The sequence below is a fragment of the Leopardus geoffroyi genome, chromosome D4 (assembly GCF_018350155.1).
Source record: "Leopardus geoffroyi isolate Oge1 chromosome D4, O.geoffroyi_Oge1_pat1.0, whole genome shotgun sequence".
Taxonomy (NCBI): Eukaryota; Metazoa; Chordata; class Mammalia; order Carnivora; family Felidae; genus Leopardus; species Leopardus geoffroyi.
The window spans coordinates 31,328,924-31,401,012 of record NC_059342.1 but is presented as its reverse complement, the minus strand read 5'-3'; the positions used below and the strand labels follow the sequence as shown (position 1 = coordinate 31,401,012).

Genomic DNA, 72,089 nt, shown 5'->3' with positions numbered 1-72,089 from the left:
AAATTAAAAATAGAACTACCCTATGCAATTTCACTACTAGAAATTTATCCAAAGGGTACAAAAATGTTGGTTTGAATGAGCACATGCATCCCAATGTTTATAGCAGAGCTAGCAACAATAGGCAAATTATGGAAAGACCTCAAATGTTAATCAACTGATGAATGGATAAAGAAGATGTGGTATAAAATGTCATACTACTTGGTGATGAAAAAAATGAAACTTTTTTTGGTGTTGCCATTTGCAACAAGGTGGATGGAACTAGAGTGTATTATGCTAAGCGAAATAAGTCAGTCAGAGAAAAACAAATATCATATGATTTTACTCATATGTGGAATTAAAAAACAAAACAGATGAACATTGGGGAAAGGAAGGAAAAATAAGATAAAAACAGAGGGAGTCAAACCATAAGAGACTCTTAAATACAGAGAACAGACTGAGGGTTGCTAGAGGGGTGCTGTGTGAGGGGATGTCTAAATGGGTGATGGGCATTAAGGATGACACTTGTTGGGATGAACAGTGGGTATAATATGTAAGTGATTATATGCATAAATATATATATATATACATATATATTTGTTTAGCCAAGTCCTTCCCATAAATTTGATTATTGTTGTGAACTGGCAAACAGCTTATGTCATATTCTTACAATGTATCCTGTATATGAAGAGTATATATCTATGAAAGTAAAATATGCATTTCCAATATTAAAAAATAATAAACAAATTGTCTTTCCAAATATCACAACAAATCCCATTGTTTCTCATTAAACTGAAGTAAATATTAATCCTTAAAAGAAACTATCTCTTCATGAACTCCTTTTTATATGAATTGGGTCTTATTCTTCTAAAATGTGTCCATGCCAAGCTTATGTTTACCTAGCATTTGTTGCATATATGTCACTAGCCCGCTCTGCCAGGACAACTTATTTAATTTTGATTACTGTGAGATTAGTGCCAAGAAGACTGATGAGAACTGTCAGCAACTTCTCTAGTGATGCTGAGGGCCTCATCCATCTGTCCTTCAGGAAATGGCCTTTTATTGGCTTCAACACTTTAATGTGTAAGAGTTCTTGTGAGGTGTCTAAGAGAAAAAAATTACAATTTCAAAGTTTAAAGCAAACATCTTCTATTTTAATCCCTTTTAAACTAAGAACTTGATAATTGTAGTCTGTTTTTTCCCCAATACCTAAAGGAATTTATCAAGTCATACTTCAGTGAATAAAATTCAGAATCCAGTGTGGTTTCCTTCCTTCTTACACTGTTCCCTCCTGCAGTATACTATTCTGTTGAACACATTATTGTCAGAGGAGATGGCAGCAAAATGGCAGACTAGAAGGCTCTAAGCTCCTGTTCTTTCACAGAAACACTAAAAAAATTTTTAAAAATTAAAAAAAAAAGCTGAAACAACTTTGCCAAGAGCTCTAGAAAACAGTAAAATATTTACAACAACCAAGAAAATGCCCAATCAAGAAAAAGTCATCTTCAAAATATAAGGAAAATTTTGTTACATATTTATTCATCCTTGTGCCACTACCTCCCCAGCACAATGGCAGTCCTGGTCTTGATTGGTAGCAGCAAGTTTGCCAGTTCCTTACCATGGTCCAGAGGATGCAGACTTTATTTCCAAATTACTATGTGCATCTATTCTAACCTATCCAGGGAATACTTAGATGATTGATACAAGATGCTCATCTCTGTTTTACGTAACTTAGAACTCAGGTAGAGAAGCAGTGGACGTTGCTTATAAAAGCCACAAGGTGCCTACATCAAGAGATTCCAGGTGAAGATATACAATAGACCATCTGAGGCATGGAGGAAAAGCTAAGGTGAGACTATTTAGAAAATTAGGACATTCAAAGCAGCAGCAGTGTACATTGGAGAATTCAGAAAGCTATTCATATGCCCAGGCAAGAGGCATGCTAAGAAAAGATCTGAGAAGACTTTGAGCTTTCACCTTGGGTTGATCTCTAGGGTCAGAGCAAGCCTAGATAACTGTTGAAGGTGTGTTCTAGCACAGAGCTAATCTGTAAATATTGGGAGAGCTCCTGGCATTCAGGAAATCTGTCAAAACATTAGCTGAACCTGACCTAAAGGAACAGAGACTTCAGTGGTAAGACACAACAACTAATGGTCTTTGAAAAAAATAGCTTTGAAATTTTTCAAAACAAAACAGACTAGTAGAACCTTCAACAATTAAAAAAGAATCAAACCTTGGGGAAGGCAGTAAATCTGATTTTCAGAGTTACCACATTATAATAGTCAAATGCCCAATTTTCAACAACAACAAAAAAATCACAGGCATGCAAAGAAACAGGAAAACATGGCTCTTCATAGGAACAAAATAATTGAGAGAAATCATCCCTGAGGAAAAGCAAACATTAGATTTACAAGACAAAGATGTTAAAACAACTGTCTTAAATAAGCTTAAAAGGCTAAAGGACAGCATATAAAGAGAACAAAAGGAAATCAGGAAAATGATGTATGAAAAGAGAATATCAACAAAAAAATATAAATCATTTTTTAAAAAAAGAACCAAACAGAAATTCTAGAGCTAAAAAGTACAATAACTGAATTGAAAAATTCACAAGAGGGATATAACAGCAGATTGCAGCAGACAGAAGAAAGAATCAGCTAACTAAAGAGAGGACAATTGGAATTATTGTGTCTGAAAAATAGATTTGGGTAGATGATGTCCAGGCACTGTGAATATCCTATTTGCTCCTATTTTTCCCCACATACCTTGTATGTATCTGAAATATAAATTAAAATTGTACATGTTCTCATTATCATCTCTCTAAAAATTTTTTTAAGTTATACTTAATACAGACTAGTGTGGTGATGTTTTTCATTTATTTATTCCTACGTCAAAGCAATGGACATACTTTATCCCTTCATTGTTTTTGCAATTACAAAAGCAACATATGCCTATTGAAAGAAAAAAAATACACTTTTGTATAAGGAAAAGAATAAAAGTCTCCTGTTTGACCATATTGCTGAGACAACTACCATTAACAAACTTGGTGTATATCTTCTCATTTTTTCAACACGTATCTGTCATATATGCTTATATGAAATTTAAAACACATATGTAGCCTGTATTGATATGTAAATGAACATATTCATTTTACAAAGGCTAATTTATATAGCTCTTTTTCCCACTTACAATATATTATGAAACAAACACATAGATACTACTCAACCACTTTTTAATGGCCACCTAGGAAAATCTGTTACAAGAATTCCCAGACCAACCTTCTCATCCAGTGGATTTAGGGTCTCTTAGCACTTTCCAAAGCTGCCCTTGCACCAAATGTCACTGCCTTAAAACTCCAAGTAAGGGTAGTAGAAATAAGTCCAATGACTCTTACAGAAAGGGCTTGATCCCGTGGTTCTCAATCCCTAGAGATGGGCCAAACCACTGACCTGAATTTGCCTCTCAACAAGAAGGGTCTGGGTACCAAACAGAACACCAAACTGATATCATTATATCTGTCCTCTATCATCACCTTCCTACCTCTCATCTGTTAGAGAATGCTGGGAGCCTGCAATAAAGAGACACAGAGGCAGCTGGACGCTGTAAAGACACAGCATTAGGTTCTGAAGTTTATGGGCTTTAAACATACCCCATAAGCCTGCTTGACATATATAATCTTTCTATGCCAGCATATTATAAATTTACATCATAATTCTTTTAACCAGTGTCCTGTGTTAGGCTTGAATTGGTTTTCAATTCCTTGCTGATTACAATGTTATTCTGACCACATATCATACACATATATCCATGTCCAATTAACGATCATTTCTGTTGGATTAAATTCAAAAAATGAGAAAGATTCCTAAGTTAACTTGCTAGGTAAAATGTTGATACATATTGATAAAAAACCCTCTGAAAAAGACTTTTTTTTTTCATTAGGTTAAGTTTCAGTAGCTTTTTTGAAAGGCAATCTAATGTCATTGCCCAAAATATAAAAGGCTGTTTTCATCAGTGTGGCTGCCATAACAAAAATACGATAGACTGGGTTGCTTATAAACAACAGAAATTTATTTCTCACTGTTCTAGAAGCTAGAGGTCCAAGTTTAGGGTGGCAGCAAGGTCAGATTCTGCTGTATGATCAGAGCCCCCTTCATGGTTCATAGATGACCTTCTCCTTTACATGTTTCTTCACATGGCAGAGGGAGTCAGGAAGTTTTCTGGGGTCTCTTTTACAAGGGCATTAATTCAGTCAGAAGATTAGTGAATGACCCTCATGACCTAATCACCCTCGTGACCTAATTACATCCCAAAGGCCCCCACATTCAAATATCATCACATTGGATGGAGATTAGATTTCAACATATGAATTTTGGGGGGGGGGACAAACATTTGATAATGATAGGGGCCATGTTCATTGACCTAGCAGTTCCACCTCTAGGAATCGCTCTTATAGAAATAATTAAACCAGAAACTATTTACAGGGAAGCTTAAGGGCCACTCACTTGCATAAACCACAGCAGCTTTATATTTTTAATTGCATAATCATATTCCTAAAGACCAATATTGTATAAGCTAAAGTACTCACAAAGTCTGGATCTACCACTGACGTGCAAGACATGCATAAAGATGTAAGTATATATATAGGATTGATTAACAAAATCTAAATAACTGGAAATAAGGAAAATTTTATGTTATAGAATTTTCTGACCTCAGCACTATTTACTTTTTTTTTTTTAATAAAGGGACTTTTATTATTTTTTAAGAGAATTTATATAGCCATTGATTATACAGAGCCATTTGTCAGTACTTTTTTCTTTCCACTTACGAAACTGGAATACACCATGATGAGGCTGATAACACCAAAACAAGATTGCTGGCTGATCACCTAGAGTACAAATACACACTTACTTGTTTGACATTTTATTGAACATAAAGCAAGATTAAGCATCTTCATTTTACACAGCTGAAGCAGGAGCCCAGGTAGGGGAAGACTGCATGGCTTTCCTTGTCTGGGAAGATGTGAGTCCCTGAAGTCCCATCTTGTTGTGGTAAGACTAACCCATGTTCTGTCGGTTGCCATAGCCTCTGGGATGGGTGTCCTTCCAGTCATCCCACTCCCGAACTCTGTGGAGTGTTTCTTCCCCCTCCTCCTCCTCCTCTTCCTCCTCCTCTGCCTCCTTTTGTTCCTGATCTTCCTGTTGCTGAGCTGCTCTTTTGAGCTCTGGTGTTATCTTGGCTATGCCCTGATCTGGTAATGCTCCATATTTCTGATGCTGATCATACCAGTCATTTACCGTCATAGATGCCAGACTTGGATAACCAGCTCCAAATACTTTGGCTTGGGCCACATTCCGAGTGAGAACGAAGGGTTTCATTGGAGGCCTGTCCTGAGGAGATGAGTAAGAAGTTGATGCGTCTTTTGAGGAGTCGTCTTCTCTCAGGATCTTCATCTCCTGGTCAATGCTCTCAATCTCTTCTAAGCTAATACCGATCCACCTTCGAAGGTGAAGAAGGTAATATTCACGAACACACTCATCATCTGCTTGACCACTTTCCACATCAGATTTCAGTGCAAACAACCTATGCTCCACCTCCTTCTTCTGCTTGTATCTCTCTATTTTAGCCTGTCTTTCAGATGCCACAGCAACGAGGCTAGGACACGCCATGGAGGAACTAGCAGTATTATTATCAGCTGAGTTGGTTTGGGGCAGCTCAAACTCTGCCACATGATAATACTGGCACTGAGTTAAGTAGTTTAAAAAGTGTTCTCGAGCCCACTGCAAATGATCTAGACGCTTGCTGGGGTTGACTTGTTTCATGGCGAGCGCTCCTTGAAAAGCTGAGACCATCAGGTACTTCAGGTCTGTGGAAGCAATCTCTTCCAAGTCTTCATTTCGGCTGAAGAAGTCGAGCTGCGATAACATTTCAGCAGCCTTCTTAAGGAGGTCTAGTCCCCTGAATACCTTATCTTGAATTATCTGGGAACCGGTGGGTTCAGTCGCTGCTTCCACTTCGTCCAGAAGCTGCTTGCTGGTTTCGAACAGCGCGGGGAGCCGCAGTAGCAGTAACGCGTCTCCTGCTGTTGCCATCTTGGGGGAAAGAGGAAGGCGGAAGTAGCGCTATTAACTTTTGACCTCAATATTCTTTGCAGCAGGCTCCTGTCCTGTGAATTGAAAGGTGTTTACCAGAGTCTCTGACTTCTCCCACTAGACGGCAGTAGCACCCCTTCCCTCCAGCAAAATGTCTGTAAACATTATCATAGGTACTCTGGGAGGCAAGATGTCCCCCTCCCACTGATTATCGCTATAACCATACCAAGGCAAACTATGCAACTATTAAAAGGAGTGCCATCATTGTACAAGTGGATGTGGAGAAAAGATAAATACATCTGTTTAAGTGACGAAAGCAAGTTGATGATCTGTACAAGTAGTACGAGTCCGCTCAGTAAGAAGCGTATCATATATGGGTATATGCACATACATTTGCATGCATATGATAGAAAAACACTAGAAAAAAATGCACAGCAAATTGGTAGCTGTGGTTACATCTAGCGAGAAGAATGAGATGGGAGCATCGTGGGAAGAAACGGTGGTGAAGAGAAACATTCATGTTTAAACACATCATTAAACACATTCTCACTATTTCAATCTTTTACACCAGTGAATCTTTACACCGATGTTTTACTCATTAGAAAATTAAAGCAAATTATTTCCTAAAAATGAATGAAAGTTACGGTACATGCTTTCTAAGTCAGGCTCCCACCAGAAGAGTATAAGAGTTTCTGCTTCCCCACATCCTAGCACTGGGTGTCATCAATGTCTTTATCATCAAATACCTGAAAATATTTTAGTATTAGTTTACTTTGTATTTCTTTAATATTGAGGTTGGTTGGATATTTAAATATTTATGTAATCTCTGAATTTCTTCTAAGATCTGCCTATTCTTTTGCCCATTTGTTGTTGCCCACTGTTCTTAGATTATTTATCTTTTGCTGATTGACATTAACCTTTTATCTGTCATTACGTGGCCATATAGAAAGAGGTTTCAACAGTGAAAGAGACCTCATGAAAAAAAATGTAATCACCCTTCATTTATAATTATAGTCTTGGAGGGGCGCCTGGGTGGCGCAGTTGGTTAAGCGTCCGACTTCAGCCAGGTCACGATCTTGCGGTCCGTGAGTTCGAGCCCCGCGACGGGCTCTGGGCTGATGGCTCAGAGCCTGGAGCCTGTTTCCGATTCTGTGTCTCCCTCTCTCTCTGCCCCTTCCCCGTTCATTCTCTGTCTCTCTGTGTCCCAAAAATAAATAAACGTTGAAAAAAAAATTTTATAATTATAGTCTTGGAAACCAAACCATCAGGACACAATAAAGATAAAAATAAGATTTTCCTTGACTTGTGATATTTTACTAACATTTGAAATCTCAACTTACATTTATTTTCTTTTTGTTTAATTAACAGATATTTCAAATGACCTCTACATGCCAGGCTTTTTGGCTGTAAAAGTGGCGTTTTAAATTATGGACTTTCAAGTCCTTAGGAGTCTTAGAAGACATTTTCCCATCCACTCAATTTATAGATAACTAAGATTCTGAAAGTTCAAATGCCTGCTTGACCTCAGTCAGGAACCCGGTTGGGAGCAGACATTTGGGAGGTCCCTGGCTCCCACCACCATGTCCATTCTCTTTTCATTTATTCAGCAGACACTCCACACCTTATCCATGCTGTACACAGTCAGCTAATTTTAGAGTATTTACACAAATATTGTCAGAAGAATTGTTTTATTGCACAAAAGCAGATAAAAAAGAAAGCATAATGATACTAAAATATGTCTGGTGACAAGGATTCTGGCTCACTTTTGGGACTATCTGTTCATAATGATTTTCCCATAAGACAATTCTTACTGCCATTAACAAAGCACTTACTTGAACAGCATGCTTTGAGGCTTTATCTGCTTCCTACAAAACAATCTGTTAATGTAAATGTAATCAGAAGTATTCTTGATTTCACTGTATTATTTGCTTTCTTAGCAAATCTTACACTACAAATCAGCATGCAATTAAAAACCAGGTTCATCCATGTTTCATATTAGATAAATAAAAGGAACTCTCCACACTTTTAACTATGTCTATCTTGGCTGCTCAAGCACTGTCAAAGTTTTGGGGAGCATACAAATGTGAATCACATGCAGTACATGCATGTGAATCACATGCAGTACAAAGGGCAAGATGAGCATCCTCTATTTTTAAGCCGTAAGTGATTCCACTAGTCAGTTAAAATAAGACTCCATGTTAACAACAGGTTTACTCATATATATAAACACTTATAAGTTCTTAGTTGAGACTGCATTTGCCTAGTTTGCTTTGTACCATGTCCAGCACAATGTCATGTCCTTGTGCAATGTTTACTTAATATTATTAGATAATGACATGTATAGATTTAATAATTTGCTTGAGGGAAAAATGAAATTAGTTCTTTGTTTAGCACCTTTTATCTGAGAACTTCAATGTAATTTTCTAGCATCCATCTTTAAGATGCATGGGAGATGAGGGTGGCAAATAGTAGCTTTACTTTGCAGATAATAAAGAAAGTGATATCGAGAAGTGAATCTGCCTGCCGAAAGCCAGATTTTGAACTGATAATAATACCAAGATGCCTTTTAATCATTGCTGCTATTGTATTAGTATCTAAAAATGAATTGACACCAGCCATAATTCTGTATATACTTTCATACACCCTGTAGAACCCATATTTTTTTATGTTTGCTATTCGTTGGATTTTCCTGTCTAAAGTCAACCTATGAAACAACAATTTAATAATATGAGACGGTTCATAATTAAGGGATAAGACTTGAATCTTTGGCATAATAACCATATAAGAAAAATACTTCCCAGAACAATTACAGACAGATAGAGATACACAAATTGAAAAATGGATAAGAGATACACAAATTGTATTGGATTGCACATCTAGGACTCTTATCTCAATCATGCTAAATAATATCTAACAGGATTTTGGAGACATTCCAATCTTGCTTCCCAGCTAACTGTTGATCATTTATGCATGGTGGCTTTGCCTCAACCTCAGCTTCAACATAGCTAAAGTCTAATTTGTCATCCACCCATCTAAGTCACCAGCTCATCCTGATGTTCCTGATTCTGTCGGAGGCACTGCCAGGAATCCTGTGGCATCCGAGATCCCACTCTCTTGCCATCCCCTCCCTTCCGTCAGCCAGCAATCCTGTTGATTTGTGCAAAATGCTATGTCTTACATCTCAGAATATGTTTTATTAGTTATTTAATGTGAGTATGCAAATAGGTCCATTAGGAAATCCTTTGCATTGTATTAATTCAGCGTTTTAAATGATTATATTTCACCTTAAATGCTAATGAAGTTTATTTATTAATGTGTATCTTCCACTTTAAAGCCTGTGAAAGTTCTTTTTAGCATATCAATTTCTTTAAAAGTTAAGCTGACTTTTTTTTTTTCCACTGGACTTTTGTTCTGATCTGTTAACAAATCTAAACTTTATTATCCAGGAAAAGGAATGAGATAAAGAGGTCTATTTTCCATCCTGCTCTTTCATAATTCGCATTAATGTTAATGGGAGTTGTGCACACCTATTAAAAGAAGAAGAGAACCCTAATTAAACAAATAAACCTTTTGGTTGACACTCTATGTGATCATTTATTATGAAAAGTATAAGAAAATAATCTTTCTTTGGACAGTCATAAACAGAACTACAAAGGAATCGAGATTACATATGGTAGGAGGGGAAGATGATGAACAGCAATCAGCTTTTAAAATGATTTTAAAAACAAGCTGCCCATACATTTTCATACTAATTAACTCCATTTATGCCCCTTGCTGCTCTATGAACATATACTGAAAGAAAACGATAGGATGATTAACAAACATTTGCAGACATGTGTGACAGCAAAACAAAAAAATATTATTAAAGTCAGACACCAAAAAACTCTGTATGCTGGGTAAAAAAATAAAAATAAAATAAAATAAAATAAAATAAGACTCCAATCTTGCTGTTAGAGCCACTGGCATATTCTCCATTTGAAGTCACTGAAGTTGCTGGATGTCTTTTTAGCAGGAAATGATGATGATAATTGATGATGATGACGATGATGATGATGGGTTCTGAGACCACCAGTACTGAGATAGATCATTCCAGGCTACACCTCCCATTCTGGGGGAACTGTGATGGGTATTAAGGATAAGGAACATTGGTAAAGAAACAGGATTCCTCTTTATTTCTGAACGCCTCTCCCCAAACCTCCCTCCCAAGCTTTGCAGTCTTTTAGAGCAGCCCTCCTCATCTGAGGCACAGGCTTAGAGCAAAGCTGTGCACTGCACTTAGAGCAAGGGAAGGTGGAGGGGGGTTTTAATCTCAGGAAGTACTGTACATCTTAACACATGTTCTTAGCAGCTTAGTGGAGTGGTTCAAACTGGAGTTGGCAAATGTTTTCTGTTAAGGGCAATTCTGTTGTTGCAGCATGAAAGCCACCATAGCAACAGTGTGCAAATGAATGAATATGACTTTGTCCCATAAAACCTTATTTTTGAAAAGAAGTATCATTAGAATTAAAGCCAGGGGTTGCCTGAGTGGTTCAGTCAGTTAAGCCTCTGACTCTAGTTTTTTGCTCAGCATTATCTCACGTTTTGTGAGTTCGAGCCCCACATCAGGCTCCAGCCCTGACAACCTACTTGGGATTCTCTCTCTCCCTCTCTCTGCCCCTCCCCCACTGGCTCTGTCTCTTTACAAATAAATAAACTTAAAAAAAAAAAGAATTAAAAACAGGTGTTTGGGGCATCTGGGTGGCTCAATCAGTAAAGGGTCTGACCTCAGCTCAGGTCATGATCTCACGGCTGGTGAGTTCAAGCCCCACATCAGGCTCTGTGCTGTCAGCTCAGAGCCTGGAGCCTGCTTCGGACTCTATGTCTCCCTCTCTCTCTCTTCCCCACCCCTGTTCACACTCTGTCTCTCTCTCAAAAATAAACATTAAAAATTTTTTAATTAAAAAAAAGCCATGTCTTAAAAAAATTTATACACAAATTTTAATAGCAGTACTATTCATAATAGTCAAAAGGTAGAAACAACTCAAATATCTTATCAACTGATGAAATCATAAATAAAATGTGACATAGCCATACAACAGAATGTTATTCATCCATGAAAAGTAATCAAGTTCTGATACATGCTAGAACATGAATTAAACTTGAAAACATTATGGTAAGTGAAAGAAGCCAAACACAAAAGGTCACATATTGTGATTCCATTTATGTGAACTATCCAAAATACAATATTCCCCTCTTATCCATGGGAGATATGTTCCAAGACCCCATTGTATGCCTGAAACTGAAGGTAGTACAGAGTCCTATATATATTATATTTTTTCCTATACATGCATACCTGTAATAGAGTTTAATTCTCAGGAAGAGATTAACAGCAATAGCTAATAATGTAATAGAACAATTATAACAATATACTATAATAAAATGTAGGTGAATGTGGTTTTTATCTCTCAAAATATCTTATTATACTACACTCCCCCTTCTTGTGATGATGTGAGATGATAAAATGCCTATATGATGAGATAAAGTGAGGTGCATGACATACACATTATAACGTAGTGTTAGGCTGTTCTTGACCCTGGACAATATGTCAAAAGGAGAATCATCTTCTGGAGAACAGTTGACCACGGGTAACAGGAACCATGGAAAGCAAAACCACAGATAAGGAGGGACTACTGTAGATAAATCCATAGACAGAAAGGGGATTAGTGGTTGCCAGGGACTGGGGAAGGGAGGATAGAACTGACTGCTTAATAAATATGGGATTTCCTTTAGAGGTGATGAAAATGTTCTGGAACTATATAGTGGTGATGATTGCACAACATTGTGAATATACCAACTGTCACTGAATGGAACATTTTACAATGGTGAATTTTACACTATGTGTATTTAACCACAATAAAAATAAATAAATTAAAAAGAGGCAGTGGGCCAAATTTGGCCTAGGGGCTATAGTTGCTGATCCCTGGTGATCTGTGTGACTGCAAGCAATTTATCTAGCCTCTGTTTCTCAGAAGATCGAATGAGGATTAAAAGAGTTAATACTTAGAAAGTTTAAAATAACACTTGGAATATAGGAAATATTCAATAGATGTTAGATGTTATTATTGTTGTTGTCAGCAAACTTTTTAGAGTCATGAACCCTTTGAGGATTTGAGGAAAGTTATGACCTTCTCTTTAGAAAATAACAATGTATAGATGTACACATATAAAAGTTCCCCAAGGTCACAAGCCCAGAAAAAAGGCAAGGGCTTAACAAAAGCCTCTAGACTTCTCTGCCACCCCAACTTCCTCTTGCTGACACCCTTAACAGGGTTTAGTGGCTAAGAATGGGAGAGGCCTCGGGGGGTCTCAGCCTAAAAAGATACAGCCATCAAGAGAAAGCTGGAAGAATGGGAAATAAAGGGGTGAGACCTTTATGAGAAGACAGGAGGGTTCCAGAGTTAGACTCTGCCCAAGTAACCACTTATCTAGAAGCTCCAGTGGCCAGGTTTCTGGGACCATTCACAGTGACCAGGTATGCCCAGACCATAGTCAGTGGGGGTGCAGGGCCAACACCCCATGCTTTGAGCTTAGCTGGCACGGCATTAGAAGCAAGAGGGAATATATAGAAGTTATACAGGAGGGTCTACTAGCTGTTATCTTAACTGTATTAACTATATTTTCTTCTTTTTTTTTTTTTTTTTTTTTTTTTTTTAATATATATTCCTGATGCTCTAGCCTTTGGGGCTTTGGTCCTGAAGAGATTGTGCCTCCTAGCTAATTCCTAGAGACAGCAAATTAATCCCTTCTAGCACACCCTTTATATACAAATCAGCCAATACAAAGCCCACATCCCCACTGCCTCCTCTAAAAAACTATCGCATCCCAAGCCAATATTTACCCTGCCCTAAATCACCCCAGAGCCAGGTACCCAACAACTAGGTACCACCCTTATAGTCTTCAGCTGGCCAAAATTATTCAAACTAGCCAATCCTAAACTTATTCAGAATACCTTCGTTACCTCACCCGTTTCTTCACTAAAAAAAAAAACAAAAAACAAAAAAACAACAACAACAACACTAAAGGCTCTAGGCCTCGCTCTCCCCTCTCATGCCTCTCTGCCCCTGACTGATCCTGGTCCTTTCCAATGTGGCTCTGGGTCCATGAAGTGCCATACCTCCTAATTCTAGAGATCTATGAGTATCTTTTCTTTTAAAGTTTATTTATATATTTTTGAGAGGGAGGGAGAAAAAGAGAGCACAAGTGGGGAAGGGGAAGAAAGAGAGGGAAACAGAGAATCTGAAGTAGGCTCCAGGCTCTGAGCTGTCAGTACAGAGTCTGACATGAGCCTTGAACTCACAAACTGTGAGATCATGACCTGAGCCAAAGTCAGACGCTTTAACTGACTGAGCTACCCAGGCACCCCATCAACTTCTTCTTTCATAACTCATTTCCATGTTTGTCTGCCTTACCATACCTGGTGAAAACAAGTCCTAGGTACAAATTTTAACCCACATATCTGACAGCTAAACTGGAACTGGTTATCATAAAACAAAGGAAATAGAACTCAGACTAGATACCTGGTAGTGGGGGAAAAGTGCTGGGGTAGGTCAAGTACTGGCTGATTAAAACACAGGCCCAGGCCATGGTCAGATTAAGCCAGTGCCTTGCAATGCAAGATTTTAAACCAGGCAATTTGAAATAAAACATCAGGTGAGAGACTTCCAATTTTACACTTGTTAATGAACAGGTTTCTCCTTACCTTTCATTGGCATGTGATTCCTTCATGATCACCTTCACCTCCAATCCCAGCTAGTCCCAGAGGGACTCATTCCAAGAGCTCATCTGTGAATCTTCTAGGTTGGAACTAAGAACTCCCAGACATGTATGGTCAAGAGAAGAGAGTCAGGGCTCTAGTTTACATCAGTCCTCTCTCACTGGCAAGGCTGCTGTGGCCCAGTTGGTGGCAGATTGTTTTAAAGTAAATATGGGTGTAATTTTCTTCTACAGATTATTTCTCCTTCTGTGCTTTTTCTTTTTTGCTTCCTTTGCATCTAATCTGTCAGGCCCCAGAACCCAGTCTGTGTGCATGCCTCTGCTAAATGCAGGTGACACTCAGTAAACCTTGGAGCATCCCTTCTGTTCTCTGACACAACCCCAGAGAGGCAAAAACATTAAAGTTCAAAAAGTGAAATGGCATGAATTCCCTGTTTCAAAACAAGGAGAAAGAAGGAAGGCTGTGGCTAATAATAATATTAATAATAGTAATAATGGCAACAATCTATTGAGTGAATGTCTGTGCCAAGAGCTGTGCTGGGACATCCCACACTAATTCTTTTTTTTTTTTTTTTAAGTTTTATTTATTTTGGGAGAGAAAGAGAGCATGAGCAAGGGAGAGGCAGAGAGGGAGAGAAAGAATCCCAATGCGGGGCTTGAACTCACAAACCATGAGATCATAACCTCAGGCAAAATCAAGAGTAGGATGCTTAACCAACCAAGCCACCCAGGCACCCCATCCCACATTAATTCTTAAAACAGACTCCCTGGTGAGTATTTGAAGAGGCTCCCCCTACTTTGTTTCTGCTCCCATGTAGATGCTGCCTTGGCCAAAGAGTTTTTCCGGGCCCTGATGTACCTTCCAGGAAGAGGGATCCTGTAGGAGTCTGACCTGAGCACATGTTGTATTATGTTTTCTTCTTTATTCCCCTTTTTTCACTATAGGGGAATGAATGGTGGGAACACATGGGGCTTGGGACAGAGACATGCTTCCTTGTAAGTGAACATTTCATTTGAGTAAAAGCTTGAAAGTTGGACAGCCCGAATTCAGATTCCAATTCTGCCACTTTCTAGCTGTGAGACCTAACCTCTCCATGCCCCTCTCCTCCCAATCAAATAAAATATAAAAGTAAGATCAAAATTTGGACATGCAGATACTTATAAATTAAAACCACAGTTGAACTAGGAAGAACACAAATCTCATTCTTTAAAGTATAACAAATTATTAATTGTGCAAAATTCCATGTTAGTAGAATAGGAATTTACAGAATTGTCATAAATGAGGTGAAATAATACTACAAAAGAGTATTTTGATAACCTTTCTCTTGGAATCTTGCTAATGGCTTAAATAAAGACTGAAGAATCTCATGTAACCAAAATGATTGTCAGGGCTTTAGGAATATCAGTGATAAAGAGAAGGACTAGAGAGAAGAGTGAGAGGGGTAGAGAGCAAAGTGAGAGGGAAGGAAGGAAGGAAGGAAGGAAGGAAGGAAGGAAGGAAGGAAGAAAGAAAGAAAGAAAGAAAGAAAGAGGGAGGGAGGGAAGGGAGGAAGAGGGGAGAAGGAAGACATGGGGGAAGGGAGGAAGGAGAAAAAGACTGTCATCTATGTCTTCTGCTAGTTATTCAGTTTTCACTGTACTTTCTTAAATGGTGTATATGTAAACTTCACTTCTGTGATTTCAGTGTGCTCCTTGGAAATATTTTGTATTGAGGTTTTCTCTTTTATACTGTTGGTTTTGTATAGGTGGTACCCTGCAAAATGGTTTCAGAATTAACTCCTCTCACTCTTAATGAAAAAAAATCTCATCTCTAAAATTTGGTTCTGCTATTAAAGTAGGCATCCAGTTGAAAGTAAACCGGCTTGTTAAATGACTTTCATAGACCAACATTAAATATTACCACTTCAGCAAGATAAACTTTGAATATCAACATTGGTCAAGAATGTCACACGTCATGTAAGTTATAAATTTCTAACCCACTGAACCAAGTAATAAGTATTCAATTAGTAGCATGGTAGAAGGAGTTGATGAAAACGAGAGCTATTTTTGTTATCAGATGAGTGACTATTCTAAATGCTTTTCCTAAGGACAAAATGTGCTCCTCCATAATGGGATAAGAGCCACTCTAAAATGAGAAGTCGATCTCACTTGGATGCATTTTATTGGAAAACACTCACCAGAGGTCAATTCCTGCTCCAACTGGTTAGAGAACTAAGCAGACCGTGATATGTCATCACCAGATTCCATTCAAGGATTAATGGCTCCAAAGAACAAGATGCCTCTCTAAGTCTTCCTGTAATATTACACCCAAAAGTGACTTGTCCCACCATTCCAGTCCCTTGTGCACACCGAGGGTCAGAGGATGGCTTTTCACAAGTCTCAGAAGAACAGGGTACATGGATAATCCAGTACATGTTCTAAATCATCACTCTTAGTTCAGGCCAAGTCATAGCACTCATGGGACCAGCCAAAACAGAAGCTTGTCTGCCCTGAGCAGGTCAGGTAGCAAGAGATGGAATTTATTTAGAGCTATCTCTCACCACAAGTGAAGGCTGCAATGTCCCTGAAAAGATATTGTCTGATTCTGCTACTAATTAGGCTCAAGTGACCTTGAAAGTCTCAGGGATTTCTGTAACTCCTCCACTCCTATATAAAGGGCTGTAACAATGAGATTGTAGGACAGTGCCCGTGGCCTTCACAAATCAGAGCTGAGGAGTCAGGAGCAGGTCTGTGAAATTTACTCTCCTTTGTACCCCAGCAGGATATCAGCTCACCTGCAAATTCATCTTTAAGGTACAGTGTGTTGAACTTGTGTTGTCAGGTGTGGGATCAGCTCACATTTGGGGCTGGGAATTGAGACACACTCCTTATACGTTTGTCTTTTTTTGGCCACTTGGGCTCATTTTCTCTCTACTTTGAACACCTACCTTGCACCAGTTTGGGAATAGATTTAGACAGAGGCTTTCCATGTCTGATTTCTATGTGTTAACAATGCACGAATTTCAAGTTAAATAGTATATTTTAAAAAAGAGAGAAATCTGTGCTGATCTCACAGAGTAAATCTCTCTTAAGATTAAACAAAATGTAGAATATATCTCATATTGATTGAGGGATAACTTAGTCCCAAGGAAACATTCACCATAGCTCCCCAAACCATGGAGGCTTCTTGGAAAACTGGCAGTCAGGAGGATTAATCTTTAATTTTGGGTTTTCACTTGACTGAGTAAATTGGGACTTATGAGATTAAACTGCGGAATTTTCTTTTGTTTTAGTTTCTATGATTGGCCATCATGTAATGTCCTGAAAAGATGTAGCTCTTCTTTAGATAGACATAAGTACATGATCCTCACACAAAGTCAAGGTTTAATAAATGATATTTGATTAAAGTGATATTTATTTAAAAGGAGTTTCAGTACTTTTTAAGTGTAAATTAATCTATAAAGCAAATTTAAGAATTGCCATTGGAATTATGACTTTTCAAACTAGTAATGAATTACTGCCAATAAAACTAACCCTCTCGATAGATATAAACTTTAGTTTAAAAAAAAAAAACTTTTGCTGTAAGGAATACAGAGAAATAGAACTGTTCATTTATCAGAGAATAGCTCCTTTTTGCTAAAGGTCTAATTATTGATATTTGCCCTTCACTTATATGCAAGGCAATCAGGTATTCTTTCTCATCTGGGAGTGAAGAAACTGAAATACAAAGCCCTGTACTGTTGAAGGCACAGATTATTCCATTGAACTTGATGCTGATGGATTTCCCTATTAGAGCCAGAGGGAATGTCAAAGAACCTCCATTCACAGATGAGGAGACTGAAGTGAGATATCTTTGCCAAAATCTAAAATAAAAAAGAAATATTTTAAACAGAATATGACACTCATAAAATAATACACATTTAAACATATATAAGAAATAACTATATGGTTAATAATAATATAGTTGAAATAACATAAGCTAAATACCATCCAAAGAAAATAGGAGAAATAGAAATTTTAACTGGCCATTTCAACATATCTACTATTAGAACTTTGAGCATTTCTTTTTCTTATCTCAAACTATTTTAGAACAAAATATCAAAACAATTCTTTTTAGCACAAGAATGCAATAAAACCGGTTAAAATTTATGTTTGTTTGAATGATGAGTACTTTTTACGTTTGAAACATAATTTCATTGAAGCACATACTGACTGTATATCAGCATACCATGATTTGCTTATTCATTAATTTAGCAAATATTTTTTAAGTGCCAACTACTTTCCATGGTCTGTCTTGGGGTGGCACATCTAGGTATGGTCTCCTGAGTACAAGACCAAAAGCTGTGCTTTGCCTTTTCACAAAGAACTGAATGCATTGGTCTTTTCTGCCCTAGTGGAGACTAGAAGTACTTCTTTATTTTTTTTTTAATATTTTTTTATGTTTATTTATTTATTTTTTGAGTGAGAGCAAGCCAGGGAAGCACAGGAGAAGAGAGAGAAATCTCAGCAGGTTCCGTGTGTCAGTGCAGAGCTCCATGTGGGGCTTGAACTCACGAACTGTGAGATCATGACCTGAGCCAAAATCAAGAGTTGGACACTTAACCTACTCAGCCACCTAGCTGCCCCTGGAAGTACTTCTTTTTTTTTTTTTCTTAATGTTTATTCATTTTTGAGATAGAGACAGAGCATGAGCGGGGGAGGGGCAGAGAGTGAGGGATACATAGAATCTGAAGCAGGCTCCAGGCTCTGAGCTGTAAGCACAGAGGCAACACAGGGCTCAAACTCATGGTCCTGGCTGTGAGATCATGACCTGAGCCGAAGTCAGACACTCAACTGACTAAGCCACCCAGGCGCCCCGAAATTACTTCTTTAGAAGAGGGCGTTGGGGCACCTGGGTGGCTCAGTCTGTTAAGTATCTGACTTCGGCTCAGGTCATGATCTCACAATTCATGAGTTTGAGCCCTGCACCAGGCTGCATGCTGACAGCTCCGAGAGCCTGCTTCGAATTCTGTGTCTCCCTCTCTCTCTCTGCCCCTCCCCCACTCACACTCTGTCTCTCTCTCTCTCTCTCAAAATAAATAACCATTAAAAATTTTTTTTAAAAAAATGAAGAAAGAAAGAGGGCCTCTAAGTCCATAAATATTCCAACACTCATGTAACTGCAGAGGGCAATATTATACACTCAACATATGAACAGAAGTTTATGCTCTACATATACTTATATATATGAACAAAATGTATGATTCACTGCAATTTTTATTACTAGATCCAGACAGGAATTAATTTAAATGTCCATCAATACAAGAATGATTAAATAAATCATGGAATATCCCTAAAAAATGGGGACTGTAAAAAGCAAGGTGAGCTAGTAAGGAAATATTTTCTTAAGTGAAAAAGCAAACTTCAGAACAATGCATGCAATATGGTCCTATTTGCAAAAAAGAAAATGTTATATACACATATGCATGTGTGATAAGGTCCCCTCCCTAAAGAAAGAAAGAAAAAAAAAACCTCAAGGCAACCTGGCTATGAGCATACGTGACAACACCCCTCACAACCTTGTAACATGAGACCACTTAATCAGATTGCATGTTTGTGTGTTACCATATATGGGAGACAAAGAAGTAGAAAATGTATAAAAAACTACACCACGTGGCATTCCAGGCTCAGTTCTTCAGGTATGAACCCAACTGAGCCAAGCTGACACAAATAAAGTTGCTTCTTGGAAAGAAAATCCTCAGTATCACGACTCTCTGTGCAAGAATCCTGCTACACATATGCACACAGGCTTTCATGAAAATGGAAATATCATCATTAACAGTGGATATCTTCAGGAAGTATAGCTGGCTGCAATGAGGAAGGAGGAGAAAGGCTTTTCATTTTGTATCCTTCAGTACTTTTTTGAAGTGTTCTGCTATGTACATGTACTATATTTACATTTTTTAAAATGCAGTCTTAAAAGACCATCTTTGTTAATTGTGTAAAACTTTGTAATCCATTGGCCAAATTATTTGGGAGATTTCCTGCTGAGAAATATTGAATAAATTATGTGATGCAGTAATTATCATACATGTCCCCAACTACATGGACCATCAAAACAAAAGGAAACAAAGAAAAAACACTGTCCTACAATATTCAGGGAGAAAAAGGAAAGCGAATGCACCTCTAAGTCTCCATATTTCTCCTCTCAAGTGTCCTATTTTCTTCAGTACTGTCACCAAGTGCGCCAGCAGTGTTTGCTTTCGTTGTCAGCTCTGCTGCTCCCTGTCCCTCCTCCCACTCCAAACTTCCTGCAGACTTTGTGCATTTCGACACAGCCGCCTCTCACACCTCTTGAGTTTCAAATGAATTATGCTTTATTGATCACAATATTTTATTCTCACTCAACAGGACAATAGAAATAAATGATAAAGGTGGATTTGTTCCAGACATTCCATTTGCTAAAAATTAAAAAAAAAAAAAGTTTCTGGAAACAATGATTTGGAGAAGTTGGAATCTAGTTAGAGCCCGCTCTTTCTGTTCAGAAAAAAACAATAAAAATAACTAGTGACAGTCAGCCACTGGGCTGGGATTTTTGGTAAAGGCAGGGAGGAGAGAAACAATATTTTAGCAAAATTTTGTATTTTAACCAACTTACCTTCAAAGTTTTTAATAGGAATAGAATATAAAATTTGCTAAAGAAGCTATCATTTTTAGATCAAAATTCTTTGGGGATTTTTAATTGACCAGATGAGTGGTGTCAGCACAAAAGAATTATAGGTGCTTTGTCTATTGGACAAGCAAGTCTAAAATGCACCCTGTGAAGGGTACCCTATCAAGCAGGCTCCTTGCTTCAGAGTAGTTTAGAGCCCCGTTAATGGGACAAGAGTATGGCGATCTAGCTCCTACTCCCAATTCAGCCAGGTGTGGAAGCTCTCCATTGTTTCAAGGGATTTGGGAAGACACAAACCCAGGGACCTGTGGGATGAGTTTAATGGCTTCTCAGTTCCCTTCCAGCCCCAATTAGGTGATCAAATGGAACCACCTAGAGGTGACCAATAACCTGCAGTGGTTAACAGTGACCTGGGAGGTGGAGGAGGCTACTTTCTGTTTTGGTTTGTTTTGCAAGGTTTTATTTTAACTTTACACATGTCCAGGGTATGTTTGTTTTGGAATCGAAAACATAGCTACATGGCTCATGGGGAACTCAGGTTTTCCCTGTTAGTCCCTATAGGGTTCAAAGACTGGTGACCAAAGGCCAAATCCACCAACAGACATATTCTGATGTTTCATACAATACTTTAAAACATCTTAAATTCATTACTAACTTTTTAAAATAAAGAGATTATATGCATTTTTAAAAAATCAAGATTTCCAGCTTCTCTTGGAAAGCTCAAATATCTGGTAACACTGGGAACATGCTCCACTGTCAAGTCAGTTGGAGCTGAGTAGGTCCTTCAAATGGACCATACATTCTAGAATTGGCCACAGGGAGCGGCCAGTGTTCTAAGCAGAGTGTTCTAAGCACATCTGGACCACACGGGCTTCTGAATCTGTGGCCTTTGGTTTGTAGGTAATCAACATTAATTTATAGATATAAACTAGACAACCCAGGATTTTGTTAAGCATGTACTGTGTCAGTTACTAAATATTTACCACAGCAGCTTTTTCAGTTGAAATTCATTAACTTTGTGAAAATACATATGGTTTTATTTTACAGATGAGAAAACAAAGACTTATTTCTGTTGTTGGTTAAGTAACTTGCCCATATGGGATGCAGGGGTCTCCTAACTCCTAGTGCAAACTGTTTCCATGACACAGGTAGGGCTGTGCTCCATGACATTGTTGGCTCTGATAGGATTCCTTTGTGTGCATTGAAAACACTCCTCAGCAAAGAATGGTCCATAACTGTCCACAACTGTCCATAGTGTCAAATGTATGCTCTTGTATAAAGGCCTTTTTTTTTTTTTTACTTTTTATTTTGAAGTCATTTTGGATTTAGACAGAGTTACAAGCCTGTCACCCAGTTTACTCTAATGTCAACATCTTAAATAACCAGATACCCTTATCAAAACTGTGAAATTAACATTTGTATAATAAAATTAACTGCAGTCTTTATTTGGATTTCTTTAGTTTTTCCACTAATGTCCTTTTTTTTTCTGTTTGAGAATCCAATCTAGGATACTACATTGCATTTATGTGGTAGATGATAGATAGATAGATAGATACATACATACATACATACATACATACATACATACAGATAGATAGATAATGATAGATAGATAGATGATAGATAGATCATATATTTACATTACAATGTCTCCTTAGTCTCCAATATGTGACAACTTTTCAATATTTCCTTGCCTTTTGTAACCTTGACACTTTTAATGAGTCATGGTCAGGTATTTTGTAGAATGTTCTCAAATTTTAATTTATCTGCAGTATTTTCATGAATAGATAATTTTCTGGTGTTAGGAGAGGTATACCACGGAGGCAATGTGCGCCTCTGTCAAACCATATCAGCGGCATATAATATCAACATTGCTCATTACCAGTGATGTGCACCTTGATCACATGGGTAGATTGGTGCTTTTTTTCTCCACTGTAAAGTTATTATTTTCACTTTAGTCACCGAGTCATGCCAGATGCAAGGAGAGGAGAATTCAGCTCTACCTGTGGTCATATGTTAAAACCACCACAATAGTGGGGCACCTGGCTGGCTCAGTCAGTTAAGCGTCAGACTTCGGCTCAGGTCATAATCTCGTGGTTCGTGAGTTCAAGCCCCGCGTCAGGCTCTGTGCTGATGGCTCAGACCCTGGAGCCTGTTTCAGATTCTGTGTCTCCCTCTCTCTCTGACCCTCCCCCATTCATGCTCTGTCTCTCTCTGTCTCAAAAATAAATAAACGTTAAAAAAAAATTTTTAAATAAATAAATAAATAAATAAAATAAAATAAAACCACCACAATAGTTAGTTAATTTGGGGAGGAATATTTTTGAAGCTATGCAAATATCTTGTTTGTCTTCAAAGTTTCATCTGCTAATTTTACTGTTCATTAATAGATCCTGCCTGTAGCAATTATTATTACTGTGGTGTTCTCATGGTGATTTTCTATTCCCCTCTTTCCTTCTACATTTAATTCATCAGAATTCTCCTGAAAAGAATAATTGTCCCTTCTCCCTCATTTATTTTTTTCAATAATGTATACCAGTTTGGATTCACTCTTTGGATTGTAACTAATATGAGGTTATATATATTTGTTGCTTTGTAATTGAGGGTTCTTCCAGGGTATCTGGGTGGCTCAGTCAGTTAATGGTCTGACTTTGGCTCAGGTCATGATCTGGCAGCTTGGGAGTTTGAACCTCACATCAGGCTCTCCACTCTTAGTGCACAGCCTGCTTTGGATCCTCTGTCTTCTTTTCTCTATGCCCTACCCCCGACCCCAAAGATAAATAAACATTTTTAAAAATGTAATTGAGAGCTTTTCAAGTTGCCTCCTCAGTTTCTTGCAATGGCTCCATCTATCTTTTACTTTCTTACTTTTTGGCATTATAAAATACTCAGTACAGGGGCGCCTGGGTGGCTCACTCGTTTAGTGTCTGACTTCAGCTCAGGTCATGATCTCACAGGTCTTGGGTTTGAGCCCCACATCAGGCTCTCTGCTGTCAGCACAGAGCCCACCTTGGATCCTCTGTCTGCCTCTCTCTTTGCCCCTCCTGCCTCATGCTGTCTCTCTCCTTCTCTCAAAAATAAACACTAAAAAAAAAAAAAATTAAAAAAATAGTACAAAAAACTTTAAAAGGTAAAGTGTGTGTAGGGATTATTTACAGAGCTTAGTGATCTGAATAAGAAGTTGGGAATAAATGTGAGAGAAGAAAGCTAAATAGCAATTTTTCTCTTGAAAAGAGAGAAAATTAATTTTTATTTTTTTAACTTTTTATTTGGAAATAATTTCAAGATTGTGGAACCTTACAAAATAGTTCAAAGAATTCCCATATACCTTTAACTCAGGTATTCCTATCACCACCCTGTTTGCTTTACTATTTGTTTTACCTATCTACCTATTTTTTCTGAACTTTTTGAGAATTAGTTGACTCATGAGCCTTCACCTCTAGCTAACTCAGTGGGTACTTCCTAAGAAGTCATTCTCTTCCATAATCACAGCACAGGTGTTAACTGCAAGAAATTTAACACTGATATGATGTTATTGTCCATATTCCAATTTTGTCCATTGATTCAATATTGACCTTTATAGCATTTTGAAATTTGATCAACTAACTATATTGATGTTCCTGATCTTACTGGCCCTCATCTCCAGCTGGATGCCCAGAGCTCTCTCCTCCACAAGCTGCTGTCTGCTCTAGTTACCAAGGCTCCTGACCAAGCCCACAGGGACTCTCAGGACTGACAGTGTAGGTTGGACCTGGGTGGATCCAAGCAATATTCTTGAAGAGCATCTTGGGGTAATTATATCTCATGATGATAGACACTAATTAGTCCTTTTTTGTTGTTGTTGTTGTTGTTGGAAGGTAAACTTTTCCCTAAATGACTGGGGAAAGTGGTTCAAACTGTGGGAGGTGATGACAGGATCTTTGGAGTCAGACAGAGTAGTTTTAGAGTTCAGCTCTGGCATTTACTGGTTCTGAGATTTGGACAAGAACTTAAACCTTCTAAGCCTGGCTTCTTGTTTGTTGTCTGGGGAAATAATACCTACTTCCCAGAGCTATTGATATCATTAAATGAGATAATTTTCAAGATCTCATTAGCAACTGCAAAACATGATTCATTGCTCACTGTTACTAATACATGATGTCAGCACCCGATGAGTAAACAGACCAGGAACTGTGAAATCGACAGGTCTGGGCTAGATCTCTGGCTATCCCCCTTGTTACCTCTGGAACTAGGGGAAAGTCACTTAACCTCTCAGATTCACTTCCTCATCCTCAAATAAGGGAATAATAAAATCTAGCACAATATGTTGAGAATTAAATAACATTTGGTACTGTACTCAATGTGGGTTGCTAATATGAATATAAATGACGATGATAATGAGCATTTTTCCATAGACCAGATATTATGTTCAATGCATTGGTTGGTAATCTCATTTAATTCTTAGAAAAATCCATTTTTTTAACATGAGAAATTTAAGCTTTAGAAAGGTTATGTAAGTTTCCCAAGACCACATGGACTCAAAGCCCCTTCTTTATTTATTTAATTATTAGTTACTTGAATAACAATTGTTGGTCTCCCCTTTTAATGACTTATTATCATCCCAGTTAATTCAGACAAACCCCACAGAACACAACAGGGCTGAGTTATTATGGACACATTCAATACAAGTATTTTTTTTCTTACATATCTTCTTTTAGTTAAAATTTCCAACTACTCAAGAACTCACTCATACTGCCCCAGGTGGCTTTTTATTTCACCTGCGCCTTTTCTTAAGACCCAAATATCACACTGTGGGCAAAATCTGAAGTGGCTTTGAAGGATATTTATTGGAGGAAAAGCTGTAGAGAGAGACTCAAGACTTAAATTCAAATAACCCGACTGGATTTTGGAAGGCAAGTTAAAAAAAAAAAAAGTTTTTTCTGAAAAGATGCTACACTGAGGAGAACCACTTTCACATAATCCTCCAAATTCCATATGCGAAGGAGGAGAGGAGAAGAAAACTCATTCCACTCTCTGTTCAGTGGGGCCTAAAGATGGAATGGGCAGAGAAACTCATCAAAGCATCTTAGGCCTATAATCAGCTGCTGTCATCTTAGCAACTGGACCTAGAAACATCATTCCTAAAGATATTTTCACTGAAGGTGAAAAAAGACCACCTGAGAGGAAATGGGCTGGTGTCTGTGTTCCCCAGTAGCTATAGAGGCAGAATCTCCAGATGACAGAACCAGCATTTGGCAGAATGGTAAGAAGAAGGTTACATTTTACTATGTACTGGTATAGGAGGAATCAGTGCCCTGTGTGTGTGTTTTAGTCCTTATCACGACACATATAAGACTGATAACAGTGGGCACCTCTGACAAAGTATAAGAAAGGAGAAAGGAAGTTTGTCATAGTGCAATAAGCCTGGAATAATCTTGAAAAAAAAGTTAATCTAGTTCTGCCTTGATAAAGAATTGATGACTTGCACATTGCTTAGAACAAACTTAACCAGATGCGTGCTTCTCATGTGACCCAGTTCTTCCCAGGATCTATCGTCTTTCTGGCTGGCTGACTGGCTGGGTAGTGTGACAGTGGCAAGCACAGGCTTTGAAGCTGGGTAGGGTTTCAATCTTAGCTCCATCACCATGGAAGTGACCTTGGGCATCAATGACCTTGGGCAATGGCTTGCCTCTTTGTACCTCCTCTGTCAAATGTGGATAAGAATAAGATTGTGAGAGTTGAATGCAAGATGTAAAGCACTTTGAAGAGTGAAGCGTATTCAGTTAGTATTCAATAAAACCAGAGATCACAGATAAGCAGCCCACCAGCCAGTAGGTGAATGTGTGGCAGCAAGTTTTTTTTTTTTTTTTTTCAACGTTTATTTATTTTTGGGACAGAGAGAGACAGAGCATGAACGGGGGAGGGGCAGAGAGAGAGAGGGAGACACAGAATCGGAAACAGGCTCCAGGCTCTGAGCCATCAGCCCAGAGCCTGACGCGGGGCTCGAACTCACGGACCACGAGATCGTGACCTGGCTGAAGTCGGACGCTTAACCGACTGTGCCACCCAGGCGCCCCTGTGGCAGCAAGTTTAATGGCGCATTGGTGGGGGGAGGCCTACTGCATCCTTGGACTCACTTCCACTCTTTGTTGTCTCGTAAGGGCTGAGTATCCATTGCCAATACCCTATTGTCTATTTTAAAAAGAAATAACTCTCTGTATTCAGGTGTTTTTTAAATCAGAATTAGAGATACAAAAATGATAAATGCAGTGAATCTGATATATATTTTTAAAGGAGGCGAAGCAGATACCATTCCTAAGTGTTAATTATGAAAATACCCAGAATAACTCATTTATGTGAACTTCTGGCCACTAGAGTTATCTAAATTTGCTCCTCCCGAATTTTGAGCCATGGGGGGTGAATAATAACACAGCTCTCTGAGTATTAAGAAAAAGAAATTATCCTATATTCTTAGAGAATATGTTCTCTATATTCTTAGAGAATCTCAGGATTAGAATGGGACCAAAAATAAATCAGAAGCACTCAACGCTCACTTGAGCTCTCCAATCTGCACCTATAGTGAGAAGAAAGCAGCAAACTAAAATTAAGAAAGGATGAATGTAAAGATCCAAACTTCGATTTATAAAAGAAAAAAAATCACTTGCACAAGAATAGAAGGAAGACACTTGAGTTTGAAAAGTCCCTCAGTAAAAAATAGGAACTTAATCTCAAAATCTTTAAAAGTGACTCAGGAGATTTCAGGTAATTGACAGGTTTATGTGTCCTCACATTCCATAGTATTTTTATTTTGTGACTATAAAAGCAGTACCAAACTGTCCCACAGGAGATCACAGAGGCTTTCTCTTCTTCCTGATCCCACTCAGAACAACTTGGGAAAGTAATGTCTTTTCACCCTCATTGGAGCATCTATAGGGCAGCACCACATACATAGGGCATATAGTGGGTGATTTTCTCTGCCTGGACCAGCTACAAGTGCAGAGAGAGTAACCGTCAGTGCTTAGGTTTCTCATCAATACTCCCAGGGAAAAATAGACTTTTTAAATTTTCTGTTCCCTGCCTTATTTATATACATTCTTAAACATATTGGGCATCACTCAGTGAATGTGATTATAGGATCTGGCCACAAAGATCCCCAAATATAACATCTTAAGTGATGTAAGAGTGAAACTCATCACCAAGAGCTTTTGCTAAAGGTTTCTCTGTATGCAGTCCAACACTGGACCTCAGACAAGAAGGGAAGCATCTTATCCCTGAGATCTAAGGAGTTCTAATTCTGACAGCCCAGCAACAGATAAATAAACCTTAAATACATGCTGAGTCAATAAGGAGCAAAGCATTTAATATCATGCATAAACTAAAGACAACAAGAACTTATTTAGGTGGTAGTTCAAATTCAGTTAACACTTTTGATCTCTTACCAGGGATAGGACAACAGATTGTGAGCTCCCCAAAGACAAGCATATACTGGGTTGGTATATGAACATTTAGGGAGTGAATGGCAATATATTTGGCACTTTCATCCATATTACCACATTTCATCTCCACTTCGTGGATGATAGAACTGGGTCTCAGAACACATGAAGGGCTTATCGCCCAAAGTCACAATAGTGACAACAGTCCTGCCCTCTTATTCAGCTCCCTGGCCATCCTGGCTGTCAGGGCATGGCCACCAGGGAAGGTGACTGAGGTAGGACTGCAGTTGTGTTGGCAGGCAGGACAGCTGTCTCCACACACCCCCTAGTAGGCGAAGCAAGGCTTGGTGAAGAGTTCCAATCCTAGTTGCTTCAGGGATGACAGCAAGAGAGACTGGCCAATAAGGACAGTATCCCATGCTCAGGTGCAGAGGCAGGAAAGGGGCTACACAGAGAAACTCAGTAGGAAGGAAACCAGCAGAGAGAAAGTAAAATAGTTCAAGATGCCCTGCAGGGAGAGCACAGGGAGGAGGTTTTAAGAAAGCTAAAGAAAAAAACCATAGTGCCAAAGCTGCAGATAGAGAATTCATCCCTTAAGAAGGGCAGTGAGGGAACCCTCAGACTGCATCAAGGAAGCCATCCTTCTTTCAGCCAGCACAGTGTTCTGTGCTTGAATGAGGTGTCTCTACAGATGACCACAGTGCCCATTGCTTTCTGTTGTGCAGATCCAATAGCTTTACTCCTTTACGACACCTGCCTGTTCACTGAGAGTATCTAAATTTATGATTCTTGAAGTCTTCTCAAAGATCACAGCCCTTTGGAGGGAACAAGAAGTAGAGGCAGCATGCATCAGATCCTTCAGATCCTGCTGCCTGATTTCCTTAGGTCTCACTTTGATTTAATTTATTCCTTGAGTGTATGAACACCACACTGCTTACAACTGCTTCTCTTAACCTAGCTCATAATTATGCAACTACAGTGTCTGCTAGAATAAATCTTCCTTCCATATCCAAACCACACCTTTTTCCCAAATTGGGTAAATGTGAAATGACAGGATGATGTGAGCAGTCTGTGTGCCTGCATAGGCCTCTTTTTTTTTTTTTTTTTTTTTTTTTTTTAATGAAAAAGTCTTTAGAATAAAATGTTAATTGTAAATTTCAAGAAAAGGAAAAAATTCCAGTAAGTACCTGTTTGGCCAAACTATCTTTTCTCTGAATACCAGATATCTAATATGAACTTGAAATGTTTAGGAGCATTTTGTAATAAAGGAGTGTGTGTATAAGTCATGCATTATTACTCTTGGTATACTTAAGTTACATGTTTGCATCAATGCCTTATTCCCTGCTCAAAGCAAGCACTATTTTCTTATCTAGCATTTATACAGGCAGAATCACATGAGGAAAATAAGAAAATTTAAGACACCTCCGCAGCTGGAACTAAATCTATAGGAAACTAACTGCTATAGGTGAGGGCAGGGAAAATATGGCTTCATGTGTGGAAGTTAGAGGTGGTTGGGGCCATAGACTCAGGATTGGTTGACATGCTTAGAGCAGACCTTTTGTTACCTCTAAGAAAAGGCTAGCTCTGGGCCTTTCCATGGCCAGCAAGCTTCTTATGATGTCAAAACATCATAAAATATAGAAAATTCAAGACATGATTAATTTATCTACTCATTCAGTCTTGCCACCACCTACTCTAGTTCTATGAGTTCTGATGTATATTTTTAACAAGTCTTTCAATGTTGAGTGACTAAGAATTTCTTCAAACTCTGTGCACTGAATCCATTAGCCTGGGAGAGAAAATAAGTGGAAAATAAGCTCTTAGTAGATGGAGTCTGTGCTACCTCCAGGCCAGAACTTCAGAACTCAAGCAGGGCTCAGACAGAATCTGAAGAGGCTCTCTCAGGCACAACACAAACCTCCTGAGACTACAGAAGGCAAATATATTTGAGCACATCCCCTACTCAGAAAGTACAAAAATCGCCTTCCAGACCCTCCCTCAGCATCTGAGATAGTTCAAAGGAGCCATTGGCAATTCCAGGCCAGCTTTTTTAAGAAAAAAATTAGCTTGACAAGGGTCATTTAATTTAATGAAGAATAACTGAGCACCTATTTTTTGTTCCAAGATATCAAAAACAACAGCAAAACAGTAAGGTCCAGGTCCTTCCTAATCTCCAGCCAGAGCTAGAGCCAGAGCTCTTGTCTGAGCCAGTGCTCATCAGACGGATCTTTTCTGCAGTCCTTTGCATCTACCTGCCTGTCAAGCAGGCAGAGACGGATCTTTTCTGTAGTCCACTGCATTTAGCTCCCTGCCAGAGCCACTAAGATCTGGAAAATGGGCAATGTTCACATAAAAAGTAAACCCTTTTTAGCATTAAACATGTGCACTTTCACGGGACACACACACACATGCCACACGAGCTTGCTCTGTATATGGCCATCTCCAGATATAGTGGCCATTTCTTGTGATGAGAATCTCAGAGCCAAGAGTACCCACTTTGAAGATGGACAGACCTAGGTTCAAAGTCCCACTCTACCACGTTCAGTTATGAGGATAGAGGCAAATTCTATTTCTCAGTTTCCTCATCTGAACAATGAGTGTAGAATCACCCACCTCCAAGAGTTGTAGGGAGAATCAAATGCAAGTGTGTATAGAAGGCCTATCACACATTATGTGCTCAACAAATGGTAGAGGTTATTGTTATTCTGCGAGGAAAGATGGAAAGAGCTTAACATTTGTTGATTGCATATTTGCCATGTTTAGAGCTTCTGCATGTATCATCTCATTTTATATACATATACACACAACTGTGAAGTAACTGTCAATACTTCTTTCTTTAAGTTAAAATCACAACTATCATAAAAATAAAATTAACAAGAAATAAATTAAATAAATTAATAATAATAAATTAGTCAAATATTTTATTTAATTTATTAATTAATGGGAAAACTAGTAAGGTATCACAACTAATTCAAAAAGAATTTTAAAAAAACATACAGATGTAGGATATCAAGAATACTGAAATGAATTAGAAGTAGATTAAAATTGCTTGGTATCCACACAACTATCAGTTGCATTCCCCTGGACAAAACTTATTTGACTCTTTATGTTCAAGAATCATTTGCATTACTATATTTTTTCTATAATTTCAGAGTTGTAAAATAGCTCAAAGACAATAAAATGGGTAGGCCCCTGGTAGAAGAAGATAATCTTTACAGGTTATTAGACACCTTTTTTGTTTTTGTTCATTTCAAAATTTTTTATTATATTTTCTGACAGAACCATTATTATTCCCATTTGCAGTTGAGAAAACAAATCATAGTGACTATGTAATTTGTCTACAGTCACAAAAAGTGTAAACGGAAGGGTCTAGATTTAAACTCACCTTTCATCACTCCAAAATTAGAGTGGCTCTGGGATTTCTTTTTCTTTTATTTTTCAGGGGATGAACAATCAATATATCCGTCGGGAAGTCTTCTGCTGTGAAACTTGTCACGAACTCAAAAGCTTCTGGGAAAAAGAAATTAGCAAACAGACTTGTTACAGGGAACTGGAGGAAGACCGTCAGGGAAGGAGCGCCCTGAGAAAGTATGTGGATTATTTCTCTACTATTTTTTAAATTAAATTTCTATAGAAATACACCAGATTGTGAATATGAGAGACTGAGTTCTATTCATTATTACTGTTCTAAGAATGCAAATGTTCAGTATGGTATGGTAACGTCAGTGCAGCCATGAGAATAAAGGAAAACAAGACTTGGATGAAGATTATATTCACAGGTCTCAGAGGAAGGGTCACCACATACTATTTAGGGCCACAGGGGAAGCAAAAGACAGAAGCATGGGGAACATCTAAGCCAGAGTTTTTATTGGAGTTCCTGAGCAAAAGGCAAGTCAGAGCAAACAGTTTAGCACTGTCTAGTTTGAATAATTCCAGAGGGCTCTGGCTATAGATGTGCTCTCTAGTTGTATGGAACCTAGCCCTGGAGTGATTTGGGGCGGAGAAAATATGGCTTCACATATGGAAGTTAGAGGTGATTGGGGCCATAGACTTAGGATTGGTTGACATGCTCACAGCAGGCCTTTTGTTACCTCTAAGAAAAGGCTAGCTCTGGGCCTTTCCATGGCCAGCAAGGTTCTTATGATGTCAAAACATCATAGAATATAGAAAATTCAAGACATGATTAATTCATCTACTCATTTAGTCTTGCCACCACATTTACCAGGGTTTCCGAATCTAGCATTATTGCCATTTAGGGCCAGATAATGCTTTGGGGTCAGGGGGCTATCCTGTGCTTTGTAAGATGTTTATCAACATCCCTCAAAACATTACATTTCAGTAGGACTCCCATTCCCATTGTAACAACAAAAAATATCTCCTGCTGTTACCAAGTATCCCCTCAAGGGCAAAGCCACCTCTGATTGAGAACCAGTGACTCATAAATAAGGTTGAGCCTTTTTTGTATATAAACAAAAATGAAGTTCTATTATTTATATCTTGATAAACTGAAAAAATCTTTCCCCCACCTTGCCTCTGTTGTAATCCCCAGCACATGAGGTACACTAAATTTAAGTCAACAGAACAGAACTATGAGAGATCTCATATTTGGGAAGATACATATTAATATTCTTGGGGGAAGGCAAAGATGGTATTCCCCTCTTTGTCAAGTAAACTTGTTGTTCTAGCCAAAGGAATCTGTGGAGAGGAGAACATATCCTTATGTGAGAAGACATGTGTCACATGTGTCAACATCACTTTGAAAAAAAGAGCCAGCACCTGCTCTCACATGTGCAGAGCCTTGGAGCAGACAGATCAACTCAACTTTTCAGAGACTATCTGGGTTCTCTGTCCCTAAAATGGGAACAGCTCAGTCAAGTCGTCTATTTTGCTAAGACACCCACTCACAAGTGGAGTGGCAGCTAAATATTCTGCTGGCCAGAGAGGCACTATGTCTCCATGTTTCTGAACATGCTAAGCTGAAAACATGTGTAGTTCACACGTGTTGGACCAACATCAACTTCTAAAAATCTTGATTAACCCCTGAGGGGAAATAATTTCTCTCCTAGCCAAAGAAGAGCTCTGCCATCATTCCAGCTACATTCCTATTTATCCAGCAAGCAAAATCAGGCTTTTCTAGATGCTAGATGAGTCACACACTAGAGCATCCAGTCCTGGAGATTCCAGGAGAGTGAGGAAAATCAGTTGTGTGGTTCATGCCATCTTCTGCCCCCAAGTCCTGGCCCACAAGCCAGGGAACCAGTTCCCATCATGAACCCTATACCGCGTCTTCCCGTCCAGAACCCTCAAGGTATGGGATTAAAAGCATAATTTGTGATATCATTTTATTTTTGTCAAAATACATACACAGTCTACCTGTATATACAAGAAAAACATTAAAAGAAAATATGCTGATACTGAGTGATTAGTTTTGATCGGCAGAATGGCAGATTTTGTGTGTATGAGCTCTCCTAGCTTCTCCAAAGTTTCTACAACGATACTGTGCCATTTTCTAATTAGGCAAAATGAAGTTATAAAAAAGGCAACTGATTGCAAATGGTCCATAGAACAAATGAATTTACAAATAATTAAACAATTTTGTTTAAAATGTTAAAATACATGTTTAAACAAATCATTCTCCAGATTCCCATGTGCCTCAGAAATGACCCCCTTCCAAGTGGGTGCAGTTTTCTCTCCCCTCTATAACCAAGAGAATAAATCTTCAAAATGTGCTCATCATGAAACATGTCATCATTGTGTCCCACAAATAAATGTTAAAGAAGTGGACAGAGCCTCTGCATTGAAAATCTTAAGGAGTGAGGAAGTAGAGGCAGCTTCCTATGGTTTGTTTGCTCCTCTGTTGTGGAGTCTCATTAACCAGAGCTATTTCCCTTGTCAGCTGTGAAAAAAAGACCCAAAACCTAGTGGTTTTGTTATTATTTTTGTTAAATATCCCAGATTTATTTTCATACCAAGAGCAGAACGTTGGAATATTTGTTTAAATCCTGCTGATCTGAGAAAATAGTTTGAAACAGAGTTTAAGAGTGTACCTTCCAACATACACTTGCAGACCAGTGAATATCATAAACCCTGAAGACCCTATTCTATCCCTGTGGCCTATATCTCCCATACTCCACTATACATAAGTACACTGGACACACATACATAATACGCTCTTTTTTGATTCTACTCTCCACTTATAAAGGCAAATTCAAGCCTCTGAACAATACAGAAATATTCAGAGTGAACACTAAAAGACAAAAACCCTAAAAGTTCCCACCAACACCTTTGCTGATAGAACAAAATCAATATTGCTTTATGTTCTTCTCGGCAGATCTGACTAGCAAGACTTGTGGCAAAGCAGGGTAGAGTGGAAACAGGTGTTTCACCATGGACATGCTTGTTAGCACACTCTCCTGCAGGTTCACTGACAGAGGAATTCAGCCAGAGCTGCAGAGAATCAATTTATCCTGGCAACTGGTGCATCTAACAGAGGCCTTGGAGGCGAGATCATGAGATGAGATGAGGGACCTCAGAACTGGAAAGCCCCTTACTCTCTCTGACAATGGCCAGAAAGAAGCAACACAACAGGAATAGGGGTGGTCCACAGAGAAGTTGAAAACTGTTTGCAAATAACTGATGGAGACAATCTGAGGAAAATCAAATGCAGTGTAGGTACTAGGACTAAACCTCCTGGTTTGTTGGGGCAGTCCAGGTGTACGTCTACCATTTTGTTACAGTTATGGATCATAATTTCCCTTTTTATTTTAAAAGTATCTCCATTTAGGGGCACGTGGGTGGCTCAGTCAGTTAAGCATCTGACTCTTGATTTCTGCTCGTCATGATCTCACAGTTCATGAGTTCGAGTCCCTCATTGGGACTGTACTGAAAGTGTGCAGCCTGCTTGGGATTCTCTCTCTCTCCCTCTCTATCTTCCCTTTCAGCACTCTCTCTCTCTCTCTCTCAAAATAAATAAACTTTAAAAGTGGGGTGCCTGGGTGGCTCAGTTGGTTAAGCATCTGACTTCGGCTCAGGTCATGATCTCAGGGTTCATGGATTTGAGCCCCACATCAGGCTTTGTGCCAACAGCAAGGAGCCTGTTTTGGATTTTCTGTCTCCCTCTCTCTTTCTCTCCCCTTCTCATTCTCTCTCTCTCTCTCTCTCTCTCTCTCTCTCTCTCAAATAAGTAAATAAACAAATAAAATAAATGTTAAAAAAACTTTAAAAAAAAGTACTTCAGTTTAGATGATAAATTATATGGACACCTAAGTCTAAATTATCAGCCTGTAATTATAACAGAGAAGTTAAAGAGAGTCATCAGAAGGTGATATAGGTCCAACCTCCAGGAAAGAGAAAGGGAAGGAAGTGGATGCTCCCCACAGCAGCAACTCTGAGCGGTGCATTTTTACACCCATCATACCCAAGAAAAGTTAAAGCCCCTTTAATTAGTGAATGTATCCACATTATATTAAAAAGTCCATTGAGTTCCATGAAATACACAGACTGCAGTCCTTATTAGTGAGCTTTAAAAGATCTCAGTGACAAGTCATGTACATTTGGAGGAAGATTCAGTTATAGAAACTTTCAGAGATGGTTATAACAAGGCAGCAGTTTGGTTACAAATTAAGATGCATACTTAACAAGTATAATGGAAAATATAGCTTATGAAAATTACTAATAGGTGATATCAACAGGTCATATAAGCTCAATAAATCATCACTTCTTTTTTTTTTTTTTTTTAAGTTTATTTATTCATTTTGAGAGAAAGAGCACAAGCAGGGTAGGGGCAGAGTGAGAGGGAGAAAGAAGATCTCAAGCAGGCTCCTCACTGTCAGCACAGAGCCACGGACCCACGAACTGGTAAATCACGACCTGAGCTGAAATCAAGAGTCATTGACCCTTAACCAACTGAGCCACCCAGGCACCCCAGAAAATCATCATTTCTTAGATAAACCATGCAAGGACCTCTGAGGCAGTTGCCTGCTTATGAGAGAGAAGCCATTCTATGTTTTATCTCATCTTTCAAAGAAGCAAACTGTATTTTTATGTCCATTACCTTAATTTAATCTAAGGTAGAGTGAGGGTAGGTCTTATCATTATTCTCCATAACCCTCACTCTTCTCTCAATATTTCAACTTTCGATCTTTGGTTGCTAATGTAGCTAAGCAACTACACCTAACAACAGGATGACACTCCAGATTCTTTCCATTCTTTCCTGGGCCCATAATTGAGCAGAGTTTTAAGTGAGAACTTTCCAGAAGCCAACTTAGTAATAGGTTCCTGGAGCCTTCAAAATATTTATACCCTCTAAATTACTTGTCTCCAGGAATCTCTCTGAGGAAAATAGACAGGTATATGAAAAGAGTAATAAGTATTATCATTACTCATTTTAGGGTTATTTGTAAGAGTGAAAAAATTAAGATTGAATCCAACTTTTTAAAATTCTTTATTATATAGTCTGATCTTCCTGCGTTAAGCATGCATTGCTTTGCTTTAGCATTGTTATGAAATGAATTGTGTACCTTCACACATTCAGAGTGTGACTGTATTTTGAGATAAGGACTTTAAAGAGGTGACTTGGTTAAAATGAGACCTTTAGTGTGGGCCCTAATCCAATCTGACTGATGTCCTTTAAAAAAGAGGAGATTAGGATGCCCAAAGGGATACCAGGTATGCACACACACCAGAGAAAAGGTCACATGAGAGTGAAGCAAGAAGGCTATCTGCAAGCAAAGGAGAGAGGCTTTGGGAGAAACCAAATCTACTGACACCTTGATTTTGGACTTCCAGCCTCCAAAGTTGGGACCAAATAAATTTCTGTTGTTGAAGACCCCCAGTCTGTAGCATTTTGTTATGGCAACTCTATCAAACTAATGAAAGCATTTACCCAATCTTTTCATTGTGGTTGTTTTTATTCTTATGAAACTAACACAAGCACATTTTTTTTTAATTCAAGCATCACAAAAGAATATATAATTAGAAGGGAGTTCCTTCTTACTTGGGCTCCTAGACTTGCTCTCTAGGGAAAGCTGACATCAACAGTTTCTTGTATATCTTTCCCAAAAACTTCAAAATGAATAAGCAAATAAATATGTGTGCTATATTTTTATGCAAGATGAGACTATACTTCTGCACCTTGCTTTTTTAAATTACTTGGAAGTTTTTCAATATCAGCACATTCAGTTCTTCTTTAATGTTTTCCATTACAATGATGTTAACAATTAATTTAACCAATCACATCAAAGAACACTTAGGTTGTTTTTTGTTTTCTGGCTTCACAAACAATGTTGTAATAAGAATACTTGCACATACATTTTTGCATACATGGACAAGAATTATGGGATATGTTCATAAAAATTAAAAAGTCAAAAGATGAGTTGGTTTTTTTTTGGTTTTTTGGGTTTTTTTTTTTTTTAATTTTTTTTTTCGACGTTTATTTATTTTTGGGACAGAGAGAAACAGAGCATGAACGGGGGAAGGTCAGAGAGAGGGAGACACAGAATCAGAAACAGGCTCCAGGCTCCGAGCCATCAGCCCAGAGCCCGACGCGGGGCTCAAACTCACGGACCGCGAGATCGTGACCTGGCTGAAGTCGGACGCTTAACCGACTGCGCCACCCAGGCGCCCCTTTTTGGGTTTTTTTAATTTTGATAGCTCTTGATTTCTTGTCTTGCAGAGAAGTTGTATTCGTTTAAACTCCCACCCTGAGTATGGGAGTGCCAGGTGGAAAGATTGCTCACGTTGTGTATTGTCAAACTCTTAATCACTATTAATCTGATGGGTGAAAATAGCATCTCACTGTTTTAAACTGAATTTAATTAATTATAAGTTTGGTTGAGATCTTTTTATATGTATAGGAAACAACTGGATTTCTTCTTCTGGTACAGCCAATTTATATCCTCTGCCCATCTTACTGTAGATTTTTTCTTAATTGATTTATAAGCACCATGCACTTCTTTTCATGTATGTACAGTTCTATGAGTTTTGACAGGTGCTTAGAGTCATATAATTACCACAATCAAGATATGACATGGTTCTGTCACTCTGAAAAATCCCCTCATGCTGTTCCTTTATGGTCATTTCCTCTGCCAACTTCCAGCCCCTGGCAACCACTGATGTGTTCTCCATCCCTATGATTTTGCTTTTTCCAGAGTAATAATGTAATAAATGTAATGTAATAATGTAATGTATGTAATAATGTAATGTAATGTAAAATAATGTAATAAATGAAAAATATAGTATGTATTCTTTTCAGTCTGACGTTTTTCACTCAGCAAAATGTATTTGGGATTAATTCTTGTTGTGTGTGTCAGCTGACTATTCCTTATCATTCTGTTATATGGATGTATCACAGTTTGGTGATCCACTCCCACTTGAAGGACATTTAGGTTACTTATGGTTTTTGATGATTTGAATGAAACTGCTGTAAACATTGACATACAGATTTCTGTGGAACACAAGTTTGTATTTCTCTCGAGTCAGTACCCAAGACTGAGATTGCTGGGTCATATGGTAAATGCCAAACTATTTTCCCAAATTACTGTTCTATTTGGCATTTCCACAGCAATGTAAGAGACTTTCAGTTACTCAGCATCCTGACCAACACTTTATCTGCATTTAGTTGTAAGGGTTTTTTTTAATTTTGTTGGAGTTTTTTTGATGGAGTGGGTTGAGGGGGGACATTGTTTATTTGTTTTCCTTTGTGTGTGTGTGGTCATTCTATGAGGTTAGTGATAACTTATTGTGTTTTAATTTGCATTTTCCTAATTATGTTAAGCATTACTTTTATGTGCTTATTTGCCATCCATACAACTTCTTTGGTAAAATATCTGTTCAAATTTTTTACCCACTACATTATTTTCTTATCATTCAGTTTGAACTTTATATATTCTAGAAACAAGTCCCTTAACAGATATGTGATTTGCAAATATTTTCTCCATTTATGGTTTGCCTTTTATTCTCTTTACAGTATCATTCATAGAGCAAATTTTTAATTTTGATACGCCCAAATATTCTTTTTTCTATGAATCATGCTTTTTGTGTTGTATCTAAGAATTTTTTTTTTCCCTAATCCAAGGGAAATAATGAATATGTTATTTTGTGGGGTTATCTTCTAGAAGCCTTAGCTGACAGCAGGATTCTTGCATAGAAACTATTGACACCTTTCTGGCCTTTCTTCCCAGGAAGCAACTTTATTCATGCCAACATGGTCTCAGTTGGGTTCCTACTAGAAAAATTGAGCCTCAAATGCCACCTAGTGTAGCCTTTTATTAATTTTCTACTTCTTTGTCTCCCATATATGGGTAATGTAAAGACATAATCTGATTGGCTGGTCTCATGTTACAGAGTCGTGAGGGATATCACATACACATATAGCCAGGTTGCCTTCCCTTATCTAGAGGTCTTTTCATACAACATTTCTTAGGGAGGGGACTCTACCACATTGTCTTACATTTTATATTTAGGTCTGTGATCCATTTTGAGTTCATTTAGTATAAGATGTGGAGTATAGACTAAAGTCCATTTTTTGAATATAAACGTATGATGCTCCAGCTCGATTTGTTTTAAAAAAAATATCCTCTCTCCATTGAGCTGCTTTTGCCTCTTGTCAAGAATCAATTGGCTGTATTTGCACATACTTATTTCTGGATTCTATTCTGTTCCACTGATTTATTTGTTTGCTCTTTCATCAGTGCCATACTGTCTTGCCATACTTGTCACAGAATCAAGTAATGTGAGTCCTCCAGCTTTCTTCTTCAAAATTGTTTTGGCTAATCTACTTCTTTTGCCTTGCCATATAAAGTTTATCAATATCTACCAAAAGGTCCTTCTGGGATTTTGTTTGACATTATATTGAATCAATTTAGGAAGGAATAAATTATAAAAGCACATATTCATAGACTTTGCTCATTTATCTATTGATTTCTTCATTAATTTGTAAAAGCCATGTGTTTCTCAAAAATATTTGTTAGAAGGAAAAACAAAAGACTTCAACTGGACCATCGGATGTGGAGGTAAAAGCAGTAAGCATTTGTATTTTTCCTCTCCTCAGGCTCAGAGAAGAATGGAAGCAGAGACTGGAGAAAAGGCTACAGATGCTGGACAATCCTGATGAGAAGAAAAAGCAGACAAATACGGTGGGCTGAGAGCCTCCTGCTTCATCCACTTCAAAGATAACAAGCCACCAAGGGCACTCTTCTAGGAGAAAAATCTAACACCCAAGTTATGTTGATTTACTAAGCAGGACACTCTCTATTTGCTTTCCCATTTGTAAGGGATTTACATGTGAAAACTCCCCCCAGTGCTAATGGGAGTCATTATCCAACTCAATCCTCTCTGCCATGGACAGGGTGACCGCCAGTGGGACAGGGAAGCTCAGGTTATTTAATATAAAAAGCTCTTAGAATTAGCACTCCCCAGGTTTCAATGATCCATGTAGTGTAATTTATTTCCACATTTTCTTTTCATTTTGAAATCTGAATGTTTGATCTAGCTTACCAAAGGCGATGATCTGGATGGGAATTTGGCTTCCCTGGGTCTTCTAGAAAAACAGAGTCAATCTTTTCTTCCTGTCACTGCTTTTTGCGAATATAGCTATTATTATGAAAATAATTGGTAAACAATACAGTTTGAAAATGAACTGAACTAATTATTTTTCCCTTCTCTTCATATGAATTCTTTTCTCATAAACATCTTTAACTAGAAACATGCAATGAAAATAAAATAATGCTTAATAAACGTGGTTGCCCTCTCTGGTATGTGCCCTGTGTTAACTCCCTCACGCCTGTCTTGTTTAGCTCTCTGGTGCTAGAGCAGCTCTGCTGGCCCCAGATACATTCTGGAATTTACAGTCACCCTCACTGTAGCCCCTTCTCAGTTACAGAGCATGACCGCAGGGTGGGAGAGGTTCTATCTGTCACAGTAGCTAGGGCTCTTCTGCCCATGGTTCCTCTCTAGGGGACAGAGAGAGGAGTCCTGAGCACCAAGGAATGCACATGGCCAGAGAGACCCTGGGAAGATAATCTGAGACAATGCTGGGGAAGGCATCCATCCCTCATAAATGCCATATAGTAGCATAAACTGCTTTCCTTGGAAAACTAAAAGGGCTTCTCACAGCTAAGAGAGCCATGGAGTGGCAAGAGGGTTGGAGAGGTGATTTCACATCCCCATAGTTATAAGATCCAGGCCCCTGCTACAGGCTCTTCTCCAATTTGGGTATAAAATATAAGCAGTAAACTACAGCTGGGAAAAATCTGAGCAAAGTTTGGAAAAAGAGGTGAATAATAAAATACAATTTTAGTAAGGACAGAGAACTATGGGAACACATAGGGGGTTCAGGTATGGGAATACATATTTCCCTGAACATAGGCGGTTCAGGGAAAGCCCACTGGGAAACTGCTATTTAAGCTGAGACCTATAAAATGAGTAAAAGTCCATCCGCGAAAAGAAAAGGGGTCAAATGTCCTGGACTGAGGAGAATGGCACGTGTGAAGAGCCAAGAGGAGCATTGAACTGCAGAGCAGAGGGGACTAGGAATTCACAGGGAAGTAAAGAACTGGGAAATGTGTGTCTGTGACACAGACTGAAGAGGGAACTGTTTTATAGGAGGGTGGAAAGATGAGCAGTGGCCTCTAGAGCCCAGGCTAAAGATTCCCAATTCTGGGGGCACCTGGGTGGCTCAGTCGGTTGAGCATCCGACCTTGGCTCAGGTCATGATCTTGCAGTTCGTGGGTTCGAGCCCCGCATCGGGTTCTGCACTGACAGCTTAGAGCCTGGAGCCTGCTTCGGGTTCTGTGTCTCCCTCTCTCTCTGCTCCTCCTCTGCTCATATTCTGTCTCTCTTTCAAAAATAAATAAATATTAAAAGAAAAAAAAAGATTCTCAGTTCTGGATTGAACCATTGACACAGGTTTTAAGGTAGAAGAATGAAATAATTAGACTTATATTTTTAAGTTTTTCGAATTTTGTAATTCACATACACACATATATATACTTTCATATAAGTGCATAAATGATTATACCATACATGTTGGTAGGCTTTTATTAACTGTTTCTCCTTTGTTTTCACTGTCTTAACTTGCCCCCCTCCCTTTTTCTGCACTCCCTACCATCTGCCACCCCTGTACCCTGTAACCCATGTTAATAGCCTGGTTTGAGTCCTCCTGTATTTTCTCCATGTTCACGTGGCTGTATACAGAGACACACATTCACAATTACATTTACTTACACATTCACACAGACATACACATACACATACACACACGTACACACACTCTATATCTAAAGGGCATTGTGTGAATGTGTTTGTGTAGTAACGTTTTACAAAATAAGATCACTTTTCTGCATCTTGCTTTCCTCACTCAACCATTCCTCATATAAATGCTTCTAGGTGGGGCATCTGTGTGGCTCAGTCTGTTGAGTGTCTGATTCTTGGTATCGGCTCAGGTCAGGATCTCAAGTTTCCTGGGATATGACCCTGCCTTGAGCTCTGCACTGATAGTGCAAAACCTACTTGGGATTCTCTCTCTCCCTCTCTTTCTGTCCCTCCCCACCCCCTCTCTCTCACTCAAAACAAATAAATAAAACATTAAAAAAAAATTTTTTAAATAAAGATAAGTCAATACATAAAATAAATGCTTCTAGGTCAATTTAGCTCCAATTCATATTTTTCATGGGATCATATTATACCCTGATGTGGATGTTCCATAATAAAGTCAACAATTCTTTTAGAGATGGACAGTCACATAATTTTCAGGTTTTTATCATTCAAACAATGAAGCAGCAAATATTCTTATTCAAAAGTCCTTTATTCTAGTGGCTTTATGCTAGAAAATAGATATATTCCCAGGAATGGGAAATGAGAACAAACAGTATTGCAGTTCCTACTTATAAAATGCTTTCCAGACAGGCTGGCAAAATTCCCATCTGAACAAGCAGTCAATAAGAGTTCACCCTTCTCCCCATATCACTGCCAGGAATAAGTGTCATAGCTGCTCTTTGTATTTTCTGACCTGAAGGATGACGTCACTTGATTTCTTTGGCCACTAGTGTTGGGGTTTTCTTTTCACTTGTTTGTTTATTAATTTCCTCATCTGTGAATTATTTAGTCAGACTGTAATTTTTCTAAGGTTTGCCTTTCTAAGTCAATGTGTATAAACTATACATTATAAAACCTGACCCATGAATTATCATTTGCATTAGCAGTCTAGAAGGCAGGGATGGCTTGCTTAAACATCCATTATCAAGTCTGAAAACCTCGAAGCTATAAGGAAAAAGTAGACATATTTGTCTACGTAAAAATGGAAACCTTATATGTGGTGAAACATACCCTAAGCAGTGGTTTTGGCAGATCTGCAAGTTTAAATGATCATTTGACTGCAATTGGGAAAACAGATTAAAGGAGAAGTGGCAGGAAGTGAATTAAGAGATTGTTTCCAATGTCTACATGGCCAAGAACAGGTTTGAGCAGATAGAGTGGACAGGTCATGCCAGTTAACTGAATGTAGGGGAGCAAGGAATGGAGATTATAAAAATATAAATGTTAACTTATTTTAACTAACATTTAATTAACATGGGTTAAGTGAAAAGAATATGAGCTTAGAGAGAGCACAGCTGGATCTGTCACCACTGGAGACCTACCTCCTCGGAACAAGGGTGAAATCCTTGAGCTATGCTTTCCTTATCTATAGTAATAGGCATACTATCCCCCATTTCTCACAGTGGTTGGGATTAAATGAGCAGATGTAAAAGCCTGTAGAGCAGGACCTGGTGCAAGGCAAGACCTTATGTACCTCACCTCTCTTCCTCGTCCTATCTCTTCCTGGCTCTCACTAGGCTGGGCTCACAGAAAATTGCCGGAGTCCAGCTCCAGCAGGTCCAGGGGTCCCCGAAGGATGAATGGCGTCAGCGAGAATAACAAATGGACACAGACAACAGCAGTGTGTTAGGCTGGCGACTTTATTGTGGCAAGCGTGGCATTATATGTGTTAGCAATTTCCTTGTAGCGTGCGTCATCTATGATTCTCGGCTTTACCTAATTCTAAAAATGTTCCTTTGTGTAATCACCCATTAAAGAACTTCATGCTTATTTCTTTGTAACGTTTCCTCCTGCTTTTTTGTTTATTGATTAATTTCTTCATACTACTTTCATTATGTATCTACGTTTATTTGTAGTTTATAAAGCGTTTGCTTTGCTATTTTCACGAAAGTTCATCTAACTCTCAACACCTCAAGTGGAACGTTTACAGGGACATGACTTCTTAATTGTTGCTTTGAACCATTTGCGGTATAAGGAACAAAAGTATTCGCTTTGGTCTGGGGTGCCGGGAGGGAGCCAAGAGGGCCCTGGGAATCCACGCCCTATGCGCTCCCAGAGAGACAAGGTATACCTAGGAACTAATGAACCATTCTGTACCTTAGCCCACCAGATCCAGTTATCATTAGGAATGCCTCCTGGGGGCCAAGTGGGCCTAGGGGCTGGAGTAACTTGTATCCACGGATACATTCCTTTGTTGCTAGAGTGGGGATTTCGAACCCATTTGTCCCCCTCCTTGGCTGGGAAATATATGGGGCTATCCTTCCTTTAGGTAGAGGACAGGCAGGTAGGCGTGGCACCAGCTGGATGTAAGGTTTCTTTTTTTTGTCCTGGGGTCATCCCCAGAAAATATCCCCGAGTTTGCCCCCATGGGTTTATTTTGACTCATCAGTGCCAATTGGACATTGGGGATGGCCATGATGAGTAACAGAAGGGATACCAGTAGCTTCCCATTCAGAGGGTCGCTGTGCGTTGCCCTTCTGCCAACCACCTGGGCTGTCACATCAGGAAGGCTGGATGGATCGTGGTTCATGTGGGGCAGTAGTAACCAAGCCTGCTTGCTGGTCAGAATCACTTTTTTTGAATTTATAGATCCCTGGGTTCCACTCCCAGAGATTCTTTTTTTTTTTTTTTTTTTTAATGTTTATTTATTTTTGAGAGAGAGACAGAGCACGAGTGGGGGACGGACAGAGACCGAGAGGGAGACACAGAATCCAAAACAGTCTCCGGGCTCTGAGCAGTCAGGCTCCAAGCCCTGAGCTGCCAGCACAGAGCCCGACACAGGGCTTAAACTCCGGAACGGTGAGATCATGACCTGAGCTGAAGTTGGACGCCCAACTGACTGAGCCACCCAGGGACACCTCCACTCCCAGAGATTCTAATTCTGTTGGTCTGGTGTGGGACTCTGGAAATTTTGTATTTTTATCAAGCTTTCCAGGAGATTGCGATAATTAGCCAGACTGGGAAACAGCTTTCCCAAAGGGCATAGGATCCAGTGGAAAAGACAAACGGTTAAAACCAAGCCAGTCACCAGGCTGTACATTAAATCACCAGAACTTAGTCATCCTGCACAACTGAAACTTTGTGCCCTTTGGCCAACATCTCCGTTTCTGACACTGCTCAGCCCCTGGCAACAGCTGTAGTTAATAACACTGGATTGTATACTAGAAATCTGCTAAGAGAAAAGACTTTAAGTGTTCACACACACACACACAAGGTTTATGTGAGGTGATGGAGATGTTAATTAGCTTGATTGTGGTAACCATTTCACAAAGTATGTATGTATCAAAACATCACGTTGTGTACCTTAAATATATACAATTTTTACTTGTCAATTATACTTCAATATAAGCAGTGGTTTTGACAGACCTACAAGTTTAAATGATCATTTGATTGCAATTGGGAAAACAGATTAAAGGAGAAGTAGCAGGAAGTGAATTCAGAGGTTGTTTATTGAATTATACTTCAATAAACAGGGGGGAAACTGAGTCAGGGTGGTATGGCCATAAGAAGGGCATGTGAGGTGCTATGAATGGTACGGCCTCAGTGAGGTGTGGAGGTCTCACAGAGGGGGTGAGATCAGATCCTGAAAGAGAGAATGGACTGTGCTGTCAGCAGGGGAGTTGAGGGAGGGAAAGGAGAGGTAGGTTGAGGTTAAGTGGGAGGCTCTTGAAATGCTGGCTAAGGAGTTTGGACTTTAGCACAAAGGCAATGGAGACTCATCAAACGTTTTTAAGCAGGGCAGTAACTTGCTAAGAACTTGTCTTAGTAACTGAGTAAAACAACCCTGGCAGCCCTGTGGAGAATGCACTCTACAGATGTTAGGGATTGTCTTTGTTAAAACTATGATTATGCAAACAGCCTGATTTGGAAAATATACCCCTATGTGATCCTCCATTCTGTTCAAGGTGAGTGGAAGTACAAATAATAGTGTGGTCAAAGTGATGAAATATTGGGAAAACACAGCAGCAAATTTGCCTCATGCCCTGTTTCAAGGTAAATACCTTTAAAGTTCTAGCTTTTTATTTTGAAATTAATTAGCACTTTTCCTTTAATAACCTTGCAGAGATATAGACTGAAAAATAGCAAAATCTTGAATTGCGCCAATTTAGAGGTGAGCTCAGCTGCTCAAAAAATGCTTTACCAGGGGCGCCTGGGTGGCGCAGTCGGTTAAGCGTCCGACTTCAGCCAGGTCACGATCTCGCGGTCCGTGAGTTCGAGCCCCGCGTCGGGCTCTGGGCGATGGCTCAGAGCCTGGAGCCTGTTTCCAATTCTGTGTCTCCCTCTCTCTCTCTGCCCCTCCCCCGTTCATGCTCTCTCTCTGTCCCAAAAATAAATAAAAAACGTTGAAAAAAAAATTTAAAAAAAAAATGCTTTACTGAATTTAAACCACAGCTTTATATTTGCCAATGAGTAGTAATAAAAGATCATTTTGTCTGTTGGACAAATGATTCAGTATTAGTGAAGGAAGAAATTAGAACACAAAGTGTATTTTTCACAAAGCAATTCAAAGTTAAAACTGTGAAGAGCCCTTGACTTCCAGCCCAGTACCCAAGTCCTTGGGCTGTTTATGATACAGACAAGCTGAAAAGGGTGTGCCCAGCCAGGAGACACAATGGCACTTGGAGGCTCTGCATGGGAGCTATCATAAATGGAGAGGAGAAGGGAGAGGGAGAGAGACACTGGTTAGAAAGATTTACTGTCCTAGTCATCAGATGAGATGGGCAACACCCAAAGACTGCTGGGTAAATTGGAGGGTTACTTTCAGGTGGGCCCCTCCCCCAGCACGATAAGCACTGCTAAAGTGCAAGGGAGGCATGGAGCTAGGCCTCTCCAGACCACCACAGCAAGGATGGAAGAAGAAGGAGGAGCTCCAGTCAATCCACTCAGCCCCTGCTTCGCCAATATGCTCCTTGAGAACATACAGATTCCAAAGGAAAACAATAGGATTCTCTCACACCAGGCATCTTATATTAGTTTAGAAAATAATGAGTTTTCTTTGAATAATAAATAATGGCAGTTTTTTCCAATTACAAAAATATACATGTTTATGGTAAAAATTTAGAAAAGCAAAAGCTTATAAAAATTACCCAAAACCCCCCACCCAACAATAAACACTTTTAATATTTTAAAAACTTGTTGCCAGATTTTTTACCTCAATACCCGGGATTTGTTGTCTCGCTGCTTCAAAGAATGAAGAGGTGGATGCAGAATAAAATGAGCTGCAGGCAAAAGTTTATTAGAGTATAAGCTTAGAAAGTAAGAATAGTATGAAAGCTCTCTTTACAGAGAGGGGGCATTCAAAAGTGAATACCGACGGACTTCAAGCTGTATTACAAAGCTGTAATAATCAAGACAGTATGGTACTGGCACAAGAACAGACACACAGATCAATGGAATAGAATAGAGAATCCAGAAATGGACCCACAAACATATGGCCAACTAATCTTTGACAAAGCAGTAAAGAATATCCAATGGAATGAAGACAGTCTCTTCAGCAAGTGGTGCTGGGAAAACTGGACAGCGACATGCAGAAAAATGAACCTTCTTATACTTTCTTATACCATACACAAAAATAAACTCAAAATGGATGAAAGACCTAAATGTAACACAGGATGACATCAAAATCCTCAAGGAGAAAGCAGGCAAAAACCTCTGACCTTGGCCACCGCAACTTCTTACTCAACATGTCTCCAGAGGCAAGGGAAACAAAAGCAAAAGTGAACTATTGGGACCTCATCAAAATAAAAACTTCTGCACAGCGAAGGAAACCATCAGCAAAACTGAAAGGCAACCGACAGAATGGGAGAAGATATTTGCAAATGACATATCAGATAAAGGGTTAGTATCCACAATCTATAAAGAACTTAGCAAACTCAACACCCAAAAAACAAATAATTCAGTGAAGAAATGGGCAAAAGACATGAATAGACACTCCTCCAAAGAAGACATCCAGATGGCCAACCAACACATCAAAAAAATGCTCAACATCACTCATCATCAGGGAAATACAAATAAAACCACAATGAGATACCACCTTATACCTGTCAGAATGGCTCACATTAACAACTCAGGCAACAACAGATGTTGGTGAGGATGCGGACAAAGAGGATCTCTTTTGCATTGCTGATGGGAATGCAAACTGGTGCAGCCACCCTGGGAAATAGTATGGAGGTTCCTCAAAAAATTAAAAATAGAACTACCCTATGACCCAGGAATTGCACTACTAGGTATTTATCCAAGGGATACAGGGGTGCTGTTTTGAAGGGGCACATTCACCCCAATGTTTATAGCAGCTCTATCAACAATAGCCAAAGTATGGAAAGGGCCCAAATGTCCATCAACAGATGAATGGATAAAGAAGAGGTGGTATATATATATATATATATATATATATATATATATATATAACGGAGTATTACTCGGCAATCAAAAAGAATGAAATCTTGCCGTTCACAACTACGTGGATGGAACTGGAGGGTATTATGCTAAGTGAAATTAGTCAGTCAGAGAAAGACAAATATCATATGATTTTACTCATAGGAGGCTTTTAAGATACAAAACAGATGAATATAAAGGAAGGGAAGCAAAAATAATATAAAAACAGGGAGGGGGACAAAAACATAAGAGACTCTTAAATATGGAGAACAAACAGGGTTGCTGGAGCGGTTGTGGGAGGGGGTTGGGCTAACGGGTAAGGGGCATTAAGGAATCTACTCCTGAAATCATTGTTGCACTATATGCTAACTAACTTGGATGTAAATTAAAAAGATAAATTAAATAAGGGCACCTGGGTGGCTCAGTCGGTTAAGTGTCTGACTTTGGCTCAGGTCATGATCTCATGGTTTGTGGGTTTGAGCCCCGCATCAGGCTCTGTGCTGACAGCTCAGAGCCTGCAGCCTGTTTCGGATTCTGTCTCTGGTTCTCTCTGCCCATCGCCGGCTTGTTTTTCTAAAATAAATAAACATTAAAAAAAATTAAAAATTAAAATTAAAATTAATTGAATAAAAATTAAAAAAAAAAAAGAAAGAAAGTGAATACCAAGGACTTTAGGCAAGGGTCTTTGTTTTATAGGGCTTTTGGTCATTCCCCTTCACCTCCTCCTTGTTCCTTCTTAGGGTCTACTCTTAGTGGCTAGGTAACTCTAAATGCCTAGTCATTCCTTTTTGATTAACTAGTTTCTATTGTATGAGAGGTGGTCTACTGCCATAACTTTCCTTGTGGGTTCTACATTTTTTATGGTCCACTTATTTTTATTCAGGTCTTTTGTTTGTCAAATTCCTGAGGGACCTGAGGGGGAATAGGTGGTGTCTGTTACATTCTTTTTTTTTTTTTTTTTTTCAACGTTTATTTATTTTTGGGACAGAGAGAGACACAGCATGAACGGGGGAGGGGCAGAGAGAGAGAGAGAGACACAGAATTGGAAGCAGGCTCCAGGCTCTGAGCCATCAGCCCAGAGCCCGACGCGGGGCTCGAACCCACGGACCGCGAGATCGTGACCTGGCTGAAGTCGGACGCTTAACCGACTGCGCCACCCAGGCGCCCCTGTTACATTCTTAAGAAGAACTTTACGCCTGAGGGAGTTTGCCTGAAGTCAGACATTCCCAGAAGAAGTGTTTTAAAATTTGTGTTTTTCCTCACCCAGAAATCTTTAAGCCCTAGGCTCTCCCTTTCTGCCTACTGAATTCTATCATTCCCTATCACACTATCAAACATCTCTCTATTCATATAAACTAAAAAAGATAGTTTTTCAAAAGTGGACTCTTGTCACAAATAATTTTTGTAAGCTATTTTTCCATTCAACGATATGTTTTGGACATCCAAAAATTGACAATTACAGTTATACATCCTCTTTTTGTCAGTTGCATAATATTTGGATGTGTAGGGGACAAGGGCAGGCTGCCCCAAGATGGGCCACTTCAGCATGAACATTATTTTGACTTAAAAGCAATCAAACCCAGCAGATTCAGGAAAACATCTTTACCTCCCCCTCAACTGCCTGCCTATGTCAGGATGAGACCTATTAACAAAGATTCCTCTTTACCTAAGAACTTAACTATATAAGAACAACCTTTGTTTTCTAGACATCTCCTTTCACCTTCCTACTAATGGCCTTCCTCCCCTTTGTATCCATAGACCCTGCCCCTCTCCTTAGCTCATATAAACATGTTGCCTGTCTTTGGAATTTCCATGTCTGTGTGGATTCCCCACATGTACACTGTTAAATATGATTTTCTCCTGTTAATCTGTCTCATATCAAATTGATTCTTAGTCAAGATAGAAGGATCTTCAAGTGTGTAAGAAATGCTTTCTCTCCAACAAATGAAACTAATTCATTTAAACAATTCTCTTTTGATAGACTTTCTACTTTTCACTACAATAAGCAACATTCCAATAAATATAATCTATCTATCTAAATGGATAGCTTGGGGGTTTTTTGGCTTTCTTGGGGCTTTTTTGCTGTTCTTCTGTTTGTTTTTGCATGTGTGTCCAATTACCTGTATAGGATAAACTCTAAGAAGAGAATCACCCATAAAGTCGACACCTCCTGCCTCACAGCCACCTCCCTGCTCACCTCCAATAGCAGAGCTGTGGGTTTTGCCTGACAAGCCACTGACCCGCACCCTTAGAAAACAGGCTGTATCTGCAGGGGAGATGCAGATCTTCAACTCACCTTTCATGTGAAAAAAGGAGGGCTAACTCCACACCTCAGCCTATCACACAATCCTGGCAAATCAAAGAAGTACCAGAGATCAGCTCAGGAAGGCCCATGATTCAGATGGGTCCAGAGAGAGGCGGGGCTGGGGCCTGGCCTGGAACTATAGGGTCTGTCAACACTAAAGCCTGGAGCTTCTGTCAGTCACCACAGGGAGAGTGTTCTCCAAGAATGAAGCCAATACAGAGGAAAGCAAAGTTGACAGATGGTTTTATTTTGGTCCCTGGACTCTGGAGCCAGCTTTATTTCCTGTATCCTTTGATTTTTTGAGCTGATATACGTATACCCTCCTTTTCCTCCCATACCCCTCAAATCACTGTAGTCTCTCTATCTCATAATTAAAAAAGTCCTTCTCAGGACCCAGCCCCCAGTATACAGGCACTGGCCTCAGGGCCCTGACTAGGTGGCACCCTAGTGATCCTGCCCAGTTGTCTGGCCTCAGTGGCTAATCTCAAGCCTGACAAATGCCGGGAGCCTGGCTGGCCAGAGACAGGAGTACTTGGAGACAGGCAGGTCAGCAGCTGATCTGGGAAGGGACGTTCCTCCCATTCCTACACAGAGATGCCCATGGAGGCCTTTCTCACTTCCTTATACGTTTTGCAGAATAATAATCTCATTTTAAAAGGCAGGGACAGGGGGTTTATTGTCAACTAAGTATGAGAAACTCCGGACTGAAGAACTATAAACAACTTTGATTTTAAGTGTTTACTGCTGAACTTCTCAGACTCATTAACATGCTAATATGCATCAGGACTCTCCAATGGTCCCACGTGGTCTGGGCTTGGAGAGGCCAGCCAGCCCAAAAGCTGCCAGGTGAGAGTCCTGGGCTACACCTTCCAAACCAAAGACTTTAAGCAAGTCACTAACCTCTCTGAGCCTCAGTTTCCTCATCTCTAAAATACCTTCTTCTTAGGGCTGCTGTGAAGATTTCATCAGCAAAGTGTTTGAACAGCACTGAAACATCAAAAGTCTGCAATAAATGTTAGCTATTAACATTTTAGCATTAAAGTCCACAGTGTACGTTTTCCATTACTGCCTTATCTTCTTGATCACCTTTCTTCTTGATCAAATGCATAGTCCCCTCCATTCTCTTTGTACTTATGTTTATATCCCCAAGTACAACCCCAACAAGGCAGGGAGCACTTTGTGTTTACTGTTTGCTACTATGGCAGGAGCCCTGTTGACAAGAGGTGATGGTGGAAGGGTGTGGTTTAAGCAGTTAGATCGAGTCTGCTGGGAGCCAAGGTCACCTTGACTTCTGACCTCCACACTGGCTTTAGCTCCTGCTGAGGTTCTTCATGTGTATACTGTGGTCACAGTGCATCTGCCAGAGGGGTCTTCTCTTCTCAGCTGAGGTTTAATCAGGGTATTTTTCTCTTTCCTTTTTTGTGCCTTTGGAATTTACAGTCTTAGAAATGTTTCCATTCAAAATAAAGTGGGTTTGTTTGTTTGTTTGTTTTTGTTTTTTTTATTTTGAGGGAAAGATAGAGTGTGAGCGGGGGAGGGATAGAGAGAGAGGGAGACAGAATCTGAAGCAGGCTCAGACTCTGAGCTGTCACCACAGAACCCAGCATGGGTCTCAAACTTGTGAACCCCAAGATCATGACCTGAGCTGATGCTCAACCAACTAAGCCACCCAGGTGCCCCTACAATGAAGTTTTTTATTAGAATAGTGCATACTGGAGTAACTGGGATAAATGGAGATATGGAGTATTCTAGATCCCACACATCCTGCTCCCTTGAGAAAGAGGCAGGTGGGTAGGATGGTGGGATGTGTATAAGTACATTGAATTTCAGAAGGAAACTTCTTGAGGTGATGACTTTAACAGATCAGATGCCCCTGCCTGTGAACTTCTGCCAAGGAGTCAATATTTTAAATATCATTTGTTTTTGGCTGGTCCCCAAATACATTACAGTTCCTCCCAAGGAGAAATTTTTCATCTCTTTGGATACCTCCTTGAAGTTCAGGCAGCACCCCAGTGCAATAAATATGGGCTGGCTCCTTAAAAGTCCTATTCAATCCCAGGCAGGTGGTGCAGTTTTTAGAATCCTTGGGTGAGGGGGTCTCCTTACTTGATTGCAATTGGTAACCAGTATTTTCAATTTTTGTTTATTTTTCACCAGTGCCTACTATGTGGCAATCAGACCAACGGTGGTCAAAGGCTTCTTTTTTCTTTAAAAAAAAAATTTTTTTTTGTAATGTTTATATATTTTTGAGAGAGATAGAATGTGAGCAGGGGAGGGGCAGAGAGAGCCGGAGACAGAATCTGAAGCAGGCTCCAGGCTCTGAACTGTCAGCACAGAGCCTGACACTGGGCTCAAACTCTTGAACTGCAAGATCATCACCTAAGCCAAAGTTGGATGCTTAACTGACTGAGCCATCCATGTGCCCCAAAGGCTTTTTTTTTTTTTTTTTTAGTTTATTTATTTATTTTGAGAGATAGAGCAGGGGGGTAAGTTGTGGGGTTTTTTTTTTTTTTTTTTTTTTTTGCTTGTTTGTTTGTTTGTTTGTTTTTTGAGAGATAGAGAGTGATGGGGTTTTGGGGTGATGGTGGGACTCAGAGCTGATGGCCAAGAAAGAATTCTTGAATACGTCTTTGGTGCAAAAACGTGATTTTATTAAAGCATGGGGACAGCACCCATGGGCAGAAAGAGCTGCACTGGAGTTGTGAAGAGTGACTGGTTATATACTATGGAATTAGGGGAGGTAAAATCAAAAGGGAAGTTTCCAAAGAGATTTTCATATGATAAAGACTCACAGATTATGGGAGGCCTAGCTAAGGTTGTTTTTCCCTCTAGCAAAGCATTAACATTATGACAGTAGGGAGTTCCTGGACTTTAGGCTATTGATAAGAGTGCATCTTTTTTTTTTTTTTTTTATAATTGTACTAAGATATTTGTAAACTGATGGGAGACTCTTAATGGTTTAACCATCTGTTTTCTGTCCTTTCCTTTGTTTTTGGACAGCCAGGAGCTCCTGAGAAATATTACACATATCCCATCTTGTGGGAGGGGGCGTGTGTGCTAGCTTGTACTTTGCCCCCAGTCTGCCTTATGCTGTCTCATCTGAGAGCAGGAGCAAGGGAGGGGCAGAGAGAGATAGAGAGAGAATCCCAAGCAGGTTCCACACTGCTATCATGGAGCTCAAAGTGGGGGGAACCATAAGATCCTGACCTAAGCCAAAATCAAGAGTCGGATTTAACCAACTGAATATTTAAAAATGCTTAAAAGATGTGTATACATATTAATATATTGATAAAATCTGATTGAGAAATGTAAAGTTGTTTCATTAAAAATGCATTTATTTAAATAAAAGAAAGTGAGCACATTTTTAAAAATATTTAGCAAATAACAAAACAGATGGTGCACAGATATGTCAAAACTTGTGTGCCCGGGCACTGGCACAGCAGAGGTTTGGGGCCCCTGCCCCAAAGCAGGAACAGGAAGGGAGTCTACCCCTTGCTCTGGGCTGATGCATGTCTGTGAAAGCATCCTAGTCACTCTAGAGCATGAAACAGGTGTTGGGCAGTTGCACATGTATTTCACTATATTAAAAATTCAAATAGTATCATACACCCAGTTCAAGTGTTGAGGAATACAGTGCAAAGGAAGGCTCCCTCAGAGGCCCTACCCAGGGGCTACACGATGCAGGAAGTTGAGTGAGTTGCAAAGGGAGGACCAGTCCTAAAGACTGAATTTACAAGGATCAACATCTTAAACATTGATTCTTTTCCTCCCCCCAGTTTATAAACTGTTTCTCTGTAAGTATTCTTCTCTTTCTCTAGTTTAAAAGGGAAAGGAAGAGAAAGCTGAACTTTTTAGACCAAGCAACTAACCTTTTTCTGCAGAATTCACTTTGCAGGCACCCTCTGTCATCAAGTTCACCAAGCCAACACTCCACAGTGCCACCTCCTGGACGTCTGTCCCAGTCAGTCTTCCCTCCTCTGCCAGTGGTGGAGACTTCAGGCAGATCCATTTCTGTTTCCAGGTCAACCACAAGTGCCCTTCTTCCCTCCAGAGTTTAATATGACACTGTTAAAAAACAAAATTCAACCAAGTGGAGTTTGAAGATCTCATTGGCTTTATTGAATGATTCATAAATTGGGCAGCATTCTACCTAGCAAGTACAGAGATACTGGAAGAGTTGTACAAATGGAAGGTTTTTTACTGGAAGGAGGACCTGGAAAGGAAGTTATTACCAAAAGAAAACAAAAGGATTGTTTCAGGCTGGGAGGAAAGACCCAGCAAGGTTTGTATCAAGCAGATTACCTCACAAAGTGCTGATGAGTAAATTTCAGACCGATTGTTAAAAGGTCACATTCCTGGGACAGGTTGAAACTGTAATTAAGTCTTGGTTTGCTGGGGGTGGGGGGGATAGGTTCCATTTGGGGCTTGTTGCTTCTTTTTTAACACATATACTTTCTGACTCTGAGGATTTGCTCATATACACAGCTGTGAATAGAGTCTTGGTGCAAAACAGAATCAATGACAATGACTCACAATCAGGTCAGAGCTGAACCTTCTCTTCCTGGCCTCACCCTAGGAGAGTATCCAGGTCACAACCGGGCATTGTTTACCCAGAAGCAGAGGGAAGAACTTTAAGCTTTCTTATAAGACCATTTGAAAATGAATCAGAATGCAAGGACTCCTCTTTGGGAGAATGTCAGGACTGAGCAATGTGGTGGCAGATGTGGTTGGAAATGTTTGCTCTCTGCAACAAAGAAATCACAGAGTTTGGAGTTATTCTAATATTGGGATTTCCATTCAGCTTTCTTTGGTTTGCATTTGCCAGGTATTCCTTTTCCATCCCTCTATTTTCCACTGCCTTGTGTCTGTCTGACACACACTGAACATAGGATGAAACACCAGGACTCTGACATCACTCTTGTCTTTTCCACCTGCCAGCTCAGCCACAAGCACTCAGTGAAGTGCCCCCAAATGCAGCACAAAGCAGGCACCCTGTGTTGCTGAGCAGACAGGTGGGGGTCCCAGAAGATGTCACCTGAATCCTCATTGACTGGTCTCTCTCCTGTCAAGTCTTTTGACTGGGAGAACATGCTAAGTGATTGAGTGTTAAAACTTCATTTAAAAAGTAAAAGAGGTTAGGGGCGCCTGGGTGGCTCAGTCAGTTGAGCGTTAGACTTCAGCTCAGGTCTTGATCTCACGGGTTTGTGAGTTCAAGCCCCGGGTCGGGCCCTGTGCTGACAGCTCGGAGCCTGGAGCCTGCTTCAGATTCTGTGTGTCTCTCTCTCTGCCCCTTCCCCGCTTTGTGCTCTATCTCTGTCTCAAAAATAAGTTAACGCTTAAAAAAAAAAAAAGGAAAAGAGGTTAACTAGAGCTAACTTCTTACCAAGTATGGCCTAATAATCATTCTCTTCCAAGACTTTTCCCAGGATTAAATTCACAGTATTATTTAGGTAAATATTTAATAATTAATAGGCAACAGTCAATATGTATCTATCCTGTGTGGAACAATAGCTGGGAGAGTGATTAACAAAGAAACAGAAATCTACAAAACCTACAAATCTATAAGTGTTGCTTGCTGGGAATGTGACCAAGACTCAAATACAAAGTCGTTATTAGTAGAGCCTGGGGATTAAGTGCATGGGCTTTGTAGTCAGGCAGATCTGAGAGCTAATCTGTCTGCCATTTATTAGACACGGTAGCTAACTTCTGTAAGCACAAGTTTCCTCACCCTCAGGATGGGGACAATAATTCTACCTCATAGGAATTTTGGAAGGATCACTTGAGAAAATGTACATGGTCTGCTTTAAAATTGCAGCCTCAGTTTATCTCAGTACAACACGTGGGAGAGTGAGGAGTCAGGTCTTGCATTGAAGGGGCTGTTTTATCATGTATAACAGAGAAGGCTTGCATCCAGAATATCCTAAAAATCATGAGATGAGCAGAGAATTGGGGGGAGCAATGAGCAAAAGAACTGAACAGGCACTTTTCAGGGGAAGACACCCAGGTAACCAATGAACATAGAAGAGGGTAGGCGTTCAACTGCACTGTATTGGGAAATGCAAAGCAAAACTATGATGGGCTGCCATACACACTCACCAGCACAGCTAGCAAGAGGATGACTGACAATACCAAGTGTTGGTGAGAGTATAGTGTGGGAATGAGAATTAATGCAGCCACTCTGGAAAATAGCTCAGCATTGTCTTCTGAAGTGGAGGATGAACATGGCCCACAGACCAGCAATTCCATGTACATCAGGAAATGTCTGCAAGAATGTTCAATGATCATAATCTGGAATTGGCTCAGATGCTATTCAACAGTAAAGTGGATAAGTGGATTTATTTTCATGCAATGGAATGTTATATGTCAATAAAGATAAATTAATTTCTGCTGCATAAAACAATGAATCTCAAATGTGATATACAGCAAAAGAAACTGAACACAGAAGAACACATAGTGTGAGATTCCATGTTTGTGAAATTCACAAACTGCAAGACAAAACCCAACTAGGGAAAGACAAATTTGGTGATGAACAATCAAAAGGAACAGGGAAGTGATTACTTTAGATGTGAGAGTAGAGGCTACCTCTGATGGGGAACGTGGGGTTGGTGAGAAGGGAGGTACTTTCTGGAGGGCTAGCCATGTTGTATTTCTTTTTTAACATAAGCAACATTTATATGAGTGTTTGCTTTGTGATAATTCTCTCAGATGTATATTTTTGTTCTGTAAACTCTTTCTGTACGTGTGTCATATTTCACAACAACAAGGCTAAGGAAAAGAAAATGCATATAAAATCTTCAGCACTATGTTGAGTTCTCATTAAATAATGTAGTTGTGGGTTTTCTTAATGTTAATTTAGCAATGCTTCGCTAGAACTGCAAAACTAGATGAAGGACTTCAAACTGACACCTCTCTTTCTAGTAGTAAAAGCTAAGAATGAGACAGAATGTGCCCAGCCCATAGGTGTATCAGGAGATACAGCCAGACAAGGACTTTTTCCCCTGGTGTTAACCAAACCAGCAGGCTGCAGGCAACCGTAAGGCACAGCACCTTGTGAGGTCATGTCCAGAAGAACCCAGAATTACCTAGGCTGGGTAAACAAGATTTTCTGAAGGTAGAGACAGCTGTGGGCATTTTACCAAACCTTCACTGGTGATTCTAACCTGCAGCCAGGGTTGAGAAATCTGTGCCCGGCCTGAGGTGGAGAATGGCAGCTGCTGCCACAGGAGCATCTGCTGCTCCCAAGGATAATAGATACCCCAGAGATGGAGCAAAAGAGCCTGCAGCAGATACCATGCTCTCAAGGAATTTTGTGTGGCAGGCTGAGACGAGTAGTGAGGGGTGGGGCGAGAGCTGGTCCCCAACTCTGCCTCCTCCGGGTGACGAGTTGACCGAAGTTTGTTTCTTAAGGCATCAGAGCTTCTGTGTTCACAAGTAGTACCTTATGTCCCCTTCAATGCTTGATACTGGAATTAATTTTTCAGAGAAGGGTATAGGCATCCCTCAGGTTCAACATTATCCTGTGTAACAGCCCATATACTGGATGCACAGACATAAGTTGTTGAAAATGTGATTTTCAGACCTCCTAAGAAATTCTGACTTTTTAACTACTAAAAAAGTTATAAGCTATTTCAATGCTGTAGCAATACCCAAAAATGTCAACTTACATATTTATGAGTCTTTCCCAATACATACGTGCCTCTAGAGACAAAAGACATGAATGAAGAAATGAAATGAAGATAAGAGAAACTGGGCTTACCTGGGGGATGTGGCCCGGAAAGGATCCAGAGAACACCAGGGCAGCGTAGGTACGTCTCTGCACCTGCCATGAGTACAGCCTTTGTGTACAGCAACTCTGTTCAAATCTGATGCAAACACCTGGAGTTAGCATCAGCCTCCACAGGTTAGGGGGCATGGTACCCAACAAGACTGTCCCCACTAAGATGCCAGCCACAAATTCAGGGATCCCCAGGCCATCTGCACTTCTGAGCAAATGACAACAAGTCCAGGAGGTTCCCATTCCCAACTCTCCACCTTTGTTTCACTAATTCACTAGATCAACTCAAGGAGTTCAGGAAATCACTGTACTTAAAAACACAGTTTTTAAGATTTTAAGATTGAATAAAAGATTCAAATCAGGGCAGGACAAATGAAAAGATACATAGGGCAAGGTCTGAAAGAGTCATAAACACAGAGCTTCCATGCCCTCTCCCCAGGGAATGAGGGCACATCACCTTCCCAGCACATCAATATATTCACCAATCAGGAAGCTCTACCAAACTTCAGTGTCCAGAATTTTTACTGGGATTTTGTCACATAGCCATGATTGTTGGAATCGTTGGGTCATGTGATTGAACTCTGTATCAAGCTTCTCTCTCCTCCTAGGAGGTCAGGCTGGCTCAAAGCGCCAAACCTGCAATCACATGGCTGGCCTTTCTGGTGACCAGCCTCCATTCTGAGTCATCTTAAGATAAACTCTGGTGCAATCCAAGGGGCTTATGAGTAACGAATTCCTATTACGCAGGAAATTCCTAGGAGTTAGTCTCATTCCTAGGAATGAAGGACAAAGGCCAGGCAAATTCCTTATATAACAAGCTTCATACTTTAGGACACCATGTTGTAGAAGAGGTAAAAGAGGATAGTTACATTACAAAGACTGAGCTTTTGTCTAAGAGCCATACGTAAGGGAATACTTAAACCAACCCTGATATGGAATGGGACTTTAGATAGACCAAATGGTCAAATTCAAAATGTTCTTTGTAAACCAAAATACTGTTTGTTAGCTGACAAGTTCAAAATGTACTGCCAGTCCACAAATTGTAGGCTCAGGGGGAAGATCAAAGCAGTTTCAAGGTTATGGAACTGACTAGCGTCAATCAAATTTACCAAAGAATTTATATAAATCTGAGTAACAATGTAGCAATTTACAACAAGGACTGTTTTGATTAGGTGATGGAGAATGATTGTACCAGTTTTTTGGTAATTCTTCCACCTACAGCAAAGCCAACATTCAGAGATAAATTAAATAAAAGAATTGTGCTTGGTGAGTATGGAATTGGAACAAAGGCAAACCCCCATGTATTCTCACCTTTTGACCCTCTTTCCTACACTCCAGATGTACTATCACCCTTCTGTTTTCATAGTAGAATCTTTCCTTGGTCACGCTTATAATATTTGTTTATATGTAACCCTCACTTACATCCTATTATATTTTTTCAAGGACACATAAAGGTCATCTTAATTGACATTTGTCAGCCAAGATTTAACAAGTTTCCCTCAGTACATATTTGCACTAAACCGTAAGGCTTATCTCATACTCATATCCACTTTTAAATCAGTTATGACCAGTAACTTCTGGAGCATCAATTTCTGATTTTACCCCAGAATTTGGCCTGTACACCTTTGTATACCATGGAAGAATTTGGTCTGTGAGTATAATTCAAATTTGCCATTCAAGCCAGCCAGTGTTTACTTCTTCAGGCATGTGTGACTAATCATAGGCATTTATTACATGCTTAGTTGCCTAAGTGGTATGTCCTAAAGCTAGAGCCTTTTAAAATGTTGTTTTCTTGACATTTGGTTGTCCAATTGAAGCCTTTACATATCTTTCATCAGCAGAGCATGAATAAAGAGTGGAGTTACTTCAGAATGAGTCTGAGACAGTCCCAGGATTATGGAGAGGCTAGAGAGGCAGGAAGGAGAGAAGCTCAAAAATACAATGTTACTTCTGCCTGGATTGATCTCCAATGTGTACGTTTTTTTATTTTCCAAAATCATTAAATGAAAAGGCAGCTGTTCCAAGGATTCAAGCCCATGACTAGACATGACACTTTGCTTCAGTCATTCATTGCCAGCATCTGCTTGATATGCTGACATTTCAGAAGCCTTCATGATGGTTCATCCTTGGATCTAAAGGACTAGAGTTGGACACACAGATGGCATCCCAGCTGTGTATACACACACCACATACAGTTTTGTCAAGATTCTGTCACAATGCCAATGTAGCTTCTTTGGGAGCAGCCATTAGAAGAAGAAATTGTTTTTGTCAGCTGCCCAGTGGAGCAGGCCAGCCTGCTGAATGAAGCAGACTGGGCGTTCCATCTGTTTTCTCTTGGGAGTGGTCATGATACTTCTCATGAAGTATCTCAGTGGTGTGAGGCATGTGACAGATATGCCTCAGGGAACAGCACTGTGCTGTGAGCCAGGTAGTAACACCAAAGACTGTCAGAAATCAGTGTGGGCCTCGGTGAACCCTGGGTCAATGCCCATGTGGAGGAGCTCTTGTACTGGCAGCAGCAAAGCTCCTAAGGCCCACAGACTCATCATGTCAAAAACAAGAACTGTGATCCACCTCTCCAAACACCTTCTCTCTGTGCTTCCTGTCCCAGTCATCAGCACCACCATCTATCAAGAAACCAGAAATCTCTCTTGGGTCACCTTCCCTCACCTCTCAGCAACCCATCGAGTTCAGCCATATGCCCTCTGAATTTTCTCAAATCTATCCACTTTTCTCCATCCCTAATGCCCTAGTTCAACTGGCATTGGGTATCTCCCTCCTGAAAAACTCTGACAGCTTCCTAACTGATCATCTTCATCTGCTGCCCCTCTGCTTGGTCTCCACCCTAGTCCAGGGTGATTTTTATTTATTTATTTATTTTTTAAATTTGAGAGAGAAAGAGAAAGAGCACAAGCAGGAAGGGAAGAGCAGAGAGAGAGGGAAAGAACTGTAAGCAGGCTCCAGGCTTAGCACAGAGCCCAACTCTGGTTCGGTCCCATAGACCCTGGGATCATGACTTGAGCTGAAATCAAGAGTCAGACGTTCAACTGACTGAGCCACCCAGGCACCCCAAGGGTAATTTTTAAAAATACAAATACATCACTGCCCTGATGAAAGTCTCCACAATCTCCCACTGGTTTCAGGACACGGATCATCAATATCCAGGTTTGATGCCTCTGCTTGCAGCTCCACCTTCATCTTGGGCCACCTACCACCTCCCTCAAATCTTGACAGACCAGCTTTGCTGGCTTTGCTCTCAAATGTCTCACTAGACATGTCTACCAGCTCTTCCTTCTGCTTGCAGCAGAACCTTCTCAACACCATCCCCCTCTGTTTTATTATCGTAAAATAGACACAACATAAAATGTACCATTTCAACCATTTTAAGTATACAGCTGAATAGCATTAAATACATTTGTGTTGTCATGCAAAAATACAGAACATGTCACTAGTTGCATGTCAGTCTTACGCAGGGACTATGCTAATCTTCACTGTATTGTTCCAGTTCTAGTCTATGTGCTGCTGAAGTGAGTACTCACCCTCTTCTGACTATCAAGTCTGACCCATCCTGCAGATCTTAGCTTTAGTCACTTATTCAGGGTAGCCTTCCAAGACCAGGCCCATCCCTTGTCACATGAGTGACATGATTGTCTGATTGGTGTCTGTTCCCCTCACTAGATTGTGAGTGAGCTCCATTAGGGCAGAACTCAGGATGTAGAGGAGTGGTAGGCACATAGTAGCTCAGAGCATCCTAGTTAAATGAGTAAGTGAATGAACGAATCAATGAAACAATGAAGAAATGCAATTCTACCCACATTAAAGACCACCTTGGCACTATTGTAGAAAACAATAAAATTCTGCATTGTCTTAAACTCCATTCCAGAGTAGGATCTTGGCTTCATCTTTGGAGAGGGTTTTTTGTTTTGGGTTTTTTTTCCCTTTTCTCAAATAGAAAAATTACTAATTTGGGCTTTACCTCTCATAAAAAAAGAAAATACATGGTAGTCTTTAAATAGTGTGTTTTCCTTTCATTCTATTTATTGAGGTTTTAAAACAACTGAGTCTAGTGTTACAGCTCTGCAGCAGTTTGTAATTTCTAAAAACTAATGTAAAGTAGAGCTTATTTGGCACAAGTCTGCAAGACACTAAGCATGATCCTGCCCCACAATATCTGCACAGAAGCCCCTACCATCCATCAGGCTACTAGTGGGGTCTGGAGATGGCTTCCCTTGGAACCTGAGGTTGTCTGCACCCACCAAGTTCACAGAAAACTCATCATGCTCACCTCCAGGAAGCCCTGCTGTGGGCCAGAAATAGCAGATCTAGGCTTTCATGGGACCAAGGACTCCAACCCTGAGTTACAGCAAGGACAGCTGACACACACATTACCCTTCACACTTTATGTGTTATTCATAACACCAGGAGCTAGGGATCAACATCATCATCAACAACAGTATCCTAATTTTACAGATGAGGGGAAAACATTCAGAGGTCAAGCAGCTGGTCCAATATCTCTCAGTTGGGGCTTTTTCTTTTCATTTCATTTTGCTCTATATGACATTAACTGCTGCACTTTCAGAGGCAACTTCTATTATAATGGAACCTTTGAAGTGGTATAAACAAAGATTCTCTGGCCACTGTGCACTTGGACAAAGCCATAGAAAGTAGAAAGAAATGTGGCCTATGATTATAAAGCCCTTGAATATGACTGAACACTTAGCACTGATTGTACACTCTGGTTTTTCAATGTGTGTTGACTCACTGGCTGATGAAAACTCTGAGAAGAGGTATCACATAGTGATCAAGACTGCCTGGTAACACATAAAACCCTAAAAAGCTCTGGGCCCAAGAACTGTCCCCCAGGCTCTGAGTCCACTGTAGAGTGTCCTTGTGCAGACACAGGCTGGGAGCTGGTTCCTGTCCTGGCTTTCTGCCGTTTCACTTTATCTTGGGGAAAAAGCTAGAATGCTCTCTGCCTCCAGGCATAGCATCTGGTAGGCGGGTCCCCCAGGGTTTCCTCTATATCCTGACTGTCCCCACCCTCTTCATGGAGAACGTGGTAAAGAGCACACTAATCTCTCGGATCAAAGCAAGAACGAAATGCATAACGCTCCCACTGCAAGATCAGAGCGTGCTTAGATAACCCCATGGGCTCTTGGCTGAGGAGGCGATGAGAGAGAGGCGCCTGTCCTGAGGTCACAGACTGAAACCCTCTGACACCTGTCCTTTTGCCACCACCACCCCTGTCCAGCCTTGGCACCACTGAGCCAAAGTTTCCAGTGACCAAAAATGTCCCTCAGTCTGGCATCTCCCATCTCCCCATTAGGTTTTCCTTTTTTTGTATCTACAAATCTGCCTTTCATCACCTCTGCCTCGTGTTCTCCTCAGCACCACACTCCCTGTGACCCTCACCTCCTCTTCCCTTGGCCACAGCTCATTTCTTTTCATGTCCACTGTCAGAACTCCAACTGGAGCTGAATGTGAGTGACTTAGCTTTATTAACATAGCAATGTGTACTTACATCCCTCAATCCTTTATTATCTACTTCCATCTTATGTTTTCCAAAGTTCCTTTGTTTAACAAAGAAATCTTTCCAGAGTTCCTTCATCTTACTCAAGTAAGATGGTCTCACTTCCACTTAATGCAGAAAGGTCTTCAAATTTGGGGATGGGGAGCATGTTATTTTCATGATTTTTAAAAGTTACCATCACTATTGTTACTATGATTATGATTAAGCATTAATTCCCACTGTGATTCCTACTTATAAAATTCTCTCCTGATATAAAAAGCTTCTGTTTTTGTATTTCCTGAAATAAAGGGTTTTATGGTTGAATCTTAACTTTGTCAGCCTAAGAGCAATTTCCACTCACCACATATTACCATCCATACCTGTTCATTTTCTTCCTAAGGTGTGTGTTCTCACACAAGGACACATTGTGTGTGTAAAAGGCACCAAGAACATGCCTGTGGTCAAGGAGAACAACATCCTGCTTGTTCAGGTATTTATTCCTGTTCTTTTAACTTTTCCTTGCTTTTCAGAAAAAATTAATGCTCTGAGAAAACCACAAGTAGTTGTAGAGAAAAATACTAATGATTTATTGAGGGGAAATTCTTACAATATCCATTATCAAGTGCTTATTTGCTCTTAGTACTTACAGTTTAAATCATTTAAAATTATTCATGATCATGTATTTTGAAGTGCTCATTTAACAAACTTACTGTTGAAATTATGGAATGGAAAGGCTGCAGAAGAGGCATTGAAGACGGACACACTGAGTTGGAAACATCTGTGCAGTTTTCTTCTGCTAATGCCAAAATGGCTAATCTGAAAGCCCTTTTGCAAAGGGGCTACAAAGCATGGCATCATGCTGAGAGTTAAATTTCTTAGTTCACTGAAAGCAAAACGAATGACTGCCATGCATTGCTATGTGTGATCATTCAGTGTGTGTAGGAGGATTTGTGTCTTGTAACAACAACAAACTAACTAACTCTGGAAGCTGAAGATGAGGGGCCCATAAGCACAAGTAGCTGGCTAGGGAAGCAGCTGTGGTGATGTTAGGCATTGTCCTAACCAGACATTTATCATTGAGTGAGTATCAACCTGACTTCTTGATGCTTCAAAAGTATAAACAAGATCATTTATAGGGACTTGAAATCTCGTTTGTAAGAACAAAATTAGTATAATGAGCCCAACATGCAACTGGTTAGAGGCTAAGAAGTTTTCCTGAATAAGGGGCAGTTTCCTTCTACTTCTTTCTCATTATTTCACTTTGCCAAGCATGGTCCTCCATTTTTGTGCCTTGATTTGCTACTATGGAAAAATTCCCCCCAAAATAACTTTATTATGATGCTCTCATTCTTACTCAGTAATTTGTTCTCTTACCTATCACCGCTATAGAAAACCTATTCTGAACATGTGGAGACTTTGTACTTATTGGGGGTCCAAAAGTGGGAAGAGACAACTAGAAATTTAATAACATAGTATTATTGCTAGCCCTTCTTACTATCAGGCCTAAATATGTTCTAATTTAAATAATGCCTTATACACAGCACTCAATACTGGTTTTCCAGATTAGAACATAAGATATAAACAAACATTTCAATCATTTATAGTTGTGAAGTATACCCTTCAAATGTAACCACTAACCCTGAAGACAGATATTATCTATCGCTATATAACAAATTACCCCAAAATTTACTGGTTTAAAATAACAATAAACATTAATATCTCTTACAGTTTTGTGGGAGCAGCTTAATCAAGTGGTTCTGCCTCCAGATCTCTCACAAGGTTGTAGTCAAAATGCAGATCAGGGCTTCAGGAATCTGATGGTTTCAAAGGCTGGAAGACCTACGTGCAAACTGGCCAATTCACAATGCTGGCAAGTTGGTACTGGTTGTTGGTTTGAGTCCTCATTTCCACACCATGTGTGTTCTCCTCAAGGCTGCTTGAATGTCTCCATAACATAATGGCTGGCTCCCTACAGAGCAAACAGATTCTAAGAGAGAGAAGTTAGTGGAACCTACATCTTTTTATGACCTAGAATTGGACATCAACACAGCATCACTTCTGTTCATTAGAAGTGAGTCACCATGTCCTATCCACATTGCAGGGGCAAGGAATTAAGCTCCACATGTTGAAGAGAAGAGTGTCAAATAATTTGCAGGCCTGTTTTTAAAATATCATTGGTTATATGGGGTGCCTGGGTAGTTCAGCCAGTTAAGCATCCAACTCTTGATTTTGGCCAGGTTATGATCTTGCGGTTCATGAGCTCGAGCCCCAAATTGGGCTTCTTGCTGACAGCACGGAGCCTGCTAAGAATTCTCTCCCTCTCTCTGTCTGCCCCTCCCTTGCTTGCACGTGCTTGCCCTCTCTTTCTCTCTCTCAAAATAAATCAACATTTTTAAAACATTTTTAAAACATTTTTAAAACATTTAAAAATGCCTGGGTGGCTCAGTCAGTTAAGCAAGCGTCCGACTTCGGCTCAGGTCATGATCTCGCGGTCCGTGAGTTCGAGCCCCACGTCAGGCTCTGTGCTGACAGCTCAGAGCCTGAAGCCTATTTCAGATTCTGTGTCTCCCTCTCTCTCTGACCCTCCCCTGTTCATGCTCTGTCTCTCTCTGTCTCAAAAATAAATAAACGTTAAAAAAATTAAAAAAAAGTATCAATGTTATAGATAAATGTAAATTATCTTTAAATCCTTATAGCTTATTTTGAGGTATAATTTATATAAAATAAAATTCATAAATCTTAAGTGGACAGCTGAGTGACTTTTTATATGAGTATATACCCATGTAATCAACCATCTAGATAAAAATATATAACATTTTCAGTTCCTTAGAAAGTTCCATCATATGAATTCCTTTGAATTTTTTATGTACACAATCGCCATCTACATATAAAGATACCTTTAATTCTTCCTTTTTGACCTTTATAATTTTCATTTCTTTTTCTTGACTTTCTGTACTGTTAGGACCTCCACTACAAGATTGAATAGAATGTGATATGAGTGAACATCTTGGTCTTTTTCTTGACTTAGGGGGTATATATTTGGTATTTCACCATGTTTATCTGTAGGCTGTTTTATAGGTAACTTTTATCAGATTGAGGAATCTCTGTTCTACTCCTAATCTGATTAAGTTTTGGCAGCAGAAGCATAAATGGAATCACAATTTATGATTTTACTATTGTTCATAGCTTTAAACATTAGTCAGGGTATTACCTTTAGCTACTAATATTCTTTATCTAATTTAGAAAAAAATCATGCCAGGTCTGTACATGAAAAAATATTGCGCAGGTAGTCCTCAAGTTCCAAATACACTGATCTTCAAATGTACATGTCAGTTCTTTGGAAATTGCAAGACTTTGTCATATGGAAGCTTAATTATGCTTGGTGCTTAACCATGGAGGTCAACTACAAAAAGAGTATTGAATCCATTTTAAGTGCAAAGTATGGTCTGTGCTACTGATGGGGGTGGCCGTGGCATTTTGAAGAGAAATGGGAGGAAGAACAGATGAAACCCAGCAGCAGCATGTGGGGAGGGTAGTGCTCACCTCCACAGACTCCCAGAGCTGCCCCAAAGCTAGATGTGGCTGACATTTGTGAATCAGCATCATATGATGCTCTCTGAACCCTGCCACATGTGGTAAAGAATTCTTAAGAGTCGCAACCTGCAATTTACACAGCTCTAAAAGCAATAAATTTTAAAATGAGACCATTTGAATAGCACTGACAAAATGTTCTTAAATTTATTGTCACATTTACTCTTCACAGCAGCCCTGTGAGGTTAACATCTACATTTTTCAGAAGAGGACACTGAAACTTGGAAACATTCAGTGACTTGCCCAAGATCTCCTGGCTTACGAGGACTACACCCAGAACCTGACCCAAGACTCCAGGTATGTAATCTTTTTGCTGCATTATGTTGGTAACTGTTTGCCTGACAATTTTTAATGTCTTTTAATTGCTTCAGCAGGGGTGTTCATGCTTAATGTAATTTTAATGTTGCTTTCCTTAGTGTAAATTGAAGGAAGTGTTTTTAGATTCCCAGCTCTTGGTCTCAGTACATTTAGCCATTTGGATGAACAAATAGAGGAAGTCTTTCTTCCTCCTCCAGCACATGAACTTTTTTCACATTTTAAGAATTCTGCTCCAGGCATCAAGGAATGAGAGTGTAACAAAGCTGATAAGAGAATAATTCTATAATTTGGCAACTAATCTAAATATGACACCCCTAATAATGAATGAAATGACTAATAATGAATGAAAATCATTCAGCATCATCATTTCATTCATGTCAGCACATCTGTTTCCCATCACCATGTTGAAGGCCCTGTCTTGGGCACTATTAGAGATATGACTAATTCTTCAGATAACAAATTTCGATTTATGAATACTTCCTAATGTAGATGTCAGCATCATCCTTGTTTTTCAGGTAAGATTAAAAACCACAGAACACACACAAGAACACTGTAGGATATACACATTTTAGTGTATTTTTTTATTTTTAATTTCTTTTTAAAAATTTTTTAATGTTTACTTATTTTTGAGAAAGAGAGAAAGAGAGACAGAGAGACCATGAGTGGGGAGGGGCAGAGAGAGAGGGACACACAGAATTTGAAGCTGGCTCCAGGCTCCCAGTACAGAGCTGACACAAGGCTCAAACTCATGACTGTGAGATCATGACCTGAGTCAAAGTCTGACGCTTAACTGATGAGCCACTCACGTGCCCCAGGACATACACATTTTAGATTCAGATTGATTTTCAGAGTAAGTTGTGGTCTGCAATGCTGCTGGAGAGGCTGCTTTGATACCAGACCAGGAGGCAGTGGTGAGCCAGATAGGGATGTCTCAGGTGTCTATGTAGAGTGAAAGCCTTGTTTAACACAGGACACTTACATGAGCCAGAGGAGAATGGCATTAGGGCACAGAGGGACCCAGTGAGCTAATCACTAGGTGACCCTGAGGTTTCTGAGGTGACTGAAGATCCATCTAAAGGGGTGGTCAGAGGGCAGCTGGCTGGGCTGGGTGTGTGCAAAGGTAGCTCTGATGGACAGACCCAGCAAGGACAACAAAGGGGCTCTCAGTGTTTACATAATAAATGATGGCCTCTAAGGAAGGCAGACTCATACTTTCTCAAGGTTTTCTATTTGTATCAGATGCACTCAGTGTCAAAAATGAAAGAGCATCTTTCCAAAGGCCATGAATATTAGTCTCATTTGCTTTGTAAACAAGGACTGAAGGCTTCAAAGTCATTATGTCATCACTTCTTGGATTCTGAATGTTCGAGTAGAGCTAATTGCTCTTTGTTAATATTCTTCTTAAATCATTGATTGGATCAGCCCATGAAACATGAGAGTTCAGAACAAAGATAGAGTTTTCCAAAAGTGGATCTGCAGCAGGATTTGAGTTTGACTTTCACCTCCTTAATTTTCTGGCATTCCCTTGGGGAAGAACCCCATGATCTAAATGATCTAAACAGTTGGTAGAAGGCTCTTTCAGGGCTCTAGATAGTCTGAAATCTTTTTTTTTCTTTCAACTCTTCTAGACATTTATATCGAAGTGCCCCTGTCATGTCTTGTATGACTGTCTACCTAGGTTTCAGATAGTTCCCCTGTCCAGCATGCAGTCAGGCATAAATCACTTCCCACAGGTAGAAAGGTGACAAGTACCCCTACCCACATCCCCCCACGTCAGGAGCATCAGAAGACGAAGACTTCTGCAGAGGACTTGGTCCTCACTGGAGGTCCTCACACTAAAGTCTGTTCGTTCATCATTTCCTGACAGGTGATTTCTTGAGCTAGTTACTTTCTTCTTTAAACAAGATCTCTATACCGTATCAGGGGAAATGAGTTTTAGACTCTTCCACCAGGCATTTTTTCAAGGGCTTTCCAATGACATTTTCATCATTTACCACACTCCCATCTATTTACAGTTTGTGGAGTTCTCTGAGCTCTGGTTTATATCTTTGTATGCTCTATTCTTGTCCTTTGAGATAATGCTTTCAGAGCTTTGCCATTCTGCTGTGAGGCCTGTGTCTTACTCATATCAGAAGAATTAATGCCAAGGAGGCAAGGTCCCGGTTGTTTAATTTGGAAAGGCTCATTGTTGTTCATTCTTCTGAGGTCCTGCTTGAGACAGGTTTAATCAAGTTCCTACATGTGATTTTTATGGCTCTTCCATCTAAGTACAAAAGTAGGCGTCAGTAATCATTATATCAAACTGACTCAGAACTTTAATTAAGACTAATATAAGTATGTTAAGACCTAAATTTTTTTCTACTCTATTACTTTGTTGTTTAATTGCTAATTTATAGTTAAAGAGTAGTATTAAAAAGAGTAGTACAGAGTCAAATAGTAAAGAATGTGGTTAAACTCTGGCACAGGAAACCTCTCAGTAAACATTTTAAAAGGACATAGATTAAGTCTCAGTGATGCACAGAAAAACTACAGGCTTTGATTACTCTCATTGCTTTTCATCTCTTTCCATTATTTACTGTTTGGGCCTCTTTAGTGAAGGGGCTTTGTTCTGTTCCTAATTGTCAGTCTTCCATAATTTCACAACAGCAAGTGAGAAATGTCTTAAATGAGAAAAGCTCATTTCTATTTAGATTTCTAGTCATTCCGCAGAACTGGAGTTTTATATAATTTGAGATTGCTTTGAGAGTCTTCTATTACCCATTACTCTGAGTGTTTTCTAATCACTAATCATGGCTCACTAAATGTCAAATGTTCATCTAGTGATTTATGTTCTTGTTTCACAGATTTCCTTAATTGTTTCTACATAAACCCAAGAAATAGTAATTTGAAGAACTGGATGTTTTGGAAGATTTATCATTAGTTTATAATCTCCTCTGATAAAACCTGAAGTACTGGACCAACAGATATGAAGCAGTGTGTTAGTCACAGGACCTTGCCTCAGAGGAGACCATGTTTCCAGTGTCGGGCCAGTAGATGCAAAAGAGTCCTAGAAATGAGTGCTCTACAGCAAGAAACTGTGTGCTCTCAGCCTTTCCTGTGGGATCAAATGCACTAGTGACAAATAATAACATGATATCCTTTTCTGCTTTAATTTTTTTATTGAAGTATAATTGACATCCCATGTTATATTAGTTTAAGGTGTACAACATAATTATTCAACACTTGCACATATTGTGAAATGATCACCACAATAAGTCTAGTTATTATCTGTCACCACACAAAGTTATAAAAAAAAAATTTCTGTGATCAAAACTGTTAAGATTTGCTTTCTTAACAACTTTCAAATTTGCAATACAATAATATTGTACCTTATATGGTGTACCTTATATCCCCATGACTTAATAATTGCATAACTGGAAGTTTGTACTCCTTGATCCCCTTCACCCATTTCGCCCACTCTTCCAACCCCCTTCCCTCTAGCAACAACCAGTCTATTCTTTCTATCTATGAGTTTGGTTTGGTTTTGTGTGTTCATTACCTTTGTTTTTTATGTTCCACGTGTAAGTGAAATCATATGGTATTTGTTTTTCTCTGTCTGGCTTATTTCACTATTATGCTAATATAATGCCCTCAAAGTCAATTCATGTTGTTGAAAATGACAAGATTTTATTTTTTGTGGCTGAGTAGTATTGCATATATATATATATATATATATATATATATATATATATATACACATATACCTTTTCAAATTAGTATTTTATTTTCTTCAGATAAATACTCAGAAATGAAATTGCTGGATTGCATGGTAATTTTTTTTTCAATTTTTTGAGGAACCTTCATACTGCTTTCCATAGTGGCTGCACCAATTTATGTTCCCACCAACAGTACACAAAAGTTTCCTTTTCTGCACATCCTCACAAACACTAGTTATTTCTTGTCCTTTCAATAATAGTCATTCTGATAGGTGTGAGGTGATATCTCACTGAGTTTTTGATCTGCATTTCTCTGATGATAGGGGATGTTGAGCACCTTTTCATATATCTG

The 72,089-nt window shown here is 39.5% G+C and overlaps 2 protein-coding genes, 1 long non-coding RNA gene and 1 other non-coding gene across 4 annotated transcripts; 1 reads left to right on the top strand and 3 right to left on the bottom strand.

The window, feature by feature from the left end:
* Positions 1-4,880: 4,880 nt before the first annotated feature.
* Positions 4,881-6,062, bottom strand: LOC123593002 (immunoglobulin-binding protein 1-like). The gene has a single exon (XM_045468476.1). The coding sequence runs from the start codon at positions 6,060-6,062 to the stop codon at positions 5,028-5,030; it is 1,035 nt and encodes a 344-aa protein (XP_045324432.1). The 3' UTR covers positions 4,881-5,027.
* A 25,180-nt stretch (positions 6,063-31,242) lies between these two features.
* Positions 31,243-66,143, bottom strand: LOC123593860. The gene is made up of 4 exons (XR_006710566.1): positions 65,860-66,143; positions 58,607-58,712; positions 54,720-54,915; positions 31,243-31,367 (listed from the first exon to the last, which is right to left on the bottom strand). It is a non-coding gene; the product is annotated as an uncharacterized LOC123593860 (long non-coding RNA).
* Positions 31,303-40,172, top strand: FAM240B (family with sequence similarity 240 member B). The gene is made up of 2 exons (XM_045470437.1): positions 31,303-31,445; positions 39,907-40,172. The coding sequence occupies exons 1-2, from the start codon at positions 31,303-31,305 to the stop codon at positions 39,998-40,000; spliced, it is 237 nt and encodes a 78-aa protein (XP_045326393.1). The 3' UTR covers positions 40,001-40,172.
* LOC123593957 lies at positions 62,054-62,159 on the bottom strand. Its single transcript, XR_006710631.1, has one exon. It is a non-coding gene; the product is annotated as a U6 spliceosomal RNA (small nuclear RNA).
* Positions 66,144-72,089: the final 5,946 nt, after the last annotated feature.

Bases quoted from the DNA above. Each gene is read 5' to 3' on its own strand.
- LOC123593002 (XM_045468476.1), bottom strand. From the start codon at position 6,062: ATGGCAACAGCAGGAGACGCGTTACTGCTACTGCGGCTCCCCGCGCTG.
- FAM240B (XM_045470437.1), top strand. From the start codon at position 31,303: ATGAACAATCAATATATCCGTCGGGAAGTCTTCTGCTGTGAAACTTGT. The intron at 31,446-39,906 runs GTATGTGGATTA...TCCTCTCCTCAG, and splicing joins GGAAGGAGCGCCCTGAGAAA to GCTCAGAGAAGAATGGAAGC.